The sequence below is a fragment of the Rattus norvegicus genome, chromosome 5 (assembly GCF_036323735.1).
Source record: "Rattus norvegicus strain BN/NHsdMcwi chromosome 5, GRCr8, whole genome shotgun sequence".
Classification (NCBI taxonomy): domain Eukaryota; kingdom Metazoa; phylum Chordata; class Mammalia; order Rodentia; family Muridae; genus Rattus; species Rattus norvegicus.
This window is the reverse complement of record NC_086023.1, coordinates 3,189,779-3,261,867: the sequence shown is the minus strand read 5'-3', so window position 1 is coordinate 3,261,867 and position 72,089 is coordinate 3,189,779.

Below are 72,089 nucleotides of genomic sequence, written 5' to 3'. Positions count from 1 at the left end.
TCGTGAAAATTTTTCTATATCCCGAACAGTCCACTTATTACTACTGCGGCCTACTGGGAACTAACCGAATTCACCATGTTACTCAGATTCGGCTCACCAAATTTTGATAAATCTTGAAAAGTACACATAGTACAAGAGCAGGCGACTGGGAACTAACTGAATTCACAGAGAAACAGTGTTTCAGTTCGTTAAAACGTTGCTCTATCTTGAATAACAAGCTTATTACATGCGAATCCTATTGGGAACCTACTGAATTCACCATGATACTTAGATTCCGTTCCACAAAATGTTGCTCTATATTGAAAAGCAAACTCATACAAGCATGTCCCATTGGGAACTCACTGAATTCGCCTAGAAATTTTGATTCCATTCGTGAAAATTTTTCTATATCCCGAACAGTCCACTTATTACTACTGCGGCCTACTGGGAACCAACCGAATTCACCATGTTACTCAGATTCGGCTCACCAAATTTTGATAAATCTTGAAAAGTACACATAGTACAAGAGCAGGCGACTGGGAACTAACTGAATTCACAGAGAAACAGTGTTTCAGTTCGTTAAAACGTTGCTCTATCTTGAATAACAAGCTTATTACATGCGAATCCTATTGGGAACCTACTGAATTCACCATGATACTTAGATTCGGTTCCACAAAATGTTGCTCTATATTGAAAAGCAAACTCATACAAGCATGTCCCATTGGGAACTCACTGAATTCGCCTAGAAATTTTGATTCCATTCGTGAAAATTTTTCTATATCCCGAACAGTCCACTTATTACTACTGCGGCCTACTGGGAACTAACCGAATTCACCATGTTACTCAGATTCGGCTCACCAAATTTTGATAAATCTTGAAAAGTACACATAGTACAAGAGCAGGCGACTGGGAACTAACTGAATTCACAGAGAAACAGTGTTTCAGTTCGTTAAAACGTTGCTCTATCTTGAATAACAAGCTTATTACATGCGAATCCTATTGGGAACCTACTGAATTCACCATGATACTTAGATTCCGTTCCACAAAATGTTGCTCTATATTGAAAAGCAAACTCATACAAGCATGTCCCATTGGGAACTCACTGAATTCGCCTAGAAATTTTGATTCCATTCGTGAAAATTTTTCTATATCCCGAACAGTCCACTTATTACTACTGCGGCCTACTGGGAACTAACCGAATTCACCATGTTACTCAGATTCGGCTCACCAAATTTTGATAAATCTTGAAAAGTACACATAGTAAAAGAGCAGGCTACTGGGAACTAACTGAATTCACAGAGAAACAGTGTTTCAGTTCGTTAAAACGTTGCTCTATCTTGAATAACAAGCTTATTACATGCGAATCCTATTGGGAACCTACAGAATTCACCATGATACTTAGATTCCGTTCCACAAAATGTTGCTCTATATTGAAAAGCAAACTCATACAAGCATGTCCCATTGGGAACTCACTGAATTCGCCTAGAAATTTTGATTCCATTCGTGAAAATTTTTCTATATCCCGAACAGTCCACTTATTACTACTGCGGCCTACTGGGAACTAACCGAATTCACCATGTTACTCAGATTCGGCTCACCAAATTTTGATAAATCTTGAAAAGTACACATAGTAAAAGAGCAGGCTACTGGGAACTAACTGAATTCACAGAGAAACAGTGTTTCAGTTCGTTAAAACGTTGCTCTATCTTGAATAACAAGCTTATTACATGCGAATCCTATTGGGAACCTACTGAATTCACCATGATACTTAGATTCCGTTCCACAAAATGTTGCTCTATATTGAAAAGCAAACTCATACAAGCATGTCCCATTGGGAACTCACTGAATTCGCCTAGAAATTTTGATTCCATTCGTGAAAATTTTTCTATATCCCGAACAGTCCACTTATTACTACTGCGGCCTACTGGGAACTAACCGAATTCACCATGTTACTCAGATTCGGCTCACCAAATTTTGATAAATCTTGAAAAGTACACATAGTACAAGAGCAGGCGACTGGGAACTAACTGAATTCACAGAGAAACAGTGTTTCAGTTCGTTAAAACGTTGCTCTATCTTGAATAACAAGCTTATTACATGCGAATCCTATTGGGAACCTACTGAATTCACCATGATACTTAGATTCCGTTCCACAAAATGTTGCTCTATATTGAAAAGCAAACTCATACAAGCATGTCCCATTGGGAACTCACTGAATTCGCCGAGAAATTTTGATTCCATTCGTGAAAATTTTTCTATATCCCGAACAGTCCACTTATTACTACTGCGGCCTACTGGGAACCAACCGAATTCACCATGTTACTCAGATTCGGCTCACCAAATTTTGATAAATCTTGAAAAGTACACATAGTACAAGAGCAGGCGACTGGGAACTAACTGAATTCACAGAGAAACAGTGTTTCAGTTCGTTAAAACGTTGCTCTATCTTGAATAACAAGCTTATTACATGCGAATCCTATTGGGAACCTACTGAATTCACCATGATACTTAGATTCCGTTCCACAAAATGTTGCTCTATATTGAAAAGCAAACTCATACAAGCATGTCCCATTGGGAACTCACTGAATTCGCCTAGAAATTTTGATTCCATTCGTGAAAATTTTTCTATATCCCGAACAGTCCACTTATTACTACTGCGGCCTACTGGGAACTAACCGAATTCACCATGTTACTCAGATTCGGCTCACCAAATTTTGATAAATCTTGAAAAGTACACATAGTACAAGAGCAGGCGACTGGGAACTAACTGAATTCACAGAGAAACAGTGTTTCAGTTCGTTAAAACGTTGCTCTATCTTGAATAACAAGCTTATTACATGCGAATCCTATTGGGAACCTACTGAATTCACCATGATACTTAGATTCCGTTCCACAAAATGTTGCTCTATATTGAAAAGCAAACTCATACAAGCATGTCCCATTGGGAACTCACTGAATTCGCCTAGAAATTTTGATTCCATTCGTGAAAATTTTTCTATATCCCGAACAGTCCACTTATTACTACTGCGGCCTACTGGGAACCAACCGAATTCACCATGTTACTCAGATTCGGCTCACCAAATTTTGATAAATCTTGAAAAGTACACATAGTACAAGAGCAGGCGACTGGGAACTAACTGAATTCACAGAGAAACAGTGTTTCAGTTCGTTAAAACGTTGCTCTATCTTGAATAACAAGCTTATTACATGCGAATCCTATTGGGAACCTACTGAATTCACCATGATACTTAGATTCCGATCCACAAAATGTTGCTCTATATTGAAAAGCAAACTCATACAAGCATGTCCCATTGGGAACTCACTGAATTCGCCTAGAAATTTTGATTCCATTCGTGAAAATTTTTCTATATCCCGAACAGTCCACTTATTACTACTGCGGCCTACTGGGAACTAACCGAATTCACCATGTTACTCAGATTCGGCTCACCAAATTTTGATAAATCTTGAAAAGTACACATAGTACAAGAGCAGGCGACTGGGAACTAACTGAATTCACAGAGAAACAGTGTTTCAGTTCGTTAAAACGTTGCTCTATCTTGAATAACAAGCTTATTACATGCGAATCCTATTGGGAACCTACTGAATTCACCATGATACTTAGATTCCGTTCCACAAAATGTTGCTCTATATTGAAAAGCAAACTCATACAAGCATGTCCCATTGGGAACTCACTGAATTCGCCTAGAAATTTTGATTCCATTCGTGAAAATTTTTCTATATCCCGAACAGTCCACTTATTACTACTGCGGCCTACTGGGAACTAACCGAATTCACCATGTTACTCAGATTCGGCTCACCAAATTTTGATAAATCTTGAAAAGTACACATAGTACAAGAGCAGGCGACTGGGAACTAACTGAATTCACAGAGAAACAGTGTTTCAGTTCGTTAAAACGTTGCTCTATCTTGAATAACAAGCTTATTACATGCGAATCCTATTGGGAACCTACTGAATTCACCATGATACTTAGATTCCGTTCCACAAAATGTTGCTCTATATTGAAAAGCAAACTCATACAAGCATGTCCCATTGGGAACTCACTGAATTCGCCTAGAAATTTTGATTCCATTCGTGAAAATTTTTCTATATCCCGAACAGTCCACTTTTTACTACTGCGGCCTACTGGGAACCATCCGAATTCACCATGTTACTCAGATTCGGCTCACCAAATTTTGATAAATCTTGAAAAGTACACATAGTACAAGAGCAGGCGACTGGGAACTAACTGAATTCACAGAGAAACAGTGTTTCAGTTCGTTAAAACGTTGCTCTATCTTGAATAACAAGCTTATTACATGCGAATCCTATTGGGAACCTACTGAATTCACCATGATACTTAGATTCCGATCCACAAAATGTTGCTCTATATTGAAAAGCAAACTCATACAAGCATGTCCCATTGGGAACTCACTGAATTCGCCTAGAAATTTTGATTCCATTCGTGAAAATTTTTCTATATCCCGAACAGTCCACTTATTACTACTGCGGCCTACTGGGAACTAACCGAATTCACCATGTTACTCAGATTCGGCTCACCAAATTTTGATAAATCTTGAAAAGTACACATAGTACAAGAGCAGGCGACTGGGAACTAACTGAATTCACAGAGAAACAGTGTTTCAGTTCGTTAAAACGTTGCTCTATCTTGAATAACAAGCTTATTACATGCGAATCCTATTGGGAACCTACTGAATTCACCATGATACTTAGATTCCGTTCCACAAAATGTTGCTCTATATTGAAAAGCAAACTCATACAAGCATGTCCCATTGGGAACTCACTGAATTCGCCTAGAAATTTTGATTCCATTCGTGAAAATTTTTCTATATCCCGAACAGTCCACTTATTACTACTGCGGCCTACTGGGAACTAACCGAATTCACCATGTTACTCAGATTCGGCTCACCAAATTTTGATAAATCTTGAAAAGTACACATAGTACAAGAGCAGGCGACTGGGAACTAACTGAATTCACAGAGAAACAGTGTTTCAGTTCGTTAAAACGTTGCTCTATCTTGAATAACAAGCTTATTACATGCGAATCCTATTGGGAACCTACTGAATTCACCATGATACTTAGATTCCGTTCCACAAAATGTTGCTCTATATTGAAAAGCAAACTCATACAAGCATGTCCCATTGGGAACTCACTGAATTCGCCTAGAAATTTTGATTCCATTCGTGAAAATTTTTCTATATCCCGAACAGTCCACTTATTACTACTGCGGCCTACTGGGAACTAACCGAATTCACCATGTTACTCAGATTCGGCTCACCAAATTTTGATAAATCTTGAAAAGTACACATAGTACAAGAGCAGGCGACTGGGAACTAACTGAATTCACAGAGAAACAGTGTTTCAGTTCGTTAAAACGTTGCTCTATCTTGAATAACAAGCTTATTACATGCGAATCCTATTGGGAACCTACTGAATTCACCATGATACTTAGATTCCGATCCACAAAATGTTGCTCTATATTGAAAAGCAAACTCATACAAGCATGTCCCATTGGGAACTCACTGAATTCGCCTAGAAATTTTGATTCCATTCGTGAAAATTTTTCTATATCCCGAACAGTCCACTTATTACTACTGCGGCCTACTGGGAACTAACCGAATTCACCATGTTACTCAGATTCGGCTCACCAAATTTTGATAAATCTTGAAAAGTACACATAGTACAAGAGCAGGCGACTGGGAACTAACTGAATTCACAGAGAAACAGTGTTTCAGTTCGTTAAAACGTTGCTCTATCTTGAATAACAAGCTTATTACATGCGAATCCTATTGGGAACCTACTGAATTCACCATGATACTTAGATTCCGATCCACAAAATGTTGCTCTATATTGAAAAGCAAACTCATACAAGCATGTCCCATTGGGAACTCACTGAATTCGCCTAGAAATTTTGATTCCATTCGTGAAAATTTTTCTATATCCCGAACAGTCCACTTATTACTACTGCGGCCTACTGGGAACTAACCGAATTCACCATGTTACTCAGATTCGGCTCACCAAATTTTGATAAATCTTGAAAAGTACACATAGTACAAGAGCAGGCGACTGGGAACTAACTGAATTCACAGAGAAACAGTGTTTCAGTTCGTTAAAACGTTGCTCTATCTTGAATAACAAGCTTATTACATGCGAATCCTATTGGGAACCTACTGAATTCACCATGATACTTAGATTCCGTTCCACAAAATGTTGCTCTATATTGAAAAGCAAACTCATACAAGCATGTCCCATTGGGAACTCACTGAATTCGCCTAGAAATTTTGATTCCATTCGTGAAAATTTTTCTATATCCCGAACAGTCCACTTATTACTACTGCGGCCTACTGGGAACTAACCGAATTCACCATGTTACTCAGATTCGGCTCACCAAATTTTGATAAATCTTGAAAAGTACACATAGTACAAGAGCAGGCGACTGGGAACTAACTGAATTCACAGAGAAACAGTGTTTCAGTACGTTAAAGCGTTGCTCTATCTTGAATAACAAGCTTATTACATGCGAATCCTATTGGGAACCTACTGAATTCACCATGATACTTAGATTCCGTTCCACAAAATGTTGCTCTATATTGAAAAGCAAACTCATACAAGCATGTCCCATTGGGAACTCACTGAATTCGCCTAGAAATTTTGATTCCATTCGTGAAAATTTTTCTATATCCCGAACAGTCCACTTATTACTACTGCGGCCTACTGGGAACCAACCGAATTCACCATGTTACTCAGATTCGGCTCACCAAATTTTGATAAATCTTGAAAAGTACACATAGTACAAGAGCAGGCTACTGGGAACTAACTGAATTCACAGAGAAACAGTGTTTCAGTTCGTTAAAACGTTGCTCTATCTTGAATAACAAGCTTATTACATGCGAATCCTATTGGGAACCTACTGAATTCACCATGATACTTAGATTCCGTTCCACAAAATGTTGCTCTATATTGAAAAGCAAACTCATACAAGCATGTCCCATTGGGAACTCACTGAATTCGCCTAGAAATTTTGATTCCATTCGTGAAAATTTTTCTATATCCCGAACAGTCCACTTATTACTACTGCGGCCTACTGGGAACTAACCGAATTCACCATGTTACTCAGATTCGGCTCACCAAATTTTGATAAATCTTGAAAAGTACACATAGTACAAGAGCAGGCGACTGGGAACTAACTGAATTCACAGAGAAACAGTGTTTCAGTGCGTTAAAACGTTGCTCTATCTTGAATAACAAGCTTATTACATGCGAATCCTATTGGGAACCTACTGAATTCACCATGATACTTAGATTCCGTTCCACAAAATGTTGCTCTATATTGAAAAGCAAACTCATACAAGCATGTCCCATTGGGAACTCACTGAATTCGCCTAGAAATTTTGATTCCGTTCGTGAAAATTTTTCTATATCCCGAACAGTCCACTTATTACTACTGCGGCCTACTGGGAACTAACCGAATTCACCATGTTACTCAGATTCGGCTCACCAAATTTTGATAAATCTTGAAAAGTACACATAGTACAAGAGCAGGCTACTGGGAACTAACTGAATTCACAGAGAAACAGTGTTTCAGTTCGTTAAAACGTTGCTCTATCTTGAATAACAAGCTTATTACATGCGAATCCTATTGGGAACCTACTGAATTCACCATGATACTTAGATTCCGTTCCACAAAATGTTGCTCTATATTGAAAAGCAAACTCATACGAGCATGTCCCATTGGGAACTCACTGAATTCGCCTAGAAATTTTGATTCCATTCGTGAAAATTTTTCTATATCCCGAACAGTCCACTTATTACTACTGCGGCCTACTGGGAACCAACCGAATTCACCATGTTACTCAGATTCGGCTCACCAAATTTTGATAAATCTTGAAAAGTACACATAGTACAAGAGCAGGCGACTGGGAACTAACTGAATTCACAGAGAAACAGTGTTTCAGTTCGTTAAAACGTTGCTCTATCTTGAATAACAAGCTTATTACATGCGAATCCTATTGGGAACCTACTGAATTCACCATGATACTTAGATTCCGTTCCACAAAATGTTGCTCTATATTGAAAAGCAAACTCATACAAGCATGTCCCATTGGGAACTCACTGAATTCGCCTAGAAATTTTGATTCCATTCGTGAAAATTTTTCTATATCCCGAACAGTCCACTTATTACTACTGCGGCCTACTGGGAACTAACCGAATTCACCATGTTACTCAGATTCGGCTCACCAAATTTTGATAAATCTTGAAAAGTACACATAGTACAAGAGCAGGCGACTGGGAACTAACTGAATTCACAGAGAAACAGTGTTTCAGTTCGTTAAAACGTTGCTCTATCTTGAATAACAAGCTTATTACATGCGAATCCTATTGGGAACCTACTGAATTCACCATGATACTTAGATTCCGTTCCACAAAATGTTGCTCTATATTGAAAAGCAAACTCATACAAGCATGTCCCATTGGGAACTCACTGAATTCGCCTAGAAATTTTGATTCCATTCGTGAAAATTTTTCTATATCCCGAACAGTCCACTTATTACTACTGCGGCCTACTGGGAACTAACCGAATTCACCATGTTACTCAGATTCGGCTCACCAAATTTTGATAAATCTTGAAAAGTACACATAGTACAAGAGCAGGCGACTGGGAACTAACTGAATTCACAGAGAAACAGTGTTTCAGTTCGTTAAAACGTTGCTCTATCTTGAATAACAAGCTTATTACATGCGAATCCTATTGGGAACCTACTGAATTCACCATGATACTTAGATTCCGTTCCACAAAATGTTGCTCTATATTGAAAAGCAAACTCATACAAGCATGTCCCATTGGGAACTCACTGAATTCGCCTAGAAATTTTGATTCCGTTCGTGAAAATTTTTCTATATCCCGAACAGTCCACTTATTACTACTGCGGCCTACTGGGAACTAACCGAATTCACCATGTTACTCAGATTCGGCTCACCAAATTTTGATAAATCTTGAAAAGTACACATAGTACAAGAGCAGGCGACTGGGAACTAACTGACTTCACAGAGAAACAGTGTTTCAGTTCGTTAAAACGTTGCTCTATCTTGAATAACAAGCTTATTACATGCGAATCCTATTGGGAACCTACTGAATTCACCATGATACTTAGATTCCGTTCCACAAAATGTTGCTCTATATTGAAAAGCAAACTCATACGAGCATGTCCCATTGGGAACTCACTGAATTCGCCTAGAAATTTTGATTCCGTTCGTGAAAATTTTTCTATATCCCGAACAGTCCACTTATTACTACTGCGGCCTACTGGGAACTAACCGAATTCACCATGTTACTCAGATTCGGCTCACCAAATTTTGATAAATCTTGAAAAGTACACATAGTACAAGAGCAGGCTACTGGGAACTAACTGAATTCACAGAGAAACAGTGTTTCAGTTCGTTAAAACGTTGCTCTATCTTGAATAACAAGCTTATTACATGCGAATCCTATTGGGAACCTACTGAATTCACCATGATACTTAGATTCCGTTCCACAAAATGTTGCTCTATATTGAAAAGCAAACTCATACGAGCATGTCCCATTGGGAACTCACTGAATTCGCCTAGAAATTTTGATTCCATTCGTGAAAATTTTTCTATATCCCGAACAGTCCACTTATTACTACTGCGGCCTACTAGGAACTAACCGAATTCACCATGTTACTCAGATTCGGCTCACCAAATTTTGATAAATCTTGAAAAGTACACATAGTACAAGAGCAGGCTACTGGGAACTAACTGAATTCACAGAGAAACAGTGTTTCAGTTCGTTAAAACGTTGCTCTATCTTGAATAACAAGCTTATTACATGCGAATCCTATTGGGAACCTACTGAATTCACCATGATACTTAGATTCCGTTCCACAAAATGTTGCTCTATATTGAAAAGCAAACTCATACAAGCATGTCCCATTGGGAACTCACTGAATTCGCCTAGAAATTTTGATTCCATTCGTGAAAATTTTTCTATATCCCGAACAGTCCACTTATTACTACTGCGGCCTACTGGGAACTAACCGAATTCACCATGTTACTCAGATTCGGCTCACCAAATTTTGATAAATCTTGAAAAGTACACATAGTACAAGAGCAGGCGACTGGGAACTAACTGAATTCACAGAGAAACAGTGTTTCAGTACGTTAAAGCGTTGCTCTATCTTGAATAACAAGCTTATTACATGCGAATCCTATTGGGAACCTACTGAATTCACCATGATACTTAGATTCCGTTCCACAAAATGTTGCTCTATATTGAAAAGCAAACTCATACAAGCATGTCCCATTGGGAACTCACTGAATTCGCCTAGAAATTTTGATTCCGTTCGTGAAAATTTTTCTATATCCCGAACAGTCCACTTACTACTACTGCGGCCTACTGGGAACTAACCGAATTCACCATGTTACTCAGATTCGGCTCACCAAATTTTGATAAATCTTGAAAAGTACACATAGTACAAGAGCAGGCGACTGGGAACTAACTGAATTCACAGAGAAACAGTGTTTCAGTACGTTAAAGCGTTGCTCTATCTTGAATAACAAGCTTATTACATGCGAATCCTATTGGGAACCTACTGAATTCACCATGATACTTAGATTCCGTTCCACAAAATGTTGCTCTATATTGAAAAGCAAACTCATACAAGCATGTCCCATTGGGAACTCACTGAATTCGCCTAGAAATTTTGATTCCATTCGTGAAAATTTTTCTATATCCCGAACAGTCCACTTATTACTACTGCGGCCTACTGGGAACCAACCGAATTCACCATGTTACTCAGATTCGGCTCACCAAATTTTGATAAATCTTGAAAAGTACACATAGTACAAGAGCAGGCTACTGGGAACTAACTGAATTCACAGAGAAACAGTGTTTCAGTTCGTTAAAACGTTGCTCTATCTTGAATAACAAGCTTATTACATGCGAATCCTATTGGGAACCTACTGAATTCACCATGATACTTAGATTCCGTTCCACAAAATGTTGCTCTATATTGAAAAGCAAACTCATACGAGCATGTCCCATTGGGAACTCACTGAATTCGCCTAGAAATTTTGATTCCATTCGTGAAAATTTTTCTATATCCCGAACAGTCCACTTATTACTACTGCGGCCTACTGGGAACTAACCGAATTCACCATGTTACTCAGATTCGGCTCACCAAATTTTGATAAATCTTGAAAAGTACACATAGTACAAGAGCAGGCGACTGGGAACTAACTGAATTCACAGAGAAACAGTGTTTCAGTGCGTTAAAACGTTGCTCTATCTTGAATAACAAGCTTATTACATGCGAATCCTATTGGGAACCTACTGAATTCACCATGATACTTAGATTCCGTTCCACAAAATGTTGCTCTATATTGAAAAGCAAACTCATACAAGCATGTCCCATTGGGAACTCACTGAATTCGCCTAGAAATTTTGATTCCGTTCGTGAAAATTTTTCTATATCCCGAACAGTCCACTTATTACTACTGCGGCCTACTGGGAACTAACCGAATTCACCATGTTACTCAGATTCGGCTCACCAAATTTTGATAAATCTTGAAAAGTACACATAGTACAAGAGCAGGCTACTGGGAACTAACTGAATTCACAGAGAAACAGTGTTTCAGTTCGTTAAAACGTTGCTCTATCTTGAATAACAAGCTTATTACATGCGAATCCTATTGGGAACCTACTGAATTCACCATGATACTTAGATTCCGTTCCACAAAATGTTGCTCTATATTGAAAAGCAAACTCATACGAGCATGTCCCATTGGGAACTCACTGAATTCGCCTAGAAATTTTGATTCCATTCGTGAAAATTTTTCTATATCCCGAACAGTCCACTTATTACTACTGCGGCCTACTGGGAACCAACCGAATTCACCATGTTACTCAGATTCGGCTCACCAAATTTTGATAAATCTTGAAAAGTACACATAGTACAAGAGCAGGCTACTGGGAACTAACTGAATTCACAGAGAAACAGTGTTTCAGTTCGTTAAAACGTTGCTCTATCTTGAATAACAAGCTTATTACATGCGAATCCTATTGGGAACCTACTGAATTCACCATGATACTTAGATTCCGTTCCACAAAATGTTGCTCTATATTGAAAAGCAAACTCATACAAGCATGTCCCATTGGGAACTCACTGAATTCGCCTAGAAATTTTGATTCCATTCGTGAAAATTTTTCTATATCCCGAACAGTCCACTTATTACTACTGCGGCCTACTGGGAACTAACCGAATTCACCATGTTACTCAGATTCGGCTCACCAAATTTTGATAAATCTTGAAAAGTACACATAGTACAAGAGCAGGCGACTGGGAACTAACTGAATTCACAGAGAAACAGTGTTTCAGTTCGTTAAAACGTTGCTCTATCTTGAATAACAAGCTTATTACATGCGAATCCTATTGGGAACCTACTGAATTCACCATGATACTTAGATTCCGTTCCACAAAATGTTGCTCTATATTGAAAAGCAAACTCATACAAGCATGTCCCATTGGGAACTCACTGAATTCGCCTAGAAATTTTGATTCCGTTCGTGAAAATTTTTCTATATCCCGAACAGTCCACTTATTACTACTGCGGCCTACTGGGAACTAACCGAATTCACCATGTTACTCAGATTCGGCTCACCAAATTTTGATAAATCTTGAAAAGTACACATAGTACAAGAGCAGGCGACTGGGAACTAACTGAATTCACAGAGAAACAGTGTTTCAGTTCGTTAAAACGTTGCTCTATCTTGAATAACAAGCTTATTACATGCGAATCCTATTGGGAACCTACTGAATTCACCATGATACTTAGATTCCGTTCCACAAAATGTTGCTCTATATTGAAAAGCAAACTCATACAAGCATGTCCCATTGGGAACTCACTGAATTCGCCTAGAAATTTTGATTCCGTTCGTGAAAATTTTTCTATATCCCGAACAGTCCACTTATTACTACTGCGGCCTACTGGGAACTAACCGAATTCACCATGTTACTCAGATTCGGCTCACCAAATTTTGATAAATCTTGAAAAGTACACATAGTACAAGAGCAGGCGACTGGGAACTAACTGAATTCACAGAGAAACAGTGTTTCAGTTCGTTAAAACGTTGCTCTATCTTGAATAACAAGCTTATTACATGCGAATCCTATTGGGAACCTACTGAATTCACCATGATACTTAGATTCCGTTCCACAAAATGTTGCTCTATATTGAAAAGCAAACTCATACGAGCATGTCCCATTGGGAACTCACTGAATTCGCCTAGAAATTTTGATTCCGTTCGTGAAAATTTTTCTATATCCCGAACAGTCCACTTATTACTACTGCGGCCTACTGGGAACTAACCGAATTCACCATGTTACTCAGATTCGGCTCACCAAATTTTGATAAATCTTGAAAAGTACACATAGTACAAGAGCAGGCTACTGGGAACTAACTGAATTCACAGAGAAACAGTGTTTCAGTTCGTTAAAACGTTGCTCTATCTTGAATAACAAGCTTATTACATGCGAATCCTATTGGGAACCTACTGAATTCACCATGATACTTAGATTCCGTTCCACAAAATGTTGCTCTATATTGAAAAGCAAACTCATACGAGCATGTCCCATTGGGAACTCACTGAATTCGCCTAGAAATTTTGATTCCATTCGTGAAAATTTTTCTATATCCCGAACAGTCCACTTATTACTACTGCGGCCTACTAGGAACTAACCGAATTCACCATGTTACTCAGATTCGGCTCACCAAATTTTGATAAATCTTGAAAAGTACACATAGTACAAGAGCAGGCTACTGGGAACTAACTGAATTCACAGAGAAACAGTGTTTCAGTTCGTTAAAACGTTGCTCTATCTTGAATAACAAGCTTATTACATGCGAATCCTATTGGGAACCTACTGAATTCACCATGATACTTAGATTCCGTTCCACAAAATGTTGCTCTATATTGAAAAGCAAACTCATACAAGCATGTCCCATTGGGAACTCACTGAATTCGCCTAGAAATTTTGATTCCATTCGTGAAAATTTTTCTATATCCCGAACAGTCCACTTATTACTACTGCGGCCTACTGGGAACTAACCGAATTCACCATGTTACTCAGATTCGGCTCACCAAATTTTGATAAATCTTGAAAAGTACACATAGTACAAGAGCAGGCGACTGGGAACTAACTGAATTCACAGAGAAACAGTGTTTCAGTTCGTTAAAACGTTGCTCTATCTTGAATAACAAGCTTATTACATGCGAATCCTATTGGGAACCTACTGAATTCACCATGATACTTAGATTCCGTTCCACAAAATGTTGCTCTATATTGAAAAGCAAACTCATACAAGCATGTCCCATTGGGAACTCACTGAATTCGCCTAGAAATTTTGATTCCATTCGTGAAAATTTTTCTATATCCCGAACAGTCCACTTATTACTACTGCGGCCTACTGGGAACTAACCGAATTCACCATGTTACTCAGATTCGGCTCACCAAATTTTGATAAATCTTGAAAAGTACACATAGTACAAGAGCAGGCGACTGGGAACTAACTGAATTCACAGAGAAACAGTGTTTCAGTTCGTTAAAACGTTGCTCTATCTTGAATAACAAGCTTATTACATGCGAATCCTATTGGGAACCTACTGAATTCACCATGATACTTAGATTCCGTTCCACAAAATGTTGCTCTATATTGAAAAGCAAACTCATACAAGCATGTCCCATTGGGAACTCACTGAATTCGCCTAGAAATTTTGATTCCGTTCGTGAAAATTTTTCTATATCCCGAACAGTCCACTTATTACTACTGCGGCCTACTGGGAACTAACCGAATTCACCATGTTACTCAGATTCGGCTCACCAAATTTTGATAAATCTTGAAAAGTACACATAGTACAAGAGCAGGCTACTGGGAACTAACTGAATTCACAGAGAAACAGTGTTTCAGTTCGTTAAAACGTTGCTCTATCTTGAATAACAAGCTTATTACATGCGAATCCTATTGGGAACCTACTGAATTCACCATGATACTTAGATTCCGTTCCACAAAATGTTGCTCTATATTGAAAAGCAAACTCATACGAGCATGTCCCATTGGGAACTCACTGAATTCGCCTAGAAATTTTGATTCCATTCGTGAAAATTTTTCTATATCCCGAACAGTCCACTTATTACTACTGCGGCCTACTGGGAACTAACCGAATTCACCATGTTACTCAGATTCGGCTCACCAAATTTTGATAAATCTTGAAAAGTACACATAGTACAAGAGCAGGCTACTGGGAACTAACTGAATTCACAGAGAAACAGTGTTTCAGTTCGTTAAAACGTTGCTCTATCTTGAATAACAAGCTTATTACATGCGAATCCTATTGGGAACCTACTGAATTCACCATGATACTTAGATTCCGTTCCACAAAATGTTGCTCTATATTGAAAAGCAAACTCATACAAGCATGTCCCATTGGGAACTCACTGAATTCGCCTAGAAATTTTGATTCCATTCGTGAAAATTTTTCTATATCCCGAACAGTCCACTTATTACTACTGCGGCCTACTGGGAACTAACCGAATTCACCATGTTACTCAGATTCGGCTCACCAAATTTTGATAAATCTTGAAAAGTACACATAGTACAAGAACAGGCGACTGGGAACTAACTGAATTCACAGAGAAACAGTGTTTCAGTTCGTTAAAACGTTGCTCTATCTTGAATAACAAGCTTATTACATGCGAATCCTATTGGGAACCTACTGAATTCACCATGATACTTAGATTCCGTTCCACAAAATGTTGCTCTATATTGAAAAGCAAACTCATACAAGCATGTCCCATTGGGAACTCACTGAATTCGCCTAGAAATTTTGATTCCATTCGTGAAAATTTTTCTATATCCCGAACAGTCCACTTATTACTACTGCGGCCTACTGGGAACTAACCGAATTCACCATGTTACTCAGATTCGGCTCACCAAATTTTGATAAATCTTGAAAAGTACACATAGTACAAGAGCAGGCGACTGGGAACTAACTGAATTCACAGAGAAACAGTGTTTCAGTTCGTTAAAACGTTGCTCTATCTTGAATAACAAGCTTATTACATGCGAATCCTATTGGGAACCTACTGAATTCACCATGATACTTAGATTCCGTTCCACAAAATGTTGCTCTATATTGAAAAGCAAACTCATACAAGCATGTCCCATTGGGAACTCACTGAATTCGCCTAGAAATTTTGATTCCATTCGTGAAAATTTTTCTATATCCCGAACAGTCCACTTATTACTACTGCGGCCTACTGGGAACTAACCGAATTCACCATGTTACTCAGATTCGGCTCACCAAATTTTGATAAATCTTGAAAAGTACACATAGTACAAGAGCAGGCGACTGGGAACTAACTGAATTCACAGAGAAACAGTGTTTCAGTTCGTTAAAACGTTGCTCTATCTTGAATAACAAGCTTATTACATGCGAATCCTATTGGGAACCTACTGAATTCACCATGATACTTAGATTCCGTTCCACAAAATGTTGCTCTATATTGAAAAGCAAACTCATACAAGCATGTCCCATTGGGAACTCACTGAATTCGCCTAGAAATTTTGATTCCGTTCGTGAAAATTTTTCTATATCCCGAACAGTCCACTTATTACTACTGCGGCCTACTGGGAACTAACCGAATTCACCATGTTACTCAGATTCGGCTCACCAAATTTTGATAAATCTTGAAAAGTACACATAGTACAAGAGCAGGCTACTGGGAACTAACTGAATTCACAGAGAAACAGTGTTTCAGTTCGTTAAAACGTTGCTCTATCTTGAATAACAAGCTTATTACATGCGAATCCTATTGGGAACCTACTGAATTCACCATGATACTTAGATTCCGTTCCACAAAATGTTGCTCTATATTGAAAAGCAAACTCATACGAGCATGTCCCATTGGGAACTCACTGAATTCGCCTAGAAATTTTGATTCCATTCGTGAAAATTTTTCTATATCCCGAACAGTCCACTTATTACTACTGCGGCCTACTGGGAACTAACCGAATTCACCATGTTACTCAGATTCGGCTCACCAAATTTTGATAAATCTTGAAAAGTACACATAGTACAAGAGCAGGCTACTGGGAACTAACTGAATTCACAGAGAAACAGTGTTTCAGTTCGTTAAAACGTTGCTCTATCTTGAATAACAAGCTTATTACATGCGAATCCTATTGGGAACCTACTGAATTCACCATGATACTTAGATTCCGTTCCACAAAATGTTGCTCTATATTGAAAAGCAAACTCATACAAGCATGTCCCATTGGGAACTCACTGAATTCGCCTAGAAATTTTGATTCCATTCGTGAAAATTTTTCTATATCCCGAACAGTCCACTTATTACTACTGCGGCCTACTGGGAACTAACCGAATTCACCATGTTACTCAGATTCGGCTCACCAAATTTTGATAAATCTTGAAAAGTACACATAGTACAAGAGCAGGCGACTGGGAACTAACTGAATTCACAGAGAAACAGTGTTTCAGTTCGTTAAAACGTTGCTCTATCTTGAATAACAAGCTTATTACATGCGAATCCTATTGGGAACCTACTGAATTCACCATGATACTTAGATTCCGTTCCACAAAATGTTGCTCTATATTGAAAAGCAAACTCATACAAGCATGTCCCATTGGGAACTCACTGAATTCGCCTAGAAATTTTGATTCCATTCGTGAAAATTTTTCTATATCCCGAACAGTCCACTTATTACTACTGCGGCCTACTGGGAACTAACCGAATTCACCATGTTACTCAGATTCGGCTCACCAAATTTTGATAAATCTTGAAAAGTACACATAGTACAAGAGCAGGCGACTGGGAACTAACTGAATTCACAGAGAAACAGTGTTTCAGTTCGTTAAAACGTTGCTCTATCTTGAATAACAAGCTTATTACATGCGAATCCTATTGGGAACCTACTGAATTCACCATGATACTTAGATTCCGTTCCACAAAATGTTGCTCTATATTGAAAAGCAAACTCATACAAGCATGTCCCATTGGGAACTCACTGAATTCGCCTAGAAATTTTGATTCCATTCGTGAAAATTTTTCTATATCCCGAACAGTCCACTTATTACTACTGCGGCCTACTGGGAACTAACCGAATTCACCATGTTACTCAGATTCGGCTCACCAAATTTTGATAAATCTTGAAAAGTACACATAGTACAAGAGCAGGCTACTGGGAACTAACTGAATTCACAGAGAAACAGTGCTTCAGTTCGTTAAAACGTTGCTCTATCTTGAATAACAAGCTTATTACATGCGAATCCTATTGGGAACCTACTGAATTCACCATGATACTTAGATTCCGTTCCACAAAATGTTGCTCTATATTGAAAAGCAAACTCATACAAGCATGTCCCATTGGGAACTCACTGAATTCGCCTAGAAATTTTGATTCCATTCGTGAAAATTTTTCTATATCCCGAACAGTCCACTTATTACTACTGCGGCCTACTGGGAACTAACCGAATTCACCATGTTACTCAGATTCGGCTCACCAAATTTTGATAAATCTTGAAAAGTACACATAGTACAAGAGCAGGCGACTGGGAACTAACTGAATTCACAGAGAAACAGTGTTTCAGTTCGTTAAAACGTTGCTCTATCTTGAATAACAAGCTTATTACATGCGAATCCTATTGGGAACCTACTGAATTCACCATGATACTTAGATTCCGTTCCACAAAATGTTGCTCTATATTGAAAAGCAAACTCATACAAGCATGTCCCATTGGGAACTCACTGAATTCGCCTAGAAATTTTGATTCCATTCGTGAAAATTTTTCTATATCCCGAACAGTCCACTTATTACTACTGCGGCCTACTGGGAACCAACCGAATTCACCATGTTACTCAGATTCGGCTCACCAAATTTTGATAAATCTTGAAAAGTACACATAGTACAAGAGCAGGCGACTGGGAACTAACTGAATTCACAGAGAAACAGTGTTTCAGTTCGTTAAAACGTTGCTCTATCTTGAATAACAAGCTTATTACATGCGAATCCTATTGGGAACCTACTGAACTCACCATGATACTTAGATTCCGTTCCACAAAATGTTGCTCTATATTGAAAAGCAAACTCATACAAGCATGTCTCATTGGGAACTCACTGAATTCGCCTAGAAATTTTGATTCCATTCGTGAAAATTTTTCTATATCCCGAACAGTCCACTTATTACTACTGCGGCCTACTGGGAACTAACCGAATTCACCATGTTACTCAGATTCGGATCACCAAATTTTGATAAATCTTGAAAAGTACACATAGTACAAGACCAGGCTACTGGGAACTAACTGAATTCACAGAGAAACAGTGTTTCAGTTCGTTAAAACGTTGCTCTATCTTGAATAACAAGCTTATTACATGCGAATCCTATTGGGAACCTACTGAATTCACCATGATACTTAGATTCCGTTCCACAAAATGTTGCTCTATATTGAAAAGCAAACTCATACAAGCATGTCCCATTGGGAACTCACTGAATTCGCCTAGAAATTTTGATTCCATTCGTGAAAATTTTTCTATATCCCGAACAGTCCACTTATTACTACTGCGGCCTACTTGGAACTAACCGAATTCACCATGTTACTCAGATTCGGCTCACCAAATTTTGATAAATCTTGAAAAGTACACATAGTACAAGAGCAGGCGACTGGGAACTAACTGAATTCACAGAGAAACAGTGTTTCAGTTCGTTAAAACGTTGCTCTATCTTGAATAACAAGCTTATTACATGCGAATCCTATTGGGAACCTACTGAATTCACCATGATACTTAGATTCCGTTCCACAAAATGTTGCTCTATATTGAAAAGCAAACTCATACAAGCATGTCCCATTGGGAACTCACTGAATTCGCCTAGAAATTTTGATTCCATTCGTGAAAATTTTTCTATATCCCGAACAGTCCACTTATTACTACTGCGGCCTACTGGGAACTAACCGAATTCACCATGTTACTCAGATTCGGCTCACCAAATTTTGATAAATCTTGAAAAGTACACATAGTACAAGAGCAGGCGACTGGGAACTAACTGAATTCACAGAGAAACAGTGTTTCAGTTCGTTAAAACGTTGCTCTATCTTGAATAACAAGCTTATTACATGCGAATCCTATTGGGAACCTACTGAATTCACCATGATACTTAGATTCCGTTCCACAAAATGTTGCTCTATATTGAAAAGCAAACTCATACAAGCATGTCCCATTGGGAACTCACTGAATTCGCCTAGAAATTTTGATTCCATTCGTGAAAATTTTTCTATATCCCGAACAGTCCACTTATTACTACTGCGGCCTACTGGGAACTAACCGAATTCACCATGTTACTCAGATTCGGCTCACCAAATTTTGATAAATCTTGAAAAGTACACATAGTACAAGAGCAGGCTACTGGGAACTAACTGAATTCACAGAGAAACAGTGTTTCAGTTCGTTAAAACGTTGCTCTATCTTGAATAACAAGCTTTTACATGCGAATCCTATTGGGAACCTACTGAATTCACCATGATACTTAGATTCCGTTCCACAAAATGTTGCTCTATATTGAAAAGCAAACTCATACAAGCATGTCCCATTGGGAACTCACTGAATTCGCCTAGAAATTTTGATTCCATTCGTGAAAATTTTTCTATATCCCGAACAGTCCACTTATTACTACTGCGGCCTACTGGGAACTAACCGAATTCACCATGTTACTCAGATTCGGCTCACCAAATTTTGATAAATCTTGAAAAGTACACATAGTACAAGAGCAGGCGACTGGGAACTAACTGAATTCACAGAGAAACAGTGTTTCAGTTCGTTAAAACGTTGCTCTATCTGAATAACAAGCTTATTACATGCGAATCCTATTGGGAACCTACTGAATTCACCATGATACTTAGATTCCGTTCCACAAAATGTTGCTCTATATTGAAAAGCAAACTCATACAAGCATGTCCCATTGGGAACTCACTGAATTCGCCTAGAAATTTTGATTCCATTCGTGAAAATTTTTCTATATCCCGAACAGTCCACTTATTACTACTGCGGCCTACTGGGAACTAACCGAATTCACCATGTTACTCAGATTCGGCTCACCAAATTTTGATAAATCTTGAAAAGTACACATAGTACAAGAGCAGGCGACTGGGAACTAACTGAATTCACAGAGAAACAGTGTTTCAGTTCGTTAAAACGTTGCTCTATCTTGAATAACAAGCTTATTACATGCGAATCCTATTGGGAACCTACTGAATTCACCATGATACTTAGATTCCGTTCCACAAAATGTTGCTCTATATTGAAAAGCAAACTCATACAAGCATGTCCCATTGGGAACTCACTGAATTCGCCTAGAAATTTTGATTCCATTCGTGAAAATTTTTCTATATCCCGAACAGTCCACTTATTACTACTGCGGCCTACTGGGAACTAACCGAATTCACCATGTTACTCAGATTCGGCTCACCAAATTTTGATAAATCTTGTAAAGTACACATAGTACAAGAGCAGGCTACTGGGAACTAACTGAATTCACAGAGAAACAGTGTTTCAGTTCGTTAAAACGTTGCTCTATCTTGAATACAAGCTTATTACATGCGAATCCTATTGGGAACCTACTGAATTCACCATGATACTTAGATTCCGTTCCACAAAATGTTGCTCTATATTGAAAAGCAAACTCATACAAGCATGTCCCATTGGGAACTCACTGAATTCGCCTAGAAATTTTGATTCCATTCGTGAAAATTTTTCTATATCCCGAACAGTCCACTTATTACTACTGCGGCCTACTGGGAACTAACCGAATTCACCATGTTACTCAGATTCGGCTCACCAAATTTTGATAAATCTTGAAAAGTACACATAGTACAAGAGCAGGCGACTGGGAATTAACTGAATTCACAGAGAAACAGTGTTTCAGTTCGTTAAAACGTTGCTCTATCTTGAATAACAAGCTTATTACATGCGAATCCTATTGGGAACCTACTGAATTCACCATGATACTTAGATTCCGTTCCACAAAATGTTGCTCTATATTGAAAAGCAAACTCATACAAGCATGTCCCATTGGGAACTCACTGAATTCGCCTAGAAATTTTGATTCCATTCGTGAAAATTTTTCTATATCCCGAACAGTCCACTTATTACTACTGCGGCCTACTGGGAACTAACCGAATTCACCATGTTACTCTGATTCGGCTCACCAAATTTTGATAAATCTTGAAAAGTACACATAGTACAAGAGCAGGCGACTGGGAACTAACTGAATTCACAGAGAAACAGTGTTTCAGTTCGTTAAAACGTTGCTCTATCTTGAATAACAAGCTTATTACATGCGAATCCTATTGGGAACCTACTGAATTCACCATGATACTTAGATTCCGTTCCACAAAATGTTGCTCTATATTGAAAAGCAAACTCATACAAGCATGTCCCATTGGGAACTCACTGAATTCGCCTAGAAATTTTGATTCCATTCGTGAAAATTTTTCTATATCCCGAACAGTCCACTTATTACTACTGCGGCCTACTGGGAACTAACCGAATTCACCATGTTACTCAGATTCGGCTCACCAAATTTTGATAAATCTTGAAAAGTACACATAGTACAAGAGCAGGCGACTGGGAACTAACTGAATTCACAGAGAAACAGTGTTTCAGTTCGTTAAAAACGTTGCTCTATCTTGAATAACAAGCTTATTACATGCGAATCCTATTGGGAACCTACTGAATTCACCATGATACTTAGATTCCGTTCCACAAAATGTTGCTCTATATTGAAAAGCAAACTCATACAAGCATGTCCCATTGGGAACTCACTGAATTCGCCTAGAAATTTTGATTCCATTCGTGAAAATTTTTCTATATCCCGAACAGTCCACTTATTACTACTGCGGCCTACTGGGAACTAACCGAATTCACCATGTTACTCAGATTCGGCTCACCAAATTTTGATAAATCTTGAAAAGTACACATAGTACAAGAGCAGGCGACTGGGAACTAACTGAATTCACAGAGAAACAGTGTTTCAGTTCGTTAAAACGTTGCTCTATCTTGAATAACAAGCTTATTACATGCGAATCCTATTGGGAACCTACTGAATTCACCATGATACTTAGATTCCGTTCCACAAAATGTTGCTCTATATTGAAAAGCAAACTCATACAAGCATGTCCCATTGGGAACTCACTGAATTCGCCTAGAAATTTTGATTCCATTCGTGAAAATTTTTCTATATCCCGAACAGTCCACTTATTACTACTGCGGCCTACTGGGAACTAACCGAATTCACCATGTTACTCAGATTCGGCTCACCAAATTTTGATAAATCTTGAAAAGTACACATAGTACAAGAGCAGGCGACTGGGAACTAACTGAATTCACAGAGAAACAGTGTTTCAGTTCGTTAAAACGTTGCTCTATCTTGAATAACAAGCTTATTACATGCGAATCCTATTGGGAACCTACTGAATTCACCATGATACTTAGATTCCGTTCCACAAAATGTTGCTCTATATTGAAAAGCAAACTCATACAAGCATGTCCCATTGGGAACTCACTGAATTCGCCTAGAAATTTTGATTCCATTCGTGAAAATTTTTCTATATCCCGAACAGTCCACTTATTACTACTGCGGCCTACTGGGAACTAACCGAATTCACCATGTTACTCAGATTCGGCTCACCAAATTTTGATAAATCTTGAAAAGTACACATAGTACAAGAGCAGGCGACTGGGAACTAACTGAATTCACAGAGAAACAGTGTTTCAGTTCGTTAAAACGTTGCTCTATCTTGAATAACAAGCTTATTACATGCGAATCCTATTGGGAACCTACTGAATTCACAATGATACTTAGATTCCGTTCCACAAAATGTTGCTCTATATTGAAAAGCAAACTCATACAAGCATGTCCCATTGGGAACTCACTGAATTCGCCTAGAAATTTTGATTCCATTCGTGAAAATTTTTCTATATCCCGAACAGTCCACTTATTACTACTGCGGCCTACTGGGAACTAACCGAATTCACCATGTTACTCAGATTCGGCTCACCAAATTTTGATAAATCTTGAAAGGTACACATAGTACAAGAGCAGGCTACTGGGAACTAACTGAATTCACAGAGAAACAGTGTTTCAGTTCGTTAAAACGTTGCTCTATCTTGAATAACAAGCTTATTACATGCGAATCCTATTGGGAACCTACTGAATTCACCATGATACTTAGATTCCGTTCCACAAAATGTTGCTCTATATTGAAAAGCAAACTCATACAAGCATGTCCCATTGGGAACTCACTGAATTCGCCTAGAAATTTTGATTCCATTCGTGAAAATTTTTCTATATCCCGAACAGTCCGCTTATTACTACTGCGGCCTACTGGGAACTAACCGAATTCACCATGTTACTCAGATTCGGCTCACCAAATTTTGATAAATCTTGAAAAGTACACATAGTACAAGAGCAGGCTACTGGGAACTAACTGAATTCACAGAGAAACAGTGTTTCAGTTCGTTAAAACGTTGCTCTATCTTGAATAACAAGCTTATTACATGCGAATCCTATTGGGAACCTACTGAATTCACCATGATACTTAGATTCCGTTCCACAAAATGTTGCTCTATATTGAAAAGCAAACTCATACAAGCATGTCCCATTGGGAACTCACTGAATTCGCCTAGAAATTTTGATTCCATTCGTGAAAATTTTTCTATATCCCGAACAGTCCACTTATTACTACTGCGGCCTACTGGGAACTAACCGAATTCACCATGTTACTCAGATTCGGCTCACCAAATTTTGATAAATCTTGAAAAGTACACATAGTACAAGAGCAGGCGACTGGGAACTAACTGAATTCACAGAGAAACAGTGTTTCAGTTCGTTAAAACGTTGCTCTATCTTGAATAACAAGCTTATTACATGCGAATCCTATTGGGAACCTACTGAATTCACCATGATACTTAGATTCCGTTCCACAAAATGTTACTCTATATTGAAAAGCAAACTCATACAAGCATGTCCCATTGGGAACTCACTGAATTCGCCTAGAAATTTTGATTCCATTCGTGAAAATTTTTCTATATCCCGAACAGTCCACTTATTACTACTGCGGCCTACTGGGAACTAACCGAATTCACCATGTTACTCAGATTCGGCTCACCAAATTTTGATAAATCTTGAAAAGTACACATAGTACAAGAGCAGGCTACTGGGAACTAACTGAATTCACAGAGAAACAGTGTTTCAGTTTGTTAAAACGTTGCTCTATCTTGAATAACAAGCTTATTACATGCGAATCCTATTGGGATCCTACTGAATTCACCATGATACTTAGATTCCGTTCCACAAAATGTTGCTCTATATTGAAAAGCAAACTCATACAAGCATGTCCCATTGGGAACTCACTGAATTCGCCTAGAAATTTTGATTCCATTCGTGAAAATTTTTCTATATCCCGAACAGTCCACTTATTACTACTGCGGCCTACTGGGAACTAACCGAATTCACCATGTTACTCAGATTCGGCTCACCAAATTTTGATAAATCTTGAAAAGTACACATAGTACAAGAGCAGGCGACTGGGAACTAACTGAATTCACAGAGAAACAGTGTTTCAGTTCGTTAAAACGTTGCTCTATCTTGAATAACAAGCTTATTACATGCGAATCCTATTGGGAACCTACTGAATTCACCATGATACTTAGATTCCGTTCCACAAAATGTTGCTCTATATTGAAAAGCAAACTCATACAAGCATGTCCCATTGGGAACTCACTGAATTCGCCTAGAAATTTTGATTCCATTCGTGAAAATTTTTCTATATCCCGAACAGTCCACTTATTACTACTGCGGCCTACTGGGAACTAACCGAATTCACCATGTTACTCAGATTCGGCTCACCAAATTTTGATAAATCTTGAAAAGTACACATAGTACAAGAGCAGGCTACTGGGAACTAACTGAATTCACAGAGAAACAGTGTTTCAGTTCGTTAAAACGTTGCTCTATCTTGAATAACAAGCTTATTACATGCGAATCCTATTGGGAACCTACTGAATTCACCATGATACTTAGATTCCGTTCCACAAAATGTTGCTCTATATTGAAAAGCAAACTCATACAAGCATGTCCCATTGGGAACTCACTGAATTCGCCTAGAAATTTTGATTCCATTCGTGAAAATTTTTCTATATCCCGAACAGTCCACTTATTACTACTGCGGCCTACTGGGAACTAACCGAATTCACCATGTTACTCAGATTCGGCTCACCAAATTTTGATAAATCTTGAAAAGTACACATAGTACAAGAGCAGGCTACTGGGAACTAACTGAATTCACAGAGAAACAGTGTTTCAGTTCGTTAAAACGTTGCTCTATCTTGAATAACAAGCTTATTACATGCGAATCCTATTGGGAACCTACTGAATTCACCATGATACTTAGATTCCGTTCCACAAAATGTTGCTCTATATTGAAAAGCAAACACATACAAGCATGTCCCTTTGGGAACTCACTGAATTCGCCTAGAAATTTTGATTCCATTCGTGAAAATTTTTCTATATCCCGAACAGTCCACTTATTACTACTGTGGCCTACTGGGAACTAACCGAATTCACCATGTTACTCAGATTCGGCTCACCAAATTTTGATAAATCTTGAAAAGTACACATAGTACAAGAGCAGGCGACTGGGAACTAACTGAATTCACAGAGAAACAGTGTTTCAGTTCGTTAAAACGTTGCTCTATCTTGAATAACAAGCTTATTACATGCGAATCCTATTGGGAACCTACTGAATTCACCATGATACTTAGATTCCGTTCCACAAAATGTTGCTCTATATTGAAAAGCAAACTCATATAAGCATGTCCCATTGGGAACTCACTGAATTCGCCTAGAAATTTTGATTCCATTCGTGAAAATTTTTCTATATCCCGAACAGTCCACTTATTACTACTGCGGCCTACTGGGAACTAACCGAATTCACCATGTTACTCAGATTCGGCTCACCAAATTTTGATAAATCTTGAAAGGTACACATAGTACAAGAGCAGGCTACTGGGAACTAACTGAATTCACAGAGAAACAGTGTTTCAGTTCGTTAAAACGTTGCTCTATCTTGAATAACAAGCTTATTACATGCGAATCCTATTGGGAACCTACTGAATTCACCATGATACTTAGATTCCGTTCCACAAAATGTTGCTCTATATTGAAAAGCAAACTCATACAAGCATGTCCCATTGGGAACTCACTGAATTCGCCTAGAAATTTTGATTCCATTCGTGAAAATTTTTCTATATCCCGAACAGTCCGCTTATTACTACTGCGGCCTACTGGGAACTAACCGAATTCACCATGTTACTCAGATTCAGCTCACCAAATTTTGATAAATCTTGAAAAGTACACATAGTACCATAGCAGGCTACTGGGAACTAACTGAATTCACAGAGAAACAGTGTTTCAGTTCGTTAAAACGTTGCTCTATCTTGAATAACAAGCTTATTACATGCGAATCCTATTGGGAACCTACTGAATTCACCATGATACTTAGATTCCGTTCCACAAAATGTTGCTCTATATTGAAAAGCAAACTCATACAAGCATGTCCCATTGGGAACTCACTGAATTCGCCTAGAAATTTTGATTCCATTCGTGAAAATTTTTCTATATCCCGAACAGTCCACTTATTACTACTGCGGCCTACTGGGAACTAACCGAATTCACCATGTTACTCAGATTCGGCTCACCAAATTTTGATAAATCTTGAAAAGTACACATAATACAAGAGCAGGCGACTGGGAACTAACTGAATTCACAGAGAAACAGTGTTTCAGTTCGTTAAAACGTTGCTCTATCTTGAATAACAAGCTTATTACATGCGAATCCTATTGGGAACCTACTGAATTCACCATGATACTTAGATTCCGTTCCACAAAATGTTGCTCTATATTGAAAAGCAAACTCATACAAGCATGTCCCATTGGGAACTCACTGAATTCGCCTAGAAATTTTGATTCCATTCGTGAAAATTTTTCTATATCCCGAACAGTCCACTTATTACTACTGCGGCCTACTGGGAACTAACCGAATTCACCATGTTACTCAGATTCGGCTCACCAAATTTTGATAAATCTTGAAAGGTACACATAGTACAAGAGCAGGCTACTGGGAACTAACTGAATTCACAGAGAAACAGTGTTTCTGTTCGTTAAAACGTTGCTCTATCTTGAATAACAAGCTTATTACATGCGAATCCTATTGGGAACCTACTGAATTCACCATGATACTTAGATTCCGTTCCACAAAATGTTGCTCTATATTGAAAAGCAAACTCATACAAGCATGTACCATTGGGAACTCACTGAATTCGCCTAGAAATTTTGATTCCATTCGTGAAAATTTTTCTATATCCCGAACAGTCCACTTATTACTACTGCGGCCTACTGGGAACTAACCGAATTCACCATGTTACTCAGATTCGGCTCACCAAATTTTGATAAATCTTGAAAAGTACACATAGTACAAGAGCAGGCTACTGGGAACTAACTGAATTCACAGAGAAAGTGTTTCAGTTCGTTAAAACGTTGCTCTATCTTGAATAACAAGCTTATTACATGCGAATCCTATTGGGAACCTACTGAATTCACCATGATACTTAGATTCCGTTCCACAAAATGTTGCTCTATATTGAAAAGCAAACTCATACAAGCATGTCCCATTGGGAACTCACTGAATTCGCCTAGAAATTTTGATTCCATTCGTGAAAATTTTTCTATATCCCGAACAGTCCACTTATTACTACTGCGGCCTACTGGGAACTAACCGAATTCACCATGTTACTCAGATTCGGCTCACCAAATTTTGATAAATCTTGAAAAGTACACATAGTACAAGAGCAGGCGACTGGGAACTAACTGAATTCACAGAGAAACAGTGTTTCAGTTCGTTAAAACGTTGCTCTATCTTGAATAACAAGCTTATTACATGCGAATCCTATTGGGAACCTACTGAATTCACCATGATACTTAGATTCCGTTCCACAAAATGTTGCTCTATATTGAAAAGCAAACTCATACAAGCATGTCCCATTGGGAACTCACTGAATTCGCCTAGAAATTTTGATTCCATTCGTGAAAATTTTTCTATATCCCGAACAGTCCACTTAATACTACTGCGGCCTACTGGGAACTAACCGAATTCACCATGTTACTCAGATTCGGCTCACCAAATTTTGATAAATCTTGAAAAGTACACATAGTACAAGAGCAGGCTACTGGGAACTAACTGAATTCACAGAGAAACAGTGTTTCAGTTCGTGAAAACGTTGCTCTATCTTGAATAATAAGCTTATTACATGCGAATCCTATTGGGAACCTACTGAATTCACCATGATACTTAGATTCCGTTCCACAAAATGTTGCTCTATATTGAAAAGCAAACTCATACAAGCATGTCCCATTGGGAACTCACTGAATTCGCCTAGAAATTTTGATTCCATTCGTGAAAATTTTTCTATATCCCGAACAGTCCACTTATTACTACTGCGGCCTACTGGGAACTAACCGAATTCACCATGTTACTCAGATTCGGCTCACCAAATTTTGATAAATCTTGAAAGGTACACATAGTACAAGAGCAGGCTACTGGGAACTAACTGAATTCACAGAGAAACAGTGTTTCAGTTCGTTAAAACGTTGCTCTATCTTGAATAACAAGCTTATTACATGCGAATCCTATTGGGAACCTACTGAATTCACCATGATACTTAGATTCCGTTCCACAAAATGTTGCTCTATATTGAAAAGCAAACTCATACAAGCATGTCCCATTGGGAACTCACTGAATTCGCCTAGAAATTTTGATTCCATTCGTGAAAATTTTTCTATATCCCGAACAGTCCACTTATTACTACTGCGGCCTACTGGGAACTAACCGAATTCACCATGTTACTCAGATTCGGCTCACCAAATTTTGATAAATCTTGAAAAGTACACATAGTACAAGAGCAGGCGACTGGGAACTAACTGAATTCACAGAGAAACAGTGTTTCAGTTCGTTAAAACGTTGCTCTATCTTGAATAACAAGCTTATTACATGCGAATCCTATTGGGAACCTACTGAATTCACCATGATACTTAGATTCCGTTCCACAAAATGTTGCTCTATATTGAAAAGCAAACTCATACAAGCATGTCCCATTGGGAACTCACTGAATTCGCCTAGAAATTTTGATTCCATTCGTGAAAATTTTTCTATATCCCGAACAGTCCACTTATTACTACTGCGGCCTACTGGGAACTAACCGAATTCACCATGTTACTCAGATTCGGCTCACCAAATTTTGATAAATCTTGAAAAGTACACATAGTACAAGAGCAGGCGACTGGGAACTAACTGAATTCACAGAGAAACAGTGTTTCAGTTCGTTAAAACGTTGCTCTATCTTGAATAACAAGCTTATTACATGCGAATCCTATTGGGAACCTACTGAATTCACCATGATACTTAGATTCCGTTCCACAAAATGTTGCTCTATATTGAAAAGCAAACTCATACAAGCATGTCCCATTGGGAACTCACTGAATTCGCCTAGAAATTTTGATTCCATTCGTGAAAATTTTTCTATATCCCGAACAGTCCACTTATTACTACTGCGGCCTACTGGGAACTAACCGAATTCACCATGTTACTCAGATTCGGCTCACCAAATTTTGATAAATCTTGAAAAGTACACATAGTACAAGAGCAGGCTACTGGGAACTAACTGAGTTCACAGAGAAACAGTGTTTCAGTTCGTTAAAACGTTGCTCTATCTTGAATAACAAGCTTATTACATGCGAATCCTATTGGGAACCTACTGAATTCACCATGATACTTAGATTCCGTTCCACAAAATGTTGCTCTATATTGAAAAGCAAACTCATACAAGCATGTCCCATTGGGAACTCACTGAATTCGCCTAGAAATTTTGATTCCATTCGTGAAAATTTTTCTATATCCCGAACAGTCCGCTTATTACTACTGCGGCCTACTGGGAACCAACCGAATTCACCATGTTACTCAGATTCGGCTCACCAAATTTTGATAAATCTTGAAAAGTACACATAGTACAAGAGCAGGCTACTGGGAACTAACTGAATTCACAGAGAAACAGTGTTTCAGTTCGTTAAAACGTTGCTCTATCTTGAATAACAAGCTTATTACATGCGAATCCTATTGGGAACCTACTGAATTCACCATGATACTTAGATTCCGTTCCACAAAATGTTGCTCTATATTGAAAAGCAAACTCATACAAGCATGTCCCATTGGGAACTCACGGAATTCGCCTAGAAATTTTGATTCCATTCGTGAAAATTTTTCTATATCCCGAACAGTCCACTTATTACTACTGCGGCCTACTGGGAACCAACCGAATTCACCATGTTACTCAGATTCGGCTCACCAAATTTTGATAAATCTTGAAAAGTACACATAGTACAAGAGCAGGCTACTGGGAACTAACTGAATTCACACAGAAACAGTGTTTCAGTTCGTTAAAACGTTGCTCTATCTTGAATAACAAGCTTATTACATGCGAATCCTATTGGGAACCTACTGAATTCACCATGATACTTAGATTCCGTTCCACAAAATGTTGCTCTATATTGAAAAGCAAACTCATACAAGCATGTCCCATTGGGAACTCACTGAATTCGCCTAGAAATTTTGATTCCATTCGTGAAAATTTTTCTATATCCCGAACAGTCCACTTATTACTACTGCGGCCTACTGGGAACTAACCGAATTCACCATGTTACTCAGATTCGGCTCACCAAATTTTGATAAATCTTGAAAAGTACACATAGTACAAGAGCAGGCGACTGGGAACTAACTGAATTCACAGAGAAACAGTGTTTCAGTTCGTTAAAACGTTGCTCTATCTTGAATAACAAGCTTATTACTTGCGAATCCTATTGGGAACCTACTGAATTCACCATGATACTTAGATTCCGTTCCACAAAATGTTGCTCTATATTGAAAAGCAAACTCATACAAGCATGTCCCATTGGGAACTCACTGAATTCGCCTAGAAATTTTGATTCCATTCGTGAAAATTTTTCTATATCCCGAACAGTCCACTTATTACTACTGCGGCCTACTGGGAACCAACCGAATTCACCATGTTACTCAGATTCGGCTCACCAAATTTTGATAAATCTTGAAAAGTACACATAGTACAAGAGCAGGCGACTGGGAACTAACTGAATTCACAGAGAAACAGTGTTTCAGTTCGTTAAAACGTTGCTCTATCTTGAATAACAAGCTTATTACATGCGAATCCTATTGGGAACCTACTGAATTCACCATGATACTTAGATTCCGTTCCACAAAATGTTGCTCTATATTGAAAAGCAAACTCATACAAGCATGTCCCATTGGGAACTCACTGAATTCGCCTAGAAATTTTGATTCCATTCGTGAAAATTTTTCTATATCCCGAACAGTCCACTTATTACTACTGCGGCCTACTGGGAACCAACCGAATTCACCATGTTACTCAGATTCGGCTCACCAAATTTTGATAAATCTTGAAAAGTACACATAGTACAAGAGCAGGCTACTGGGAACTAACTGAATTCACAGAGAAACAGTGTTTCAGTTCGTTAAAACGTTGCTCTATCTTGAATAACAAGCTTATTACATGCGAATCCTATTGGGAACCTACTGAATTCACCATGATACTTAGATTCCGTTCCACAAAATGTTGCTCTATATTGAAAAGCAAACTCATACAAGCATGTCCCATTGGGAACTCACTGAATTCGCCTAGAAATTTTGATTCCATTCGTGAAAATTTTTCTATATCCCGAACAGTCCACTTATTACTACTGCGGCCTACTGGGAACTAACCGAATTCACCATGTTACTCAGATTCGGCTCACCAAATTTTGATAAATCTTGAAAAGTACACATAGTACAAGAGCAGGCGACTGGGAACTAACTGAATTCACAGAGAAACAGTGTTTCAGTTCGTTAAAACGTTGCTCTATCTTGAATAACAAGCTTATTACTTGCGAATCCTATTGGGAACCTACTGAATTCACCGTGATACTTAGATTCCGTTCCACAAAATGTTGCTCTATATTGAAAAGCAAACTCATACAAGCATGTCCCATTGGGAACTCACTGAATTCGCCTAGAAATTTTGATTCCATTCGTGAAAATTTTTCTATATCCCGAACAGTCCACTTATTACTACTGCGGCCTACTGGGAACTAACCGAATTCACCATGTTACTCAGATTCGGCTCACCAAATTTTGATAAATCTTGAAAAGTACACATAGTACAAGAGCAGGCGACTGGGAACTAACTGAATTCACAGAGAAACAGTGTTTCAGTTCGTTAAAACGTTGCTCTATCTTGAATAACAAGCTTATTACATGCGAATCCTATTGGGAACCTACTGAATTCACCATGATACTTAGATTCCGTTCCACAAAATGTTGCTCTATATTGAAAAGCAAACTCATACAAGCATGTCCCATTGGGAACTCACTGAATTCGCCTAGAAATTTTGATTCCATTCGTGAAAATTTTTCTATATCCCGAACAGTCCACTTATTACTACTGCGGCCTACTGGGAACTAACCGAATTCACCATGTTACTCAGATTCGGCTCACCAAATTTTGATAAATCTTGAAAAGTACACATAGTACAAGAGCAGGCTACTGGGAACTAACTGAATTCACAGAGAAACAGTGTTTCAGTTCGTTAAACGTTGCTCTATCTTGAATAACAAGCTTATTACATGCGAATCCTATTGGGAACCTACTGAATTCACCGTGATACTTAGATTCCGTTCGACAAAATGTTGCTCTATATTGAAAAGCAAACTCATACAAGCATGTCCCATTGGGAACTCACTGAATTCGCCTAGAAATTTTGATTCCATTCGTGAAAATTTTTCTATATCCCGAACAGTCCACTTATTACTACTGCGGCCTACTGGGAACTAACCGAATTCACCATGTTACTCAGATTCGGCTCACCAAATTTTGATAAATCTTGAAAAGTACACATAGTACAAGAGCAGGCGACTGGGAACTAACTGAATTCACAGAGAAACAGTGTTTCAGTTCGTTAAAACGTTGCTCTATCTTGAATAACAAGCTTATTACATGCGAATCCTATTGGGAACCTACTGAATTCACCATGATACTTAGATTCCGTTCCACAAAATGCTGCTCTATATTGAAAAGCAAACTCATACAAGCATGTCCCATTGGGAACTCACTGAATTCGCCTAGAAATTTTGATTCCATTCGTGAAAATTTTTCTATATCCCGAACAGTCCACTTATTACTACTGCGGCCTACTGGGAACTAACCGAATTCACCATGTTACTCAGATTCGGCTCACCAAATTTTGATAAATCTTGAAAAGTACACATAGTACAAGAGCAGGCGACTGGGAACTAACTGAATTCACAGAGAAACAGTGTTTCAGTTCGTTAAAACGTTGCTCTATCTTGAATAACAAGCTTATTACATGCGAATCCTATTGGGAACCTACTGAATTCACCATGATACTTAGATTCCGTTCCACAAAATGTTGCTCTATATTGAAAAGCAAACTCATACAAGCATGTCCCATTGGGAACTCACTGAATTCGCCTAGAAATTTTGATTCCATTCGTGAAAATTTTTCTATATCCCGAACAGTCCACTTATTACTACTGCGGCCTACTGGGAACTAACCGAATTCACCATGTTACTCAGATTCGGCTCACCAAATTTTGATAAATCTTGAAAAGTACACATAGTACAAGAGCAGGCTACTGGGAACTAACTGAATTCACAGAGAAACAGTGTTTCAGTTCGTTAAAACGTTGCTCTATCTTGAATAACAAGCTTATTACATGCGAATCCTATTGGGAACCTACTGAATTCACCATGATACTTAGATTCCGTTCCACAAAATGTTGCTCTATATTGAAAAGCAAACTCATACAAGCATGTCCCATTGGGAACTCACTGAATTCGCCTAGAAATTTTGATTCCATTCGTGAAAATTTTTCTATATCCCGAACAGTCCACTTATTATTACTGCGGCCTACTGGGAACTAACCGAATACACCATGTTACTCAGATTCGGCTCACCAAATTTTGATAAATCTTGAAAAGTACACATAGTACAAGAGCAGGCTACCGGGAACTAACTGAATTCACAGAGAAACAGTGTTTCAGTTCGTTAAAACGTTGCTCTATCTTGAATAACAAGCTTATTACATGCGAATCCTATTGGGAACCTACTGAATTCACCATGATACTTAGATTCCGTTCCACAAAATGTTGCTCTATATTGAAAAGCAAACTCATACAAGCATGTCCCATTGGGAACTCACTGAATTCGCCTAGAAATTTTGATTCCATTCGTGAAAATTTTTCTATATCCCGAACAGTCCACTTATTACTACTGCGGCCTACTGGGAACTAACCGAATTCACCATGTTACTCAGATTCGGCTCACCAAATTTTGATAAATCTTGAAAAGTACACATAGTACAAGAGCAGGCGACTGGGAACTAACTGAATTCACAGAGAAACAGTGTTTCAGTTCGTTAAAACGTTGCTCTATCTTGAATAACAAGCTTATTACATGCGAATCCTATTGGGAACCTACTGAATTCACCATGATACTTAGATTCCGTTCCACAAAATGTTGCTCTATATTGAAAAGCAAACTCATACAAGCATGTCCCATTGGGAACTCACTGAATTCGCCTAGAAATTTTGATTCCATTCGTGAAAATTTTTCTATATCCCGAACAGTCCACTTATTACTACTGCGGCCTACTGGGAACTAACCGAATTCACCATGTTACTCAGATTCGGCTCACCAAATTTTGATAAATCTTGAAAAGTACACATAGTACAAGAGCAGGCTACTGGGAACTAACTGAATTCACAGAGAAACAGTGTTTCAGTTCGTTAAAACGTTGCTCTATCTTGAATAACAAGCTTATTACATGCGAATCCTATTGGGAACCTACTGAATTCACCATGATACTTAGATTCCGTTCCACAAAATGTAGCTCTATATTGAAAAGCAAACTCATACAAGCATGTCCCATTGGGAACTCACTGAATTTGCCTAGAAATTTTGATTCCATTCGTGAAAATTTTTCTATATCCCGAACAGTCCACTTATTACTACTGCGGCCTACTGGGAACTAACCGACTTCACCATGTTACTCAGATTCGGCTCACCAAATTTTGATAAATCTTGAAAAGTACACATAGTACAAGAGCAGGCTACTGGGAACTAACTGAATTCACAGAGAAACAGTGTTTCAGTTCGTTAAAACGTTGCTCTATCTTGAATAACAAGCTTATTACATGCGAATCCTATTGGGAACCTACTGAATTCACCATGATACTTAGATTCCGTTCCACAAAATGTTGCTCTATATTGAAAAGCAAACTCATACAAGCATGTCCCATTGGGAACTCACTGAATTCGCCTAGAAATTTTTATTCCATTCGTGAAAATTTTTCTATATCCCGAACAGTCCACTTATTACTACTGCGGCCTACTGGGAACTAACCGAATTCACCATGTTACTCAGATTCGGCTCACCAAATTTTGATAAAGCTTGAAAAGTACACATAGTACAAGAGCAGGCGACTGGGAACTAACTGAATTCACAGAGAAACAGTGTTTCAGTTCGTTAAAACGTTGCTCTATCTTGAATAACAAGCTTATTACATGCGAATCCTATTGGGAACCTACTGAATTCACCATGATACTTAGATTCCGTTCCACAAAATGTTGCTCTATATTGAAAAGCAAACTCATACAAGCATGTCCCATTGGGAACTCACTGAATTCGCCTAGAAATTTTGATTCCATTCGTGAAAATTTTTCTATATCCCGAACAGTCCACTTATTACTACTGCGGCCTACTGGGAACTAACCGAATTCACCATGTTACTCAGATTCGGCTCACCAAATTTTGATAAATCTTGAAAAGTACACATAGTACAAGAGCAGGCTACTGGGAACTAACTGAATTCACAGAGAAACAGTGTTTCAGTTCGTTAAAACGTTGCTCTATCTTGAATAACAAGCTTATTACATGCGATTCCTATTGGGAACCTACAGAATTCACCATGATACTTAGATTCCGTTCCACAAAATGTTGCTCTATATTGAAAAGCAAACTCATACAAGCATGTCCCATTGGGAACTCACTGAATTCGCCTAGAAATTTTGATTCCATTCGTGAAAATTTTTCTATATCCCGAACAGTCCACTTATTACTACTGCGGCCTACTGGGAACTAACCGAATTCACCATGTTACTCAGATTCGGCTCACCAAATTTTGAAAAATCTTGAAAAGTACACATAGTACAAGAGCAGGCTACTGGGAACTAACTGAATTCACAGAGAAACAGTGTTTCAGTTCGTTAAAACGTTGCTCTATCTTGAATAACAAGCTTATTACATGCGAATCCTATTGGGAACCTACTGAATTCACCATGATACTTAGATTCCGTTCCACAAAATGTTGCTCTATATTGAAAAGCAAACTCATACAAGCATGTCCCATTGGGAACTCACTGAATTCGCCTAGAAATTTTGATTCCATTCGTGAAAATTTTTCTATATCCCGAACAGTCCACTTATTACTACTGCGGCCTACTGGGAACTAACCGAATTCACCATGTTACTCAGATTCGGCTCACCAAATTTTGATAAATCTTGAAAAGTACACATAGTACAAGAGCAGGCTACTGGGAACTAACTGAATTCACAGAGAAACAGTGTTTCAGTTCGTTAAAACGTTGCTCTATCTTGAATAACAAGCTTATTACATGCGAATCCTATTGGGAACCTACTGAATTCACCATGATACTTAGATTCCGTTCCACAAACTGTTGCTCTATATTGAAAAGCAAACTCATACAAGCATGTCCCATTGGAACTCACTGAATTCGCCTAGAAATTTTGATTCCATTCGTGAAAATTTTTCTATATCCCGAACAGTCCACTTATTACTACTGCGGCCTACTGGGAACTTACCGACTTCACCAAGTTACTCAGATTCGGCTCACCAAATTTTGATAAATCTTGAAAAGTACACATAGTACAAGAGCAGGCTACTGGGAACTAACTGAATTCACAGAGAAACAGTGTTTCAGTTCGTTAAAACGTTGCTCTATCTTGAATAACAAGCTTATTACATGCGAATCCTATTGGGAACCTACTGAATTCACCATGATACTTAGATTCCGTTCCACAAAATGTTGCTCTATATTGAAAAGCAAACTCATACAAGCATGTCCCATTGGGAACTCACTGAATTCGCCTAGAAATTTTGATTCCATTCGTGAAAATTTTTCTATATCCCGAACAGTCCACTTATTATTACTGCGGCCTACTGGGAACTAACCGAATACACCATGTTACTCAGATTCGGCTCACCAAATTTTGATAAATCTTGAAAAGTACACATAGTACAAGAGCAGGCTACCGGGAACTAACTGAATTCACAGAGAAACAGTGTTTCAGTTCGTTAAAACGTTGCTCTATCTTGAATAACAAGCTTATTACATGCGAATCCTATTGGGAACCTACTGAATTCACCATGATACTTAGATTCCGTTCCACAAAATGTTGCTCTATATTGAAAAGCAAACTCATACAAGCATGTCCCATTGGGAACTCACTGAATTCGCCTAGAAATTTTGATTCCATTCGTGAAAATTTTTCTATATCCCGAACAGTCCACTTATTACTACTGCGGCCTACTGGGAACTAACCGAATTCACCATGTTACTCAGATTCGGCTCACCAAATTTTGATAAATCTTGAAAAGTACACATAGTACAAGAGCAGGCGACTGGGAACTAACTGAATTCACAGAGAAACAGTGTTTCAGTTCGTTAAAACGTTGCTCTATCTTGAATAACAAGCTTATTACATGCGAATCCTATTGGGAACCTACTGAATTCACCATGATACTTAGATTCCGTTCCACAAAATGTTGCTCTATATTGAAAAGCAAACTCATACAAGCATGTCCCATTGGGAACTCACTGAATTCGCCTAGAAATTTTGATTCCATTCGTGAAAATTTTTCTATATCCCGAACAGTCCACTTATTACTACTGCGGCCTACTGGGAACTAACCGAATTCACCATGTTACTCAGATTCGGCTCACCAAATTTTGATAAATCTTGAAAAGTACACATAGTACAAGAGCAGGCTACTGGGAACTAACTGAATTCACAGAGAAACAGTGTTTCAGTTCGTTAAAACGTTGCTCTATCTTGAATAACAAGCTTATTACATGCGAATCCTATTGGGAACCTACTGAATTCACCATGATACTTAGATTCCGTTCCACAAAATGTAGCTCTATATTGAAAAGCAAACTCATACAAGCATGTCCCATTGGGAACTCACTGAATTTGCCTAGAAATTTTGATTCCATTCGTGAAAATTTTTCTATATCCCGAACAGTCCACTTATTACTACTGCGGCCTACTGGGAACTAACCGACTTCACCATGTTACTCAGATTCGGCTCACCAAATTTTGATAAATCTTGAAAAGTACACATAGTACAAGAGCAGGCTACTGGGAACTAACTGAATTCACAGAGAAACAGTGTTTCAGTTCGTTAAAACGTTGCTCTATCTTGAATAACAAGCTTATTACATGCGAATCCTATTGGGAACCTACTGAATTCACCATGATACTTAGATTCCGTTCCACAAAATGTTGCTCTATATTGAAAAGCAAACTCATACAAGCATGTCCCATTGGGAACTCACTGAATTCGCCTAGAAATTTTTATTCCATTCGTGAAAATTTTTCTATATCCCGAACAGTCCACTTATTACTACTGCGGCCTACTGGGAACTAACCGAATTCACCATGTTACTCAGATTCGGCTCACCAAATTTTGATAAAGCTTGAAAAGTACACATAGTACAAGAGCAGGCGACTGGGAACTAACTGAATTCACAGAGAAACAGTGTTTCAGTTCGTTAAAACGTTGCTCTATCTTGAATAACAAGCTTATTACATGCGAATCCTATTGGGAACCTACTGAATTCACCATGATACTTAGATTCCGTTCCACAAAATGTTGCTCTATATTGAAAAGCAAACTCATACAAGCATGTCCCATTGGGAACTCACTGAATTCGCCTAGAAATTTTGATTCCATTCGTGAAAATTTTTCTATATCCCGAACAGTCCACTTATTACTACTGCGGCCTACTGGGAACTAACCGAATTCACCATGTTACTCAGATTCGGCTCACCAAATTTTGATAAATCTTGAAAAGTACACATAGTACAAGAGCAGGCTACTGGGAACTAACTGAATTCACAGAGAAACAGTGTTTCAGTTCGTTAAAACGTTGCTCTATCTTGAATAACAAGCTTATTACATGCGATTCCTATTGGGAACCTACAGAATTCACCATGATACTTAGATTCCGTTCCACAAAATGTTGCTCTATATTGAAAAGCAAACTCATACAAGCATGTCCCATTGGGAACTCACTGAATTCGCCTAGAAATTTTGATTCCATTCGTGAAAATTTTTCTATATCCCGAACAGTCCACTTATTACTACTGCGGCCTACTGGGAACTAACCGAATTCACCATGTTACTCAGATTCGGCTCACCAAATTTTGAAAAATCTTGAAAAGTACACATAGTACAAGAGCAGGCTACTGGGAACTAACTGAATTCACAGAGAAACAGTGTTTCAGTTCGTTAAAACGTTGCTCTATCTTGAATAACAAGCTTATTACATGCGAATCCTATTGGGAACCTACTGAATTCACCATGATACTTAGATTCCGTTCCACAAAATGTTGCTCTATATTGAAAAGCAAACTCATACAAGCATGTCCCATTGGGAACTCACTGAATTCGCCTAGAAATTTTGATTCCATTCGTGAAAATTTTTCTATATCCCGAACAGTCCACTTATTACTACTGCGGCCTACTGGGAACTAACCGAATTCACCATGTTACTCAGATTCGGCTCACCAAATTTTGATAAATCTTGAAAAGTACACATAGTACAAGAGCAGGCTACTGGGAACTAACTGAATTCACAGAGAAACAGTGTTTCAGTTCGTTAAAACGTTGCTCTATCTTGAATAACAAGCTTATTACATGCGAATCCTATTGGGAACCTACTGAATTCACCATGATACTTAGATTCCGTTCCACAAACTGTTGCTCTATATTGAAAAGCAAACTCATACAAGCATGTCCCATTGGAACTCACTGAATTCGCCTAGAAATTTTGATTCCATTCGTGAAAATTTTTCTATATCCCGAACAGTCCACTTATTACTACTGCGGCCTACTGGGAACTTACCGACTTCACCAAGTTACTCAGATTCGGCTCACCAAATTTTGATAAATCTTGAAAAGTACACATAGTACAAGAGCAGGCTACTGGGAACTAACTGAATTCACAGAGAAACAGTGTTTCAGTTCGTTAAAACGTTGCTCTATCTTGAATAACAAGCTTATTACATGCGAATCCTATTGGGAACCTACTGAATTCACCATGATACTTAGATTCCGTTCCACAAAATGTTGCTCTATATTGAAAAGCAAACTCATACAAGCATGTCCCATTGGGAACTCACTGAATTCGCCTAGAAATTTTGATTCCATTCGTGAAAATTTTTCTATATCCCGAACAGTCCACTTATTACTACTGCGGCCTACTGGGAACTAACCGAATTCACCATGTTACTCAGATTCGGCTCACCAAATTTTGATAAATCTTGAAAAGTACACATAGTACAAGAGCAGGCTACCGGGAACTAACTGAATTCACAGAGAAACAGTGTTTCAGTTCGTTAAAACGTTGCTCTATCTTGAATAACAAGCTTATTACATGCGAATCCTATTGGGAACCTACTGAATTCACCATGATACTTAGATTCCGTTCCACAAAATGTTGCTCTATATTGAAAAGCAAACTCATACAAGCATGTCCCATTGGGAACTCACTGAATTCGCCTAGAAATTTTGATTCCATTCGTGAAAATTTTTCTATATCCCGAACAGTCCACTTATTACTACTGCGGCCTACTGGGAACTAACCGAATTCACCATGTTACTCAGATTCGGCTCACCAAATTTTGATAAATCTTGAAAAGTACACATAGTACAAGAGCAGGCGACTGGGAACTAACTGAATTCACAGAGAAACACTGTTTCAGTTCGTTAAAACGTTGCTCTATCTTGAATAACAAGCTTATTACATGCGAATCCTATTGGGAACCTACTGAATTCACCATGATACTTAGATTCCGTTCCACAAAATGTTGCTCTATATTGAAAAGCAAACTCATACAAGCATGTCCCATTGGGAACTCACTGAATTCGCCTAGAAATTTTGATTCCATTCGTGAAAATTTTTCTATATCCCGAACAGTCCACTTATTACTACTGCGGCCTACTGGGAACTAACCGAATTCACCATGTTACTCAGATTCGGCTCACCAAATTTTGATAAATCTTGAAAAGTACACATAGTACAAGAGCAGGCGACTGGGAACTAACTGAATTCACAGAGAAACAGTGTTTCAGTTCGTTAAAACGTTGCTCTATCTTGAATAACAAGCTTATTACATGCGAATCCTATTGGGAACCTACTGAATTCACCATGATACTTAGATTCCGTTCCACAAAATGTTGCTCTATATTGAAAAGCAAACTCATACAAGCATGTCCCATTGGGAACTCACTGAATTCGCCTAGAAATTTTGATTCCATTCGTGAAAATTTTTCTATATCCCGAACAGTCCACTTATTACTACTGCGGCCTACTGGGAACTAACCGAATTCACCATGTTACTCAGATTCGGCTCACCAAATTTTGATAAATCTTGAAAAGTACACATAGTACAAGAGCAGGCTACTGGGAACTAACTGAATTCACAGAGAAACAGTGTTTCAGTTCGTTAAAACGTTGCTCTATCTTGAATAACAAGCTTATTACATGCGAATCCTATTGGGAACCTACTGAATTCACCATGATACTTAGATTCCGTTCCACAAAATGTTGCTCTATATTGAAAAGCAAACTCATACAAGCATGTCCCATTGGGAACTCACTGAATTCGCCTAGAAATTTTGATTCCATTCGTGAAAATTTTTCTATATCCCGAACAGTCCACTTATTACTACTGCGGCCTACTGGGAACTAACCGAATTCACCATGTTACTCAGATTCGGCTCACCAAATTTTGATAAATCTTGAAAAGTACACATAGTACAAGAGCAGGCGACTGGGAACTAACTGAATTCACAGAGAAACAGTGTTTCAGTTCGTTAAAACGTTGCTCTATCTTGAATAACAAGCTTATTACATGCGAATCCTATTGGGAACCTACTGAATTCACCATGATACTTAGATTCCGTTCCACAAAATGTTGCTCTATATTGAAAAGCAAACTCATACAAGCATGTCCCATTGGGAACTCACTGAATTCGCCTAGAAATTTTGATTCCATTCGTGAAAATTTTTCTATATCCCGAACAGTCCACTTATTACTACTGCGGCCTACTGGGAACTAACCGAATTCACCATGTTACTCAGATTCGGCTCACCAAATTTTGATAAATCTTGAAAAGTACACATAGTACAAGAGCAGGCTACTGGGAACTAACTGAATTCACAGAGAAACAGTGTTTCAGTTCGTTAAAACGTTGCTCTATCTTGAATAACAAGCTTATTACATGCGAATCCTATTGGGAACCTACTGAATTCACCATGATACTTAGATTCCGTTCCACAAAATGTTGCTCTATATTGAAAAGCAAACTCATACAAGCATGTCCCATTGGAACTCACTGAATTCGCCTAGAAATTTTGATTCCATTCGTGAAAATTTTTCTATATCCCGAACAGTCCACTTATTACTACTGCGGCCTACTGGGAACTAACCGAATTCACCATGTTACTCAGATTCGGCTCACCAAATTTCGATAAATCTTGAAAAGTACACATAGTACAAGAGCAGGCTACTGGGAACTAACTGAATTCACAGAGAAACAGTGTTTCAGTTCGTTAAAACGTTGCTCTATCTTGAATAACAAGCTTATTACATGCGAATCCTATTGCTAACCCACTGAATTCACCATTATACTTAGATTCCGTTCCATAAATGTTGCTCTATATTGAAAAGCAAACTCATACAAGCATGTCCCATTGGGAACTCACTGAATTCGCCTAGAAATTTTGATTCCATTCGTGAAAATTTTTCTATATCCCGAACAGTCCACTTATTACTACTGCGGCCTACTGGGAACTAACCGAATTCACCATGTTACTCAGATTCGGCTCACCAAATTTTGATAAATCTTGAAAAGTACACATAGTACAAGAGCAGGCTACTGGGAACTAACTGAATTCACAGAGAAACAGTGTTTCAGTTCGTTAAAACGTTGCTCTATCTTGAATAACAAGCTTATTACATGCGAATCCTATTGGGAACCTACTGAATTCACCATGATACTTAGATTCCGTTCCACAAAATGTTGCTCTATATTGAAAAGCAAACTCATACAAGCATGTCCCATTGGGAACTCACTGAATTCGCCTAGAAATTTTGATTCCATTCGTGAAAATTTTTCTATATCCCGAACAGTCCACTTATTACTACTGCGGCCTACTGGGAACCAACCGAATTCACCATGTTACTCAGATTCGGCTCACCAAATTTTGATAAATCTTGAAAAGTACACATAGTACAAGAGCAGGCTACTGGGAACTAACTGAATTCACAGAGATACAGTGTTTCAGTTCGTTAAAACGTTGCTCTATCTTGAATAACAAGCTTATTACATGCGAATCCTATTGGGAACCTACTGAATTCACCATGATACTTAGATTCCGTTCCACAAAATGTTGCTCTATATTGAAAAGCAAACTCATACAAGCATGTCCCATTGGGAACTCACTGAATTCGCCTAGAAATTTTGATTCCATTCGTGAAAATTTTTCTATATCCCGAACAGACCACTTATTACTACTGCGGCCTACTGGGAACTTACCGACTTCACCAAGTTACTCAGATTCGGCTCACCAAATTTTGATAAATCTTGAAAAGTACACATAGTACAAGAGCAGGCGACTGGGAACTAACTGAATTCACAGAGAAACAGTGTTTCAGTTCGTTAAAACGTTGCTCTATCTTGAATAACAAGCTTATTACATGCGAATCCTATTGGGAACCTACTGAATTCACCATGATACTTAGATTCCGTTCCACAAGATGTTGCTCTATATTGAAAAGCAAACTCATACAAGCATGTCCCATTGGGAACTCACTGAATTCGCCTAGAAATTTTGATTCCATTCGTGAAAATTTTTCTATATCCCGAACAGTCCACTTATTACTACTGCGGCCTACTGGGAACCACCCGAATTCACCATGTTACTCAGATTCGGCTCACCAAATTTTGATAAATCTTGAAAAGTACACATAGTACAAGAGCAGGCTACTGGGAACTAACTGAATTCACAGAGAAACAGTGTTTCAGTTCGTTAAAACGTTGCTCTATCTTGAATAACAAGCTTATTACATGCGAATCCTATTGGGAACCTACTGAATTCACCATGATACTTAGATTACGTTCCACAAAATGTTGCTCTATATTGAAAAGCAAACTCATACAAGCATGTCCCATTGGGAACTCACTGAATTCGCCTAGAAATTTTGATTCCATTCGTGAAAATTTTTCTATATCCCGAACAGTCCACTTATTACTACTGCGGCCTACAGGGAACTAACCGAATTCACCATGTTACTCAGATTCGGCTCACCAAATTTTGATAAATCTTGAAAAGTACACATAGTACAAGAGCAGGCGACTGGGAACTAACTGAATTCACAGAGAAACAGTGTTTCAGTCCGTTAAAACGTTGCTCTATCTTGAATAACAAGCTTATTACATGCGAATCCTATTGGGAACCTACTGAATTCACCATGATACTTAGATTCCGTTCCACAAAATGTTGCTCTATATTGAAAAGCAAACTCATACAAGCATGTCCCATTGGGAACTCACTGAATTCGCCTAGAAATTTTGATTCCATTCGTGAAAATTTTTCTATATCCCGAACAGTCCACTTATTACTACTGCGGACTACTGGGAACTAACCGAATTCACCATGTTACTCAGATTCGGCTCACCAAATTTTGATAAATCTTAAAAAGTACATATAGTACAAGAGCAGGCTACCGGGAACTAACTGAATTCACAGAGAAACAGTGTTTCAGTTCGTTAAAACGTTGCTCTATCTTGAATAACAAGCTTATTACATGCGAATCCTATTGGGAACCTACTGAATTCACCATGATACTTAGATTCCGTTCCACAAAATGTTGCTCTATATTGAAAAGCAAACTCATACAAGCATGTCCCATTGGGAACTCACTGAATTCGCCTAGAAATTTTGATTCCATTCGTGAAAATTTTTCTATATCCCGAACAGTCCACTTATTACTACTGCGGCCTACTGGGAACTAACCGAATTCACCATGTTACTCAGATTCGGCTCACCAAATTTTGATAAATCTTGAAAAGTACACATAGTACAAGAGCAGGCTACTGGGAACTAACTGAATTCACAGAGAAACAGTGTTTCAGTTCGTTAAAACGTTGCTCTATCTTGAATAACAAGCTTATTACATGCGAATCCTATTGGGAACCTACTGAATTCACCATGATACTTAGATTCCGTTCCACAAAATGTTGCTCTATATTGAAAAGCAAACTCATACAAGCATGTCCCATTGGGAACTCACTGAATTCGCCTAGAAATTTTGATTACATTCGTGAAAATTTTTCTATATCCCGAACAGTCCACTTATTACTACTGCGGCCTACTGGGAACTAACCGAATTCACCATGTTACTCAGATTCGGCTCACCAAATTTTGATAAATCTTGAAAAGTACACATAGTACAAGAGCAGGCGACTGGGAACTAACTGAATTCACAGAGAAACAGTGTTTCAGTTCGTTAAAACGTTGCTCTATCTTGAATAACAAGCTTATTACATGCGAATCCTATTGGGAACCTACTGAATTCACCATGATACTTAGATTCCGTTCCACAAAATGTTGCTCTATATTGAAAAGCAAACTCATACAAGCATGTCCCATTGGGAACTCACTGAATTCGCCTAGAAATTTTGATTCCATTCGTGAAAATTTTTCTATATCCCGAACAGTCCACTTATTACTACTGCGGCCTACTGGGAACTAACCGAATTCACCATGTTACTCAGATTCGGCTCACCAAATTTTGATAAATCTTGAAAAGTACACATAGTACAAGAGCAGGCGACTGGGAACTAACTGAATTCACAGAGAAACAGTGTTTCAGTCCGTTAAAACGTTGCTCTATCTTGAATAACAAGCTTATTACATGCGAATCCTATTGGGAACCTACTGAATTCACCATGATACTTAGATTCCGTTCCACAAAATGTTGCTCTATATTGAAAAGCAAACTCATACAAGCATGTCCCATTGGGAACTCACTGAATTCGCCTAGAAATTTTGATTCCATTCGTGAAAATTTTTCTATATCCCGAACAGTCCACTTATTACTACTGCGGCCTACTGGGAACTAACCGAATTCACCATGTTACTCAGATTCGGCTCACCAAATTTTGATAAATCTTAAAAAGTACACATAGTACAAGAGCAGGCTACCGGGAACTAACTGAATTCACAGAGAAACAGTGTTTCAGTTCGTTAAAACGTTGCTCTATCTTGAATAACAAGCTTATTACATGCGAATCCTATTGGGAACCTACTGAATTCACCATGATACTTAGATTCCGTTCCACAAAATGTTGCTCTATATTGAAAAGCAAACTCATACAAGCATGTCCCATTGGGAACTCACTGAATTCGCCTAGAAATTTTGATTCCATTCGTGAAAATTTTTCTATATCCCGAACAGTCCACTTATTACTACTGCGGCCTACTGGGAACTAACCGAATTCACCATGTTACTCAGATTCGGCTCACCAAATTTTGATAAATCTTAAAAAGTACACATAGTACAAGAGCAGGCTACCGGGAACTAACTGAATTAACAGAGAAACAGTGTTTCAGTTCGTTAAAACGTTGCTCTATCTTGAATAACAAGCTTATTACATGCGAATCCTATTGGGAACCTACTGAATTCACCATGATACTTAGATTCCGTTCCACAAAATGTTGCTCTATATTGAAAAGCAAACTCATACAAGCATGTCCCATTGGGAACTCACTGAATTCGCCTAGAAATTTTGATTCCATTCGTGAAAATTTTTCTATATCCCGAACAGTCCACTTATTACTACTGCGGCCTACTGGGAACCAACCGAATTCACCATGTTACTCAGATTCGGCTCACCAAATTTTGATAAATCTTGAAAAGTACACATAGTACAAGAGCAGGCTACTGGGAACTAACTGAATTCACAGAGAAACAGTGTTTCAGTACGTTAAAACGTTGCTCTATCTTGAATAACAAGCTTATTACATGCGAATCCTATTGGGAACCTACTGAATTCACCATGATACTTAGATTCCGTTCCACAAAATGTTGCTCTATATTGAAAAGCAAACTCATACAAGCATGTCCCATTGGGAACTCACTGAATTCGCCTAGAAATTTTGATTCCATTCGTGAAAATTTTTCTATATCCCGAACAGTCCACTTATTACTACTGCGGCCTACTGGGAACTAACCGAATTCACCATGTTACTCAGATTCGGCTCACCAAATTTTGATAAATCTTGAAAAGTACACATAGTACAAGAGCAGGCGACTGGGAACTAACTGAATTCACAGAGAAACAGTGTTTCAGTTCGTTAAAACGTTGCTCTATCTTGAATAACAAGCTTATTACATGCGAATCCTATTGGGAACCTACTGAATTCACCATGATACTTAGATTCCGTTCCACAAAATGTTGCTCTATATTGAAAAGCAAACTCATACAAGCATGTCCCATTGGGAACTCACTGAATTCGCCTAGAAATTTTGATTCCATTCGTGAAAATTTTTCTATATCCCGAACAGTCCACTTATTACTACTGCGGCCTACTGGGAACTAACCGAATTCACCATGTTACTCAGATTCGGCTCACCAAATTTTGATAAATCTTGAAAAGTACACATAGTACAAGAGCAGGCGACTGGGAACTAACTGAATTCACAGAGAAACAGTGTTTCAGGTCGTTAAAACGTTGCTCTATCTTGAATAACAAGCTTATTACATGCGAATCCTATTGGGAACCTACTGAATTCACCATGATACTTAGATTCCGTTCCACAAAATGTTGCTCTATATTGAAAAGCAAACTCATACAAGCATGTCCCATTGGGAACTCACTGAATTCGCCTAGAAATTTTGATTCCATTCGTGAAAATTTTTCTATATCCCGAACAGTCCACTTATTACTACTGCGGCCTACTGGGAACTAAACGAATTCACCATGTTACTCAGATTCGGCTCACCAAATTTTGATAAATCTTGAAAAGTACACATAGTACAAGAGCAGGCTACTGGGAACTAACTGAATTCACAGAGAAACAGTGTTTCAGTTCGTTAAAACGTTGCTCTATCTTGAATAACAAGCTTATTACATGCGAATCCTATTGGGAACCTACTGAATTCACCATGATACTTAGATTCCGTTCCACAAAATGTTGCTCTATATTGAAAAGCAAACTCATACAAGCATGTCCCATTGGGAACTCACTGAATTCGCCTAGAAATTTTGATTCCATTCGTGAAAATTTTTCTATATCCCGAACAGTCCACTTATTACTACTGCGGCCTACTGGGAACTAACCGAATTCACCATGTTACTCAGATTCGGCTCACCAAATTTTGATAAATCTTGAAAAGTACACATAGTACAAGAGCAGGCGACTGGGAACTAACTGAATTCACAGAGAAACAGTGTTTCAGTTCGTTAAAACGTTGCTCTATCTTGAATAACAAGCTTATTACATGCGAATCCTATTGGGAACCTACTGAATTCACCATGATACTTAGATTCCGTTCCACAAAATGTTGCTCTATATTGAAAAGCAAACTCATACAATCATGTCCCATAGGGAACTCATTGAATTCGCCTAGAAATTTTGATTCCATTCGTGAAAATTTTTCTATATCCCGAACAGTCCACTTATTACTACTGCGGCCTACTGGGAACTAACCGAATTCACCATGTTACTCAGATTCGGCTCACCAAATTTTGATAAATCTTGAAAAGTACACATAGTACAAGAGCAGGCGACTGGGAACTAACTGAATTCACAGAGAAACAGTGTTTCAGTTCGTTAAAACGTTGCTCTATCTTGAATAACAAGCTTATTACATGCGAATCCTATTGGGAACCTACTGAATTCACCATGATACTTAGATTCCGTTCCACAAAATGTTGCTCTATATTGAAAAGCAAACTCATACAATCATGTCCCATAGGGAACTCATTGAATTCGCCTAGAAATTTTGATTCCATTCGTGAAAATTTTTCTATATCCCGAACAGTCCACTTATTACTACTGCGGCCTACTGGGAACTAACCGAATTCACCATGTTACTCAGATTCGGCTCACCAAATTTTGATAAATCTTGAAAAGTACACATAGTACAAGAGCAGGCGACTGGGAACTAACTGAATTCACAGAGAAACAGTGTTTCAGTTCATTAAAACGTTGCTCTATCTTGAATAACAAGCTTATTACATGCGAATCCTATTGGGAACCTACTGAATTCACCATGATACTTAGATTCCGTTCCACAAAATGTTGCTCTATATTGAAAAGCAAACTCATACAAGCATGTCCCGTTGGGATCTCACTGAATTCGCCTAGAAATTTTGATTCCATTCGTGAAAATTTTTCTATATCCCGAACAGTCCACTTATTACTACTGCGGCCTACTGGGAACCAACCGAATTCACCATGTTACTCAGATTCGGCTCACCAAATTTTGATAAATCTTGAAAAGTACACATAGTACAAGAGCAGGCTACTGGGAACTAACTGAATTCACAGAGAAACAGTGTTTCAGTTCGTTAAAACGTTGCTCTATCTTGAATAACAAGCTTATTACATGCGAATCCTATTGGGAACCTACTGAATTCACCATGATACTTAGATTCCGTTCCACAAAATGTTGCTCTATATTGAAAAGCAAACTCATACAAGCATGTCCCATTGGGAACTCACTGAATTCGCCTAGAAATTTTGATTCCATTCGTGAAAATTTTTCTATATCCCGAACAGTCCACTTATTACTACTGCGGCCTACTGGGAACTAACCGAATTCACCATGTTACTCAGATTCGGCTCACCAAATTTTGATAAATCTTGAAAAGTACACATAGTACAAGAGCAGGCTACTGGGAACTAACTGAATTTACAGAGAAACAGTGTTTCAGTTCGTTAAAACGTTGCTCTATCTTGAATAACAAGCTTATTACATGCGAATCCTATTGGGAACCTACTGAATTCACCATGATACTTAGATTCCGTTCCACAAAATGTTGCTCTATATTGAAAAGCAAACTCATACAAGCATGTCCCATTGGGAACTCACTGAATTCGCCTAGAAATTTTGATTCCATTCGTGAAAATTTTTCTATATCCCGAACAGTCCACTTATTACTACTGCGGCCTACTGGGAACTAACCGAATTCACCATGTTACTCAGATTCGGCTCACCAAATTTTGATAAATCTTGAAAAGTACACATAGTACAAGAGCAGGCGACTGGGAACTAACTGAATTCACAGAGAAACAGTGTTTCAGTTCGTTAAAACGTTGCTCTATCTTGAATAACAAGCTTATTACATGCGAATCCTATTGGGAACCTACTGAATTCACCATGATACTTAGATTCCGTTCCACAAAATGTTGCTCTATATTGAAAAGCAAACTCATACAAGCATGTCCCATTGGGAACTCACTGAATTCGCCTAGAAATTTTGATTCCATTCGTGAAAATTTTTCTATATCCCGAACAGTCCACTTATTACTACTGCGGCCTACTGGGAACTAACCGAATTCACCATGTTACTCAGATTCGGCTCACCAAATTTTGATAAATCTTGAAAAGTACACATAGTACAAGAGCAGGCGACTGGGAACTAACTGAATTCACAGAGAAACAGTGTTTCAGTTCGTTAAAACGTTGCTCTATCTTGAATAACAAGCTTATTACATGCGAATCCTATTGGGAACCTACTGAATTCACCATGATACCTAGATTCCGTTCCACAAAATGTTGCTCTATATTGAAAAGCAAACTCATACAAGCATGTCCCATTGGGAACTCACTGAATTCGCCTAGAAATTTTGATTCCATTCGTGAAAATTTTTCTATATCCCGAACAGTCCACTTATTACTACTGCGGCCTACTGGGAACTAACCGAATTCACCATGTTACTCAGATTCGGCTCACCAAATTTTGATAAATCTTGAAAAGTACACATAGTACAAGAGCAGGCGACTGGGAACTAACTGAATTCACAGAGAAACAGTGTTTCAGTTCGTTAAAACGTTGCTCTATCTTGAATAACAAGCTTATTACATGCGAATCCTACTGGGAACCTACTGAATTCACCATGATACTTAGATTCCGTTCCACAAAATGTTGCTCTATATTGAAAAGCAAACTCATACAAGCATGTCCCATTGGGAACTCACTGAATTCGCCTAGAAATTTTGATTCCATTCGTGAAAATTTTTCTATATCCCGAACAGTCCACTTATTACTACTGCGGCCTACTGGGAACTAACCGAATTCACCATGTTACTCAGATTCGGCTCACCAAATTTTGATAAATCTTGAAAAGTACACATAGTACAAGAGCAGGCTACTGGGAACTAACTGAATTCACAGAGAAACAGTGTTTCAGTTCGTTAAAACGTTGCTCTATCTTGAATAACAAGCTTATTACATGCGAATCCTATTGGGAACCTACTGAATTCACCATGATACTTAGATTCCGTTCCACAAAATGTTGCTCTATATTGAAAAGCAAACTCATACAAGCATGTCCCATTGGAACTCACTGAATTCGCCTAGAAATTTTGATTCCATTCGTGAAAATTTTTCTATATCCCGAACAGTCCACTTATTACTACTGCGGCCTACTGGAAACTAACCGAATTCACCATGTTACTCAGATTCGGCTCACCAAATTTTGATAAATCTTGAAAAGTACACATAGTACAAGAGCAGGCTACTGGGAACTAACTGAATTCACAGAGAAACAGTGTTTCAGTTCGTTAAAACGTTGCTCTATCTTGAATAACAAGCTTATTACATGCGAATCCTATTGGGAACCTACTGAATTCACCATGATACTTAGATTCCGTTCCACAAAATGTTGCTCTATATTGAAAAGCAAACTCATACAAGCATGTCCCATTGGAACTCACTGAATTCGCCTAGAAATTTTGATTCCATTCGTGAAAATTTTTCTATATCCCGAACAGTCCACTTATTACTACTGCGGCCTACTGGAAACTAACCGAATTCACCATGTTACTCAGATTCGGCTCACCAAATTTTGATAAATCTTGAAAAGTACACATAGTACAAGAGCAGGCAACTGGGAACTAACTGAATTCACAGAGAAACAGTGTTTAAGTTCGTTAAAACGTTGCTCTATCCTGAATAACATGCTTATTACATGCGAATCCTATTGGGAACCTACTGAATTCACCATGATACTTAGATTCCGTTCCACAAAATGTTGCTCTATATTGAAAAGCAAACTCATACAAGCATGTCCCATTGGGAACTCACTGAATTCGCCTAGAAATTTTGATTCCATTCATGAAAATTTTTCTATATCCCGAACAGTCCACTTATTACTACTGCGACCTACTGGGAACTAACCGAATTCACCATGTTACTCAGATTCGGCTCACCAAATTTTGATAAATCTTGAAAAGTACACATAGTACAAGAGCAGGCTACTGGGAACTAACTGAATTCACAGAGAAACAGTGTTTCAGTTCGTTAAAACGTTGCTGTATCTTGAATAACAAGCTTATTACATGCGAATCCTATTGGGAACCCACTGAATTCACCATGATACTTAGATTCCGTTCCACAAAATGTTGCTCTATATTGAAAAGCAAACTCATACAAGCATGTCCCATTGGGAACTCACTGAATTCGCCTAGAAATTTTGATTCCATTCGTGAAAATTTTTCTATATCCCGAACAGTCCACTTATTACTACTGCGGCCTACTGGGAACTAACCGAATTCACCATGTTACTCAGATTCGGCTCACCAAATTTTGATAAATCTTGAAAAGTACACATAGTACAAGAGCAGGCTACTGGGAACTAACTGAATTCACAGAGAAACAGTGTTTCAGTTCGTTAAAACGTTGCTCTATCTTGAATAACAAGCTTATTACATGCGAATCCTATTGGGAACCTACTGAATTCACCATGATACTTAGATTCCGTTCCACAAAATGTTGCTCTATATTGAAAAGCAAACTCATACAAGCATGTCCCATTGGGAACTCACTGAATTCGCCTAGAAATTTTGATTCCATTCGTGAAAATTTTTCTATATCCCGAACAGTCCACTTATTACTACTGCGGCCTACTGGGAACCAACCGAATTCACCATGTTACTCAGATTCGGCTCACCAAATTTTGATAAATCTTGAAAAGTACACATAGTACAAGAGCAGGCGACTGGGAACTAACTGAATTCACAGAGAAACAGTGTTTCAGTTCGTTAAAACGTTGCTCTATCTTGAATAACAAGCTTATTACATGCGAATCCTATTGGGAACCTACTGAATTCACCATGATACTTAGATTCCGTTCCACAAAATGTTGCTCTATATTGAAAAGCAAACTCATACAAGCATGTCCCATTGGGAACTCACTGAATTCGCCTAGAAATTTTGATTCCATTCGTGAAAATTTTTCTATATCCCGAACAGTCCACTTATTACTACTGCGGCCTACTGGGAACTAACCGAATTCACCATGTTACTCAGATTCGGCTCACCAAATTTTGATAAATCTTGAAAAGTACACATAGTACAAGAGCAGGCTACTGGGAACTAACTGAATTCACAGAGAAACAGTGTTTCAGTTCGTTAAAACGTTGCTCTATCTTGAATAACAAGCTTATTACATGCGAATCCTATTGGGAACCTACTGAATTCACCATGATACTTAGATTCCGTTCCACAAAATGTTGCTCTATATTGAAAAGCAAACTCATACAAGCATGTCCCATTGGGAACTCACTGAATTCGCCTAGAAATTTAGATTCCATTCGTGAAATTTTTCTATACCCCGAACAGTCCACTTATTACTACTGCGACCTACTGGGAACTAACCGAATTCACCATGTTACTCAGATTCGGCTCACCAAATTTTGATAAATCTTGAAAAGTACACATAGTACAAGAGCAGGCTACTGGGAACTAACTGAATTCACAGAGAAACAGTGTTTCAGTTCGTTAAAACGTTGCTCTATCTTGAATAACAAGCTTATTACATGCGAATCCTATTGGGAACCTACTGAATTCACCATGATACTTAGATTCCGTTCCACAAAATGTTGCTCTATATTGAAAAGCAAACTCATACAAGCATGTCCAATTGGGAACTCACTGAATTCGCCTAGAAATTTTGATTCCATTCGTGAAAATTTTTCTATATCCCGAACAGTCCACTTATTACTACTGCGGCCTACTGGGAACCAACCGAATTCACCATGTTACTCAGATTCGGCTCACCAAATTTTGATAAACTTGAAAAGTACACATAGTACAAGAGCAGGCTACCGGGAACTAACTGAATTCACAGAGAAACAGTGTTTCAGTTCGTTAAAACGTTGCTCTATCTTGAATAACAAGCTTATTACATGCGAATCCTATTGGGAACCTACTGAATTCACCATGATACTAAGATTCCGTTCCACAAAATGTTGCTCTATATTGAAAAGCAAACTCATACAAGCATGTCCCATTGGGAACTCACTGAATTCGCCTAGAAATTTTGATTCCATTCGTGAAAATTTTTCTGTATCCCGAACAGTCCACTTATTACTACTGCGGCCTACTGGGAACTAACCGAATTCACCATGTTACTCAGATTCGGCTCACCAAATTTTGATAAATCTTTAAAAGTACACATAGTACAAGAGCAGGCTACTGGGAACTAACTGAATTCACAGTGAAACAGTGTTTCAGTTCGTTAAAACGTTGCTCTATCTTGAATAACAAGCTTATTACATGCGAATCCTATTGGGAACCTACTGAATTCACCATGATACTTAGATTCCGTTCCACAAAATGTTGCTCTATATTGAAAAGCAAACTCATACAAGCATGTCCCATTGGGAACTCACTGAATTCGCCTAGAAATTTTGATTCCATTCGTGAAAATTTTTCTATATCCCGAACAGTCCACTTATTACTACTGCGGCCTACTGGGAACCAACCGAATTCACCATGTTACTCAGATTCGGCTCACCAAATTTTGATAAATCTTGAAAAGTACACATAGTACAAGAGCAGGCGACTGGGAACTAACTGAATTCACAGAGAAACAGTGTTTCAGTTCGTTAAAACGTTGCTCTATCTTGAATAACAAGCTTATTACATGCGAATCCTATTGGGAACCTACTGAATTCACCATGATACTTAGATTCCGTTCCACAAAATGTTGCTCTATATTGAAAAGCAAACTCATACAAGCATGTCCCATTGGGAACTCACTGAATTCGCCTAGAAATTTTGATTCCATTCGTGAAAATTTTTCTATATCCCGAACAGTCCACTTATTACTACTGCGGCCTACTGGGAACTAACCGAATTCACCATGTTACTCAGATTCGGCTCACCAAATTTTGATAAATCTTGAAAAGTACACATAGTACAAGAGCAGGCGACTGGGAACTAACTGAATTCACAGAGAAACAGTGTTTCAGTTCGTTAAAACGTTGCTCTATCTTGAATAACAAGCTTATTACATGCGAATCCTATTGGGAACCTACTGAATTCAATATGATACTTAGATTCCGTTCCACAAAATGTTGCTCTATATTGAAAAGCAAACTCATACAAGCATGTCCCATTGGGAACTCACTGAATTCGCCTAGAAATTTTGATTCCATTCGTGAAAATTTTTCTATATCCCGAACAGTCCACTTATTACTACTGCGGCCTACTGGGAACTAACCGAATTCACCATGTTACTCAGATTCGGCTCACCAAATTTTGATAAATCTTGAAAAGTACACATAGTACAAGAGCAGGCTACTGGGAACTAACTGAATTCACAGAGAAACAGTGTTTCAGTTCGTTAAAACGTTGCTATATCTTGAATAACAAGCTTATTACATGCGAATCCTATTGGGAACCTACTGAATTCACCATGATACTTAGATTCCGTTCCACAAAATGTTGCTCTATATTGAAAAGCAAACTCATACAAGCATGTCCCATTGGGAACTCACTGAATTCGCCTAGAAATTTTGATTCCATTCGTGAAAATTTTTCTATATCCCGAACAGTCCACTTATTACTACTGCGGCCTACTGGGAACTAACCGAATTCACCATGTTACTCAGATTCGGCTCACCAAATTTTGATAAATCTTGAAAAGTACACATAGTACAAGAGCAGGCTACTGGGAACTAACTGAATTCACAGAGAAACAGTGTTTCAGTTCGTTAAAACGTTGCTCTATCTTGAATAACAAGCTTATTACATGCGAATCCTATTGGGAACCTACTGAATTCACCATGATACTTAGATTCCGTTCCACAAAATGTTGCTCTATATTGAAAAGCAAACTCATACAAGCATGTCCCATTGGGAACTCACTGAATTCGCCTAGAAATTTTGATTCCATTCGTGAAAATTTTTCTATATCCCGAACAGTCCACTTATTACTACTGCGGCCTACTGGGAACTAACCGAATTCACAATGTTACTCAGATTCGGCTCACCAAATTTTGATAAATCTTGAAAAGTACACATAGTACAAGAGCAGGTGACTGGGAACTAACTGAATTCACAGAGAAACAGTGTTTCAGTTCGTTAAAACGTTGCTCTATCTTGAATAACAAGCTTATTACATGCGAATCCTATTGGGAACCTACTGAATTCACCATGATACTTAGATTCCGTTCCACAAAATGTTGCTCTATATTGAAAAGCAAACTCATACAAGCCTGTCCCATTGGGAACTCACTGAATTCGCCTAGAAATTTTGATTCCATTCGTGAAAATTTTTCTATATCCCGAACAGTCCACTTATTACTACTGCGGCCTACTGGGAACTAACCGAATTCACCATGTTACTCAGATTCGGCTCACCAAATTTTGATAAATCTTGAAAAGTACACATAGTACAAGAGCAGGCTACTGGGAACTAACTGAATTCACAGAGAAACAGTGTTTCAGTTCGTTAAAACGTTGCTCTATCTTGAATAACAAGCTTATTACATGCGAATCCTATTGGGAACCTACTGAATTCACCATGATACTTAGATTCCGTTCCACAAAATGTTGCTCTATATTGAAAAGCAAACTCATACAAGCATGTCCCATTGGGAACTCACTGAATTCGCCTAGAAATTTTGATTCCATTCGTGAAAATTTTTCTATATCCCGAACAGTCCACTTATTACTACCGCGGCCTACTGGGAACTAACCGAATTCACCATGTTACTCAGATTCGGCTCACCAAATTTTGATAAATCTTGAAAAGTACACATAGTACAAGAGCAGGCTACTGGGAACAAACTGAATTCACAGAGAAACAGTGTTTCAGTTCGTTAAAACGTTGCTCTATCTTGAATAACAAGCTTATTACATGCGAATCCTATTGGGAACCTACTGAATTCACCATGATACTTAGATTCCGTTCCACAAAATGTTGCTCTATATTGAAAAGCAAACTCATACAAGCATGTCCCATTGGGAACTCACTGAATTCGCCTAGAAATTTTGATTCCATTCGTGAAAATTTTTCTTTATCCCGAACAGTCCACTTATTACTACTGCGGCCTACTGGGAAGTAACCGAATTCACAATGTTACTCAGATTCGGCTCACCAAATTTTGATAAATCTTGAAAAGTACACATAGTACAAGAGCAGGCTACTGGGAACTAACTGAATTCACAGAGAAACAGTGTTTCAGTTCGTTAAAACGTTGCTCTATCTTGAATAACAAGCTTATTACATGCGAATCCTATTGGGAACCTACTGAATTCACCATGATACTTAGATTCCGTTCCACAAAATGTTGCTCTATATTGAAAAGCAAACTCATACAAGCATGTCCCATTGGGAACTCACTGAATTCGCCTAGAAATTTTGATTCCATTTGTGAAAATTTTTCTATATCCCGAACAGTCCACTTATTACTACTGCGGCCTACTGGGAACTAACCGAATTCACCATGTTACTCAGATTCGGCTCACCAAATTTTGATAAATCTTGAAAGTACACATAGTACAAGAGCAGGCTACTGGGAACTAACTGAATTCACAGAGAAACAGTGTTTCAGTTCGTTAAAACGTTGCTCTATCTTGAATAACAAGCTTATTACATGCGAATCCTATTGGGAACCTACTGAATTCACCATGATACTTAGATTCCGTTCCACAAAATGTTGCTCTATATTGAAAAGCAAACTCATACAAGCATGTCCCATTGGGAACTCACTGAATTCGCCTAGAAATTTTGATTCCATTCGTGAAAATTTTTCTATATCCCGAACAGTCCACTTATTACTACTGCGGCCTACTGGGAACCAACCGAATTCACCATGTTACTCAGATTCGGCTCACCAAATTTTGATAAATCTTGAAAAGTACACATAGTACAAGAGCAGGCTACTGGGAACTAACTGAATTCACAGAGAAACAGTGTTTCAGTTCGTTAAAACGTTGCTCTATCTTGAATAACAAGCTTATTACATGCGAATCCTATTGGGAACCTACTGAATTCACCATGATACTTAGATTCCGTTCCACAAAATGTTGCTCTATATTGAAAAGCAAACTCATACAAGCATGTCCCATTGGGAACTCACTGAATTCGCCTAGAAATTTTGATTCCATTCGTGAAAATTTTTCTATATCCCGAACAGTCCACTTATTACTACTGCGGCCTACTGGGAACTAACCGAATTCACCATGTTACTCAGATTCGGCTCACCAAATTTTGATAAATCTTGAAAAGTACACATAGTACAAGAGCAGGCTACTGGGAACTAACTGAATTCACAGAGAAACAGTGTTTCAGTTCGTTAAAACGTTGCTCTATCTTGAATAACAAGCTTATTACATGCGAATCCTATTGGGAACCTACTGAATTCACCATGATACTTAGATTCCGTTCCACAAAATGTTGCTCTATATTGAAAAGCAAACTCATACAAGCATGTCTCATTGGGAACTCACTGAATTCGCCTAGAAATTTTGATTCCATTCGTGAAAATTTTTCTATATCCCGAACAGTCCACTTATTACTACTGCGGCCTACTGGGAACTAACCGAATTCACCATGTTACTCAGATTCGGCTCACCAAATTTTGATAAATCTTGAAAAGTACACATAGTACAAGAGCAGGCTACTGGGAACTAACTGAATTCACAGAGAAACAGTGTTTCAGTTCGTTAAAACGTTGCTCTATCTTGAATAACAAGCTTATTACATGCGAACCCTATTGGGAACCTACTGAATTCACCATGATACTTAGATTCCGTTCCACAAAATGTTGCTCTATATTGAAAAGCAAACTCATACAAGCATGTCCCATTGGGAACTCACTGAATTCGCCTAGAAATTTTGATTCCATTCGTGAAAATTTTTCTATATCCCGAACAGTCCACTTATTACTACTGCGGCCTACTGGGAACTAACCGAATTCACCATGTTACTCAGATTCGGCTCACCAAATTTTGATAAATCTTGAAAAGTACACATAGTACAAGAGCAGGCTACTGGGAACTAACTGAATTCACAGAGAAACAGTGTTTCAGTTCGTTAAAACGTTGCTCTATCTTGAATAACAAGCTTATTACATGCGAATCCTATTGGGAACCTACTGAATTCACCATGATACTTAGATTCCGTTCCACAAAATGTTGCTCTATATTGAAAAGCAAACTCATACAAGCATGTCCCATTGGGAACTCACTGAATTCGCCTAGAAATTTTGATTCCATTCGTGAAAATTTTTCTATATCCCGAACAGTCCACTTATTACTACTGCGGCCTACTGGGAACTAACCGAATTCACCATGTTACTCAGATTCGGCTCACCAAATTTTGATAAATCTTGAAAAGTACACATAGTACAAGAAAAGGCTACTGGGAACTAACTGAATTCACAGAGAAACAGTGTTTCAGTTCGTTAAAACGTTGCTCTATCTTGAATAACAAGCTTATTACATGCGAATCCTATTGGGAACCTACTGAATTCACCATGATACTTAGATTCCGTTCCACAAAATGTTGCTCTATATTGAAAAGCAAACTCATACAAGCATGTCCCATTGGGAACTCACTGAATTCGCCTAGAAATTTTGATTCCATTCGTGAAAATTTTTCTATATCCCGAACAGTCCACTTATTACTACTGCGGCCTACTGGGAACTAACCGAATTCACCATGTTACTCAGATTCGGCTCACCAAATTTTGATAAATCTTGAAAAGTACACATAGTACAAGAGCAGGCGACTGGGAACTAACTGAATTCACAGAGAAACAGTGTTTCCGTTCGTTAAAACGTTGCTCTATCTTGAATAACAAGCTTATTACATGCGAATCCTATTGGGAACCTACTGAATTCACCATGATACTTAGATTCCGTTCCACAAAATGTTGCTCTATATTGAAAAGCAAACTCATACAAGCCTGTCCCATTGGGAACTCACTGAATTCGCCTAGAAATTTGGATTCCATTCGTGAAAATTTTTCTATATCCCGAACAGTCCACTTATTACTACTGCGGCCTACTGGGAACTAACCTAATTCACCATGTTACTCAGATTCGGCTCACCAAATTTTGATAAATCTTGAAAAGTACACATAGTACAAGAGCAGGCTACTGGGAACTAACTGAATTCACAGAGAAACAGTGTTTCAGTTCGTTAAAACGTTGCTCTATCTTGAATAACAAGCTTATTACATGCGAATCCTATTGGGAACCTACTGAATTCACCATGATACTTAGATTCCGTTCCACAAAATGTTGCTCTATATTGAAAAGCAAACTCATACAAGCATGTCCCATTGGGAACTCACTGAATTCGCCTAGAAATTTTGATTCCATTCGTGAAAATTTTTCTATATCCCGAACAGTCCACTTATTACTACCGCGGCCTACTGGGAACTAACCGAATTCACCATGTTACTCAGATTCGGCTCACCAAATTTTGATAAATCTTGAAAAGTACACATAGTACAAGAGCAGGCTACTGGGAACAAACTGAATTCACAGAGAAACAGTGTTTCAGTTCGTTAAAACGTTGCTCTATCTTGAATATCAAGCTTATTACATGCGAATCCTATTGGGAACCTACTGAATTCACCATGATACTTAGATTCCGTTCCACAAAATGTTGCTCTATATTGAAAAGCAAACTCATACAAGCATGTCCCATTGGGAACTCACTGAATTCGCCTAGAAATTTTGATTCCATTCGTGAAAATTTTTCTATATCCCGAACAGTCCACTTATTACTACTGCGGCCTACTGGGAAGTAACCGAATTCACCATGTTACTCAGATTCGGCTCACCAAATTTTGATAAATCTTGAAAAGTACACATAGTACAAGAGCAGGCTACTGGGAACTAACTGAATTCACAGAGAAACAGTGTTTCAGTTCGTTAAAACGTTGCTCTATCTTGAATAACAAGCTTATTACATGCGAATCCTATTGGGAACCTACTGAATTCACCATGATACTTAGATTCCGTTCCACAAAATGTTGCTCTATATTGAAAAGCAAACTCATACAAGCATGTCCCATTGGGAACTCACTGAATTCGCCTAGAAATTTTGATTCCATTTGTGAAAATTTTTCTATATCCCGAACAGTCCACTTATTACTACTGCGGCCTACTGGGAACTAACCGAATTCACCATGTTACTCAGATTCGGCTCACCAAATTTTGATAAATCTTGAAAAGTACACATAGTACAAGAGCAGGCTACTGGGAACTAACTGAATTCACAGAGAAACAGTGTTTCAGTTCGTTAAAACGTTGCTCTATCTTGAATAACAAGCTTATTACATGCGAATCCTATTGGGAACCTACTGAATTCACCATGATACTTAGATTCCGTTCCACAAAATGTTGCTCTATATTGAAAAGTAAACTCATACAAGCATGTCCCATTGGGAACTCACTGAATTCGCCTAGAAATTTTGATTCCATTCGTGAAAATTTTTCTATATCCCGAACAGTCCACTTATTACTACTGCGGCCTACTGGGAACTAACCGAATTCACCATGTTACTCAGATTCGGCTCACCAAATTTTGATAAATCTTGAAAAGTACACATAGTACAAGAGCAGGCTACTGGGAACTAACTGAATTCACAGAGAAACAGTGTTTCAGTTCGTTAAAACGTTGCTCTATCTTGAATAACAAGCTTATTACATGCGAATCCTATTGGGAACCTACTGAATTCACCATGATACTTAGATTCCGTTCCACAAAATGTTGCTCTATATTGAAAAGCAAACTCATACAAGCATGTCCCATTGGGAACTCACTGAATTCGCCTAGAAATTTTGATTCCATTCGTGAAAATTTTTCTATATCCCGAACAGTCCACTTATTACTACTGCGGCCTACTGGGAAGTAACCGAATTCACCATGTTACTCAGATTCGGCTCACCAAATTTTGATAAATCTTGAAAAGTACACATAGTACAAGAGCAGGCTACTGGGAACTAACTGAATTCACAGAGAAACAGTGTTTCAGTTCGTTAAAACGTTGCTCTATCTTGAATAACAAGCTTATTACATGCGAATCCTATTGGGAACCTACTGAATTCACCATGATACTTAGATTCCGTTCCACAAAATGTTGCTCTATATTGAAAAGCAAACTCATACAAGCATGTCTCATTGGGAACTCACTGAATTCGCCTAGAAATTTTGATTCCATTCGTGAAAATTTTTCTATATCCCGAACAGTCCACTTATTACTACTGCGGCCTACTGGGAACTAACCGAATTCACCATGTTACTCAGATTCGGCTCACCAAATTTTGATAAATCTTGAAAAGTACACATAGTACAAGAGCAGGCTACTGGGAACTAACTGAATTCACAGAGAAACAGTGTTTCAGTTCGTTAAAACGTTGCTCTATCTTGAATAACAAGCTTATTACATGCGAATCCTATTGGGAACCTACTGAATTCACCATGATACTTAGATTCCGTTCCACAAAATGTTGCTCTATATTGAAAAGCAAACTCATACAAGCATGTCCCATTGGGAACTCACTGAATTCGCCTAGAAATTTTGATTCCATTCGTGAAAATTTTTCTATATCCCGAACAGTCCACTTATTACTACTGCGGCCTACTGGGAACCAACCGAATTCACCATGTTACTCAGATTCGGCTCACCAAATTTTGATAAATCTTGAAAAGTACACATAGTACAAGAGCAGGCGACTGGGAACTAACTGAATTCACAGAGAAACAGTGTTTCAGTTCGTTAAAACGTTGCTCTATCTTGAATAACAAGCTTATTACATGCGAATCCTATTGGGAACCTACTGAATTCACCATGATACTTAGATTCCGTTCCACAAAATGTTGCTCTATATTGAAAAGCAAACTCATACAAGCATGTCCCATTGGGAACTCACTGAATTCGCCTAGAAATTTTGATTCCATTCGTGAAAATTTTTCTATATCCCGAACAGTCCACTTATTACTACTGCGGCCTACTGGGAACTAACCGAATTCACCATGTTACTCAGATTCGGCTCACCAAATTTTGATAAATCTTGAAAAGTACACATAGTACAAGAGCAGGCTACTGGGAACTAACTGAATTCACAGAGAAACAGTGTTTCAGTTCGTTAAAACGTTGCTCTATCTTGAATAACAAGCTTATTACATGCGAATCCTATTGGGAACCTACTGAATTCACCATGATACTTAGATTCCGTTCCACAAAATGTTGCTCTATATTGAAAAGCAAACTCATACAAGCATGTCCCATTGGAACTCACTGAATTAGCCTAGAAATTTTGATTCCATTCGTGAAAATTTATCTATATCCCGAACAGTCCACTTATTACTACTGCGGCCTACTGGGAACTAACCGAATTCACCATGTTACTCAGATTCGGCTCACCAAATTTTGATAAATCTTGAAAAGTACACATAGTACAAGAGCAGGCGACTGGGAACTAACTGAATTCACAGAGAAACAGTGTTTCAGTTCGTTAAAACGTTGCTCTATCTTGAATAACAAGCTTATTACATGCGAATCCTATTGGGAACCTACTGAATTCACCATGATACTTAGATTCCGTTCCACAAAATGTTGCTCTATATTGAAAAGCAAACTCATACAAGCATGTCCCATTGGGAACTCACTGAATTCGCCTAGAAATTTTGATTCCATTCGTGAAAATTTTTCTATATCCCGAACAGTCCACTTATTACTACTGCGGCCTACTGGGAACTAACCGAATTCACCATGTTACTCAGATTCGGCTCACCAAATTTTGATAAATCTTGAAAGGTACACATAGTACAAGAGCAGGCTACTGGGAACTAACTGAATTCACAGAGAAACAGTGTTTCAGTTCGTTAAAACGTTGCTCTATCTTGAATAACAAGCTTATTACATGCGAATCCTATTGGGAACCTACTGAATTCACCATGATACTTAGATTCCGTTCCACAAAATGTTGCTCTATATTGAAAAGCAAACTCATACAAGCATGTCCCATTGGGAACTCACTGAATTCGCCTAGAAATTTTGATTCCATTCGTGAAAATTTTTCTATATCCCGAACAGTCCACTTATTACTACTGCGGCCTACTGGGAACCAACCGAATTCACCATGTTACTCAGATTCGGCTCACCAAATTTTGATAAACTTGAAAAGTACACATAGTACAAGAGCAGGCTACCGGGAACTAACTGAACTCACAGAGAAACAGTGTTTCAGTTCGTTAAAACGTTGCTCTATCTTGAATAACAAGCTTATTACATGCGAATCCTATTGGGAACCTACTGAATTCACCATGATACTTAGATTCCGTTCCACAAAATGTTGCTCTATATTGAAAAGCAAACTCATACAAGCATGTCCCATTGGGAACTCACTGAATTCGCCTAGAAATTTTGATTCCATTCGTGAAAATTTTTCTATATCCCGAACAGTCCACTTATTACTACTGCGGCCTACTGGGAAGTAACCGAATTCACCATGTTACTCAGATTCGGCTCACCAAATTTTGATAAATCTTGAAAAGTACACATAGTACAAGAGCAGGCTACTGGGAACTAACTGAATTCACAGAGAAACAGTGTTTCAGTTCGTTAAAACGTTGCTCTATCTTGAATAACAAGCTTATTACATGCGAATCCTATTGGGAACCTACTGAATTCACCATGATACTTAGATTCCGTTCCACAAAATGTTGCTCTATATTGAAAAGCAAACTCATACAAGCATGTCCCATTGGGAACTCACTGAATTCGCCTAGAAATTTTGATTCCATTCGTGAAAATTTTTCTATATCCCGAACAGTCCACTTATTACTACTGCGGCCTACTGGGAACTAACCGAATTCACCATGTTACTCAGATTCGGCTCACCAAATTTTGATAAATCTTGAAAGGTACACATAGTACAAGAGCAGGCGACTGGGAACTAACTGAATTCACAGAGAAACAGTGTTTCAGTTCGTTAAAACGTTGCTCTATCTTGAATAACAAGCTTATTACATGCGAATCCTATTGGGAACCTACTGAATTCACCATGATACTTAGATTCCGTTCCACAAAATGTTGCTCTATATTGAAAAGCAAACTCATACAAGCATGTCCCATTGGGAACTCACTGAATTCGCCTAGAAATTTTGATTCCATTCGTGAAAATTTTTCTATATCCCGAACAGTCCACTTATTACTACTGCGGCCTACTGGGAACTAACCGAATTCACCATGTTACTCAGATTCGGCTCACCAAATTTTGATAAATCTTGAAAAGTACACATAGTACAAGAGCAGGCTACTGGGAACTAACTGAATTCACAGAGAAACAGTGTTTCAGTTCGTTAAAACGTTGCTCTATCTTGAATAACAAGCTTATTACATGCGAATCCTATTGGGAACCTACTGAATTCACCATGATACTTAGATTCCGTTCCACAAAATGTTGCTCTATATTGAAAAGCAAACTCATACAAGCATGTCCCATTGGGAACTCACTGAATTCGCCTAGATATTTTGATTCCATTCGTGAAAATTTTTCTATATCCCGAACAGTCCACTTATTACTACTGCGGCCTACTGGGAACCAACCGAATTCACCATGTTACTCAGATTCGGCTCACCAAATTTTGATAAACTTGAAAAGTACACATAGTACAAGAGCAGGCTACCGGGAACTAACTGAATTCACAGAGAAACAGTGTTTCAGTTCGTTAAAACGTTGCTCTATCTTGAATAACAAGCTTATTACATGCGAATCCTATTGGGAACCTACTGAATTCACCATGATACTTAGATTCCGTTCCACAAAATGTTGCTCTATATTGAAAAGCAAACTCATACAAGCATGTCCCATTGGGAACTCACTGAATTCGCCTAGAAATTTTGATTCCATTCGTGAAAATTTTTCTATATCCCGAACAGTCCACTTATTACTACTGCGGCCTACTGGGAAGTAACCGAATTCACCATGTTACTCAGATTCGGCTCACCAAATTTTGATAAATCTTGAAAAGTACACATAGTACAAGAGCAGGCTACTGGGAACTAACTGAATTCACAGAGAAACAGTGTTTCAGTTCGTTAAAACGTTGCTCTATCTTGAATAACAAGCTTATTACATGCGAATCCTATTGGGAACCTACTGAATTCACCATGATACTTAGATTCCGTTCCACAAAATGTTGCTCTATATTGAAAAGCAAACTCATACAAGCATGTCCCATTGGGAACTCACTGAATTCGCCTAGAAATTTTGATTCCATTCGTGAAAATTTTTCTATATCCCGAACAGTCCACTTATTACTACTGCGGCCTACTGGGAACTAACCGAATTCACCATGTTACTCAGATTCGGCTCACCAAATTTTGATAAATCTTGAAAAGTACACATAGTACAAGAGCAGGCTACTGGGAACTAACTGAATTCACAGAGAAACAGTGTTTCAGTTCGTTAAAACGTTGCTCTATCTTGAATAACAAGCTTATTACATGCGAATCCTATTGGGAACCTACTGAATTCACCATGATACTTAGATTCCGTTCCACAAAATGTTGCTCTATATTGAAAAGCAAACTCATACAAGCATGTCCCATTGGGAACTCACTGAATTCGCCTAGAAATTTTGATTCCATTCGTGAAAATTTTTCTATATCCCGAACAGTCCACTTATTACTACTGCGGCCTACTGGGAACTAACCGAATTCACCATGTTACTCAGATTCGGCTCAACAAATTTTGATAAACTTGAAAAGTACATATAGTACAAGAGCAGGCTACTGGGAACTAACTGAATTCACAGAGAAACAGTGTTTCAGTTCGTTAAAACGTTGCTCTATCTTGAATAACAAGCTTATTACATGCGAATCCTATTGGGAACCTACTGAATTCACCATGATACTTAGATTCCGTTCCACAAAATGTTGCTCTACATTGAAAAGCAAACTCATACAAGCATGTCCCATTGGGAACTCACTGAATTCGCCTAGAAATTTTGATTCCATTAGTGAAAATTTTTCTATATCCCGAACAGTCCACTTATTACTACTGCGGCCTACTGGGAACTAACCTAATTCACCATGTTACTCAGATTCGGCTCACCAAATTTTGATAAATCTTGAAAAGTACACATAGTACAAGAGCAGGCTACTGGGAACTAACTGAATTCACAGAGAAACAGTGTTTCAGTTCGTTAAAACGTTGCTCTATCTTGAATAACAAGCTTATTACATGCGAATCCTATTGGGAACCTACTGAATTCACCATGATACTTAGATTCCGTTCCACAAAATGTTGCTCTATATTGAAAAGCAAACTCATACAAGCATGTCCCATTGGGAACTCACTGAATTCGCCTAGAAATTTTGATTCCATTCGTGAAAATTTTTCTATATCCCGAACAGTCCACTTATTACTACTGCGGCCTACTGGGAACTAACCGAATTCACCATGTTACTCAGATTCGGCTCACCAAATTTTGATAAATCTTGAAAAGTACACATAGTACAAGAGCAGGCGACTGGGAACTAACTGAATTCACAGAGAAACAGTGTTTCATTTCGTTAAAACGTTGCTCTATCTTGAATAACAAGCTTATTACATGCGGATCCTATTGGGAACCTACTGAATTCACCATGATACTTAGATTCCGTTCCACAAAATGTTGCTCTATATTGAAAAGCAAACTCATACAAGCATGTCCCATTGGGAACTCACTGAATTCGCCTAGAAATTTTGATTCCATTCGTGAAAATTTTTCTATATCCCGAACAGTCCACTTATTACTACTGCGGCCTACTGGGAACCAACCGAATTCACCATGTTACTCAGATTCGGCTCACCAAATTTTGATAAATCTTGAAAAGTACACATAGTACAAGAGCAGGCTACTGGGAACTAACTGAATTCACAGAGAAACAGTGTTTCAGTTCGTTAAAACGTTGCTCTATCTTGAATAACAAGCTTATTACATGCGAATCCTATTGGGAACCTACTGAATTCACCATGATACTTAGATTCCGTTCCACAAAATGTTGCTCTATATTGAAAAGCAAACTCATACAAGCATGTCCCATTGGGAACTCACTGAATTCGCCTAGAAATTTTGATTCCATTCGTGAAAATTTTTCTATATCCCGAACAGTCCACTTATTACTACTGCGGCCTACTGGGAACTAACCGAATTCACCATGTTACTCAGATTCGGCTCACCAAATTTTGATAAATCTTGAAAAGTACACATAGTACAAGAGCAGGCTACTGGGAACTAACTGAATTCACAGAGAAACAGTGTTTCAGTTCGTTAAAACGTTGCTCTATCTTGAATAACAAGCTTATTACATGCGAATCCTATTGGGAACCTACTGAATTCACCATGATACTTAGATTCCGTTCCACAAAATGTTGCTCTATATTGAAAAGCAAACTCATACAAGCATGTCCCATTGGGAACTCACTGAATTCTCCTAGAAATTTTGATTCCATTCGTGAAAATTTTTCTATATCCCGAACAGTCCACTTATTACAACTGCGGCCTACTGGGAACTAACCTAATTCACCATGATACTCAGATTCGGCTCACCAAATTTTGATAAATCTTGAAAAGTACATAGTAGAAGAGCAGGCTACTGGGAACTAACTGAATTCACAGAGAAACAGTGTTTCAGTTCGTTAAAACGTTGCTCTATCTTGAATAACAAGCTTATTACATGCGAATCCTATTGGGAACCTACTGAATTCACCATGATACTTAGATTCCGTTCCACAAAATGTTGCTCTATATTGAAAAGCAAACTCATACAAGCATGTCCCATTGGGAACTCACTGAATTCGCCTAGAAATTTTGATTCCATTCGTGAAAATTTTTCTATATCCCGAACAGTCCACTTATTACTACTGCGGCCTACTGGGAACCAACCGAATTCACCATGTTACTCAGATTCGGCTCACCAAATTTTGATAAATCTTGAAAAGTACACATAGTACAAGAGCATGCTACCGGGAACTAACTGAATTCACAGAGAAACAGTGTTTCAGTTCGTTAAAACGTTGCTCTATCTTGAATAACAAGCTTATTACATGCGAATCCTATTGGGAACCTACTGAATTCACCATGATACTTAGATTCCGTTCCACAAAATGTTGCTCTATATTGAAAAGCAAACTCATACAAGCATGTCCCATTGGGAACTCACTGAATTCGCCTAGAAATTTTGATTCCATTCGTGAAAATTTTTCTATATCCCGAACAGTCCACTTATTACTACTGCGGCCTACTGGGAACTAACCGAATTCACCATGTTACTCAGATTCGGCTCACCAAATTTTGATAAATCTTGAAAAGTACACATAGTACAAGAGCAGGCTACTGGGAACTAACTGAATTCACAGAGAAACAGTGTTTCAGTTCGTTAAAACGTTGCTCTATCTTGAATAACAAGCTTATTACATGCGAATCCTATTGGGAACCTACTGAATTCACCATGATACTTAGATTCCGTTCCACAAAATGTTGCTCTATATTGAAAAGCAAACTCATACAAGCATGTCCCATTGGGAACTCACTGAATTCGCCTAGAAATTTTGATTCCATTCGTGAAATTTTTCTATATCCCGAACAGTCCACTTATTACTACTGCGGCCTACTGGGAACTAACCGAATTCACCATGTTACTCAGATTCGGCTCACCAAATTTTGATAAATCTTGAAAAGTACACATAGTACAAGAGCAGGCTACTGGGAACTAACTGAATTCACAGAGAAACAGTGTTTCAGTTCGTTAAAACGTTGCTCTATCTTGAATAACAAGCTTATTACATGCGAATCCTATTGGGAACCTACTGAATTCACCATGATACTTAGATTCCGTTCCACAAAATGTTGCTCTATATTGAAAAGCAAACTCATACAAGCATGTCCCA